Source organism: Lygodium microphyllum, chromosome 19 (genome assembly GCF_053477565.2).
Source record: "Lygodium microphyllum isolate KBCC chromosome 19, Lygodium_microphyllum_v1.1.10, whole genome shotgun sequence".
Lineage (NCBI taxonomy): Eukaryota > Viridiplantae > Streptophyta > Polypodiopsida > Schizaeales > Lygodiaceae > Lygodium > Lygodium microphyllum.
The window spans coordinates 41,109,029-41,181,117 of record NC_141153.1 but is presented as its reverse complement, the minus strand read 5'-3'; the positions used below and the strand labels follow the sequence as shown (position 1 = coordinate 41,181,117).

The 72,089-nt window shown below is 42.9% G+C and overlaps 1 protein-coding gene across 1 annotated transcript; it reads left to right on the top strand.

Annotated features, from left to right (window-relative positions):
• Nucleotides 1-15,436: 15,436 nt before the first annotated feature.
• On the top strand, nt 15,437-67,435 carry LOC148019786 (reticulon-like protein B23). The gene is made up of 4 exons (XM_087699948.1): nt 15,437-15,675; nt 16,259-16,400; nt 66,850-66,919; nt 67,001-67,435. The coding sequence occupies exons 1-4, from the start codon at nt 15,491-15,493 to the stop codon at nt 67,102-67,104; spliced, it is 501 nt and encodes a 166-aa protein (XP_087556074.1). The 5' UTR covers nt 15,437-15,490; the 3' UTR covers nt 67,105-67,435.
• Nucleotides 67,436-72,089: the final 4,654 nt, after the last annotated feature.

Here is a 72,089-nt window from a genome sequence, read left to right as displayed (position 1 = left end):
GTGTTGATAAATTCTTAGGATAAGATTATAAGGGCTTAATCTACTCCATTTTTCAATCCAAGGCTATTATGGACTCCATTTTTGACTTGTAAGTGTTGCACGAGTTGTTTTGTCTTTTTTCGCAATTCTGTATAGGTTGTTCAAATCATACAAAATAGGTCAAAGTTTACAATGTCTGTAGTGAAAACCATGGATTAGAGGATTAGTAGATGAAAGGACACTATGCACAATAAGAGAAAGAGATAGAGAAAATGTAGAAAATGGAGTAAATTGCAGTTATTCATTTCATTATTAGTAGCTGTATATATACATGGTACATTGAATGAGGTAGGTGAGCTTCTTCTCTAAAATATTTGAGATATTTACAAAGTGGATAACTATGGGATCCTTTTGTCTACATATTTGCCTATTCTTATTTTATCCAAACTTTTATCCTAACATCCCCCCTCAAAAGGATTCCATAGGAAATCTAACTAATACAAAAAGGATTACATAGGAAATCTACAAAAAAATAAGGGAATACATTCAATTCAACTAAATTATTTTCCCCTCTCTATCAAAGCATGCAAAGGATTTACATTGCAATTTTGTGCTTCAAGTGGGGAACTAATTTGGTGAGGAAATCAACAACATTATCACATGATGGTACATATTGAAGGATGATATGGAAAATTTCAACTAATTCACGCACAAAATGATATCTCAGATCAATATGGCAAAGTTTGAGACTTAATTTTGGGCCTTGAACGACAAAGATACATGCTTTGTTGTCAGTGAAAATGAGAATTAGCTTAGATTGATATCCAAAGTTGATATCCTCCGAGAGTTTCTTAAGGTAAATAACTTCTCGAGCGGCCATGTTGCATGCCACATATTCGACTTCCGTAGTAGAAAGTGCTACTGAGTGTTGTTGTTTGGTGTTCCATGAGGTAAGACCTCTTGCTAGAGTAACAATAAAACTGGTGAGAGATCTTCGGGTAGTAATATCGCCACCCCAATCTGCATCTAAATATGCCCTTAAAAGAAAATCATTACTGTCTTTGGTAAAACATAGCCCCACATGAGACATGGCCTTGAGGTATCTTAAGACACGTTTCAACTGCTTCCAATGTTCATAAGTGGGTTGATTCATGGCTTTGGAAATAATATGTCTTGCATAAGACAAATCTGGATAGGTACATAGATACTGAAGATATCCAAGTGCTTCCATATAAGGAATAGTTTTCATTTCATGAGCTTGCTCATTTGAAAGAGAGTGAGATGAGGATGGATTTAGTTGGAGATTTTGGGCAAGTCGAGTGACCATGGGGATTACAATGGAGCATGGAGTAATGTGATAGAATAGACATAATATGGGTGTGTTGATGCATTTTGATAGATGTGGGTGTCTATTTCAATTTCAATGCTAATAACAATAATGCATAGGACCACAATCTGTTACAAAAAATTGGGAGGATATAATGGATTTGGCTTTAGACATGGCATGAGGAGAATTGGCGAGAATTGGAATATCATCAACATAGAGGCCTAGGATAATAACAATGTTTCCTTGAAGAAGAATATAAATGTTATGATTAGTGTCTAGTCTTCTAAATTCATGGTGCATTATGTGAGAATGAATGTGAGTGTACCATTGCCTTGGTGCTTGTTTTAGGCCATAGAGGGCTTTATGCAATAAACAAACATGAGTAGGGAATTTTGGATCAACAAAGTTTGGGGGTTGGGATATATAGATTTTCTCATCTAAGTGACCATGTAAGAAGGCAATTTTGACATCAACATGATGGAGAATAAATTTGAAATGAGTAGCCATGGAAACTAATACCCATTGGGAGGTCATAGATAGTACGGGAGAGAATGTACTTCCATAGTGGAGGCATTCAATTTCTTCGAAACTACAAGCTACAAGTCGAGATTTGTACTTGTCAATAATGCCATTTGGTTTGAGCTTTTTATGAAGTACCCATTTGTAGCTCATTGCAGATTCTCCAAGAGGAAGAGTGACGAATGTCTAGGTATTGTTGTGAAGAATAGCCTTGTATTCTTTGAGCATTGCAGCTTGCCATTGAGAGGCTTCATGACTCCAAAGTGCTTGTGTGATGGAAGGGCAATTGGGTGGCTCAAGAATGGTGTTTAGAGGCTACTATCTTGTCCAAGGGCAATGTTGGCTTGGAGATGAAGGTCATGTAAGTTCTTGTAACATGGAGTTGGTAAGGAGATAACTTCATCATTCTTGGAGTCGGAAGAGTTGAAGAGAGTAATGGGCATAGAAGGGGAGATTGGAGATGGGGGTTTGAGGGTGGTTAAATGAGAGAAGTAGGAGAAGAGTTGCTTGAAGTGGAGGACATTGTAGCTATGTGGGCAGATATTCGAAGATTGGGAAGTGAGTTTGAGGGTGCTTGATTTGTGGGAATATTAGTGGGAAGCTTGTCATGGATAAATGGAGAAGATTTTTGAGAAGAGGAGGTATTTGTGTATGGACTGAGAGAGACTAATTTAGCTGTAGTATTCTAGGCCTTGGAAAATGGAGTGATGGGAGCATTGGGACTACTGGATGTTTTAGAGAGAGAAGAGGCTTCAAATGTTGATTGCACAGGAGCTGAATGAGGAGTGAGCTTGCTGGTGGACAGCTGACGTGGCAGTTTTGTCTTCAAATGCCACACCCTATGATCTAACGAGGGCTATTGTGGCTACATGGTGTGCCGAGCATACGTGTTAGTAGGCTGATGCAGGCGAGATTTGTGTTGATTTTAGCATAGAGAAAGGTGGCAAATTGCCAACGTGGTGCTATAATCGTGAGGTGGAGAATATTTGATGAGATTTTGGAAGGTTAGAAGAGTTGAATTTGGTGGGATTTAGGGATTTTCCACATGTGGCAAGTGGTGAGGGAGATTTAAGATAGGATAAGGGAGAGGAGCGTACTTGTGCACGTGTATAGAAGGGGGCAGGAAGAGAGGATTGTGTCATAGAAGATATAGTGGGCCTGTCAGGAGAATTATTGGATGTTGATTCAAAAGATGTGGTGGCAAATGGGGTGATTGGATAAAGGGTCAAAGATTGAGGTTGTGTGATGGTGGAACCTATGAGAAGGAGATTGACTTCATGAAATATGGCACTCCTGCCCCATAAATGAAGACCTTGTTGTGTGGACCATAAAACCAATAAGCTTTGTGACCATAGGGCTCCATGTGGCCAAAGATAACACTATGGCTAATTCACTCTCATGATGTGGGCATGCAGAGTATCTTCTATTTTAGAGTTGCATAGTGATTGGATTGAGGAACTTTAGAAAGCTTATTTGTTGGATGAGGAATTCAACCACATATTTCAGAAATTACAACATGGGATAATGGTTGTAAACTCCCAATATCAAGTCAAGCATGGTCTTATTTGGTCCCATGACAAAATTGTCATCCCCCGCACTTCTCCCTTCACACAAAAGATCATGGAAGAGATGCATTCTTATCCCACTACTAGTCACAAGTATTTTCAAAACATATGATAAGATTGCCAAGAGCTTTCACTGGGAAAGGCTTATGGAGGGATGCCAATGATTTTGTGATCAAATATATTCCATGCTAGTAGAACAAGGATATGACACTTAGATCTGTCAGCCTCTTGCAGCCCCTATCTATTCCTAAGGGAAAATAAATAGATATAATCATGGACTTCATTATTGGCCTCCCCATTACCAAGAAAGGATGGAACAATATATATGTGGTAGAGTTGATCGCCTCACTAAGGCTACCCACTTTATCCCCACTAAGACCTGATACACTACCTCCCAGGTGGCCACTCAATTTTTGGAGCATGTATTCAAGTTGCATGGATTATCTCACGTCATAGTGCATGATTGAGATGCCAAATTTATGAGCAACTTTTGGCAGGTAGCTTTCATGTCCATGAGCACCAAGCTTGCTCCATCCACTGTATATCTGTTGAGATATCGAGGTCCACTCGTGATATGCCAGGGTGACCGTTGTGCATTTATGTCACCGACTTGTCAGTTGTAGATGCGGTTGGTACACCGCCCATGAATAATAGCTACATGACAGCTATCCTTATCTACTCTAGTTTGTGGCTCAGTTAGTATGCCACCTTAGTTAGTTGAGTTTGGTTTGAGACCCATATATAGGGTTCTTCTATTTCTATGTACTAGAGTTCTTTTGGCTTACACAACTAAGAAGAGGAAAATTGTTTTCAGCCTCCACCTTTGTGTGTATTCCCCCAGTGTGCAAGCAAGAAAGCTACAAGTGAGACTCCTTCCTTCTCTCCCATAATCTTGACATGGTATCAGAGCCTTGTTCGTGGTAAGGAGCTCAAGAAATCAAGCCAAGCTCGCGGTGTTCTGGTAAGAGGAGCAGTGTTGCTTTCATTTTCTGTTTTGGGAGCAGATCTCTGCAGCAGGTAGCACAGCCGAAAATTGCAAGAGTGCATTGTCTCAGGTTGAGACGCCCTTCGCGGTGAAGCGACCCTGTTTTTTTTATTTGAGGCCATTTCGGGGCCTGTTTTGGAGGCAGAATTTTTTTGCACGCACTTAGGAAAAGGCCCAGTTTTATGCTGTGCAGCCACTGTTCTACAGGTCGGTGAAAAGTTACTGTAGAAATTGCATCGTATGCCTGTGCGCAGAGACATTGGGAGTTATAGAATCATCCTTATTGCTTGTTGATGCAAAATCGTCACTAGGAAGTGATTGTGTGGTTAAATACCACTTTTGTCAGTTTTGCAGATTTGCCCTTGTGAGGCTGAAGCTGTGTTCTCTGCAGTGACAGAATTTTTTTCAGTATTTTGTAATGGCGTCTGATTCTCTTTCACAGATTGTAACTGAAAAGCTTGACAAGAACAACTTCCAAGCATGGAAGTTTAGAATGACGAATTTCCTTATGGGAAAAGGATATTGGGAATTTGTTGCAGGAAATGAAGAAGAACCAGTTCTTCTTGATGTTCCCAATCAACAGCAAATGCAGGCATTCAAAGTATGGCATGAGAGAGCCACGAAAGTTATGTATTGGCTATCTATCAGTATTTCAGACTCTACGATTGTGCATATTCAGGATGCAAGTACGCCAAAGGAGGCATGGGATACTTTGTCAAAAATGTATAGCACAAATACGCAAGCCAGGAAAATGCAGCTCAAGCAAGAGTTGCATAATGTATAAAGAGAAAGTATGAGTATCAATGACTACCACATGAAGGTGAAGAAGATTGCAGATGCACTTTCTTCCATTGGGTCGCCAGTGGAAGATGATGATTTAGTTTCTGTGACCTTGAATGGTCTAGGAAAGGATTATGCACAGTTTCGGACATCCATTTCAGTTCGTGAAAGATTTTCTGATTTTGAGGAGTTGATTGCTCTTCTAATTTCTGAGGAGCAGAGAAATGGTGGTGCATCTTCTTCAGGAGGAAATTCAAAAGAAACTGTATTCTACTCAAATGCTGGAAGAGGTAGAGGCAGAGGTAGAGGAGGCTGATTTGGAGGCCGTGGTAGAAATCAGAATATGCAGCAAACTCAAGAAAACCAGTCCTATGGAGGAGGACGTGGTAACTCTAGAGGCAGGGGGAGCCAAAGAGGTCGTGGTGGATGGCAAAGAGGCCAAAATGCAAACAACAATGTTGAATGCTACTACTGTGGTAAAATGGGTCATATGGCTAAAGACTGCTATAAAAAGCAGAATGACATCATGAATGGAAAATTGCAACAGGGGAATTATGCATCTTCTAGTAGACAGGATGATGACAGAAATGAGCATTTATTTATGGTGCAGCACATGAACAATTCTGTGACAAGTGCATAAGAAAGCAACGATGTGTGGTATGTTGACTCAGGTGCATCAAACCACATGACAGGTCATGCAGAATGGATGGAGGATGCAAGGAAAATGGAAAAACCAGGATTTGTGGAGACTGGTGATGATACTGCACATCCTATTGTGCAGATTGGAAAATTTCATTTGTCTATGCAGGATGGGAAAAAGAAATACATGTCCGATGTATTTCATGTCCCGAATATCACCAAGAATCTGGTTTCTGTTGGTCAAATGGTTGAGCAGGGCTTGCAGGTCAGATTTAATCCTCATGGATGCTTTGTTGAGGATATGAAAAATAAAGGTCGCTTGATAGCAAAAGGAAAGAAGAAGGGCAGAATGTTTACATTGGATGCAAACATGCCTGAATTGAGTATAGCAATGTTTGCACATGGGACTGGTTTAGTTGCAGATATTAATATATGGCATAAACGCATTGGTCATGTTAATGTACAGCGACTTAAATCAATACAGGCCCAAAACATTGTTGCAGGTTTGCCTAAATTCAAGGTTGCAGAAATGCATAAGATATGTGAAGCCTGTCAGTTTGGAAAACATGCAAGGAAACCATTTCCTAGACATGTTCAAGAGAGTGAGAAGCCATTGGAATAAATCCACTCTGATGTGTGGACTACTAAAGCTGCATCTCTTGGTGGCTGTCATTATTTTGTCACTTTTATTAATGACTAGAGCTGAAAAGTTTGGGTGTATTTTATGAAAAAGAAAAGTGAAGTTTTTGGGCATTTCAAAACTCTTAAAGCTATGGTTGAAAAAGAAACAGGCCTGTAAATAAAATGCCTAAGGTCAGATGGAGGGGGAGAGTACCTCTCAAATGAGTTTGCAAGGTTCCTGCAGGAGCATGGCATAAAGCAGTAATATTCATGCAGTCATACCCCACAACAAAATGGAATTGCAGAAAGGAAAAACAGGCATATTGGAGAGGTATCTCATGCCATGCTCAACGAAAAAGACTTGCCAGATTTTTACTGGGCTGAAGCAGTTGCTACAGCAGTCTATATAATGAACAGGACTCCCACTGCAGCAATACATGGGATGACTCCAGAGGAGAGGTATACTGGTAGGAAACCAGATATTTCTCATTTGAAAATTTTTGGTTGCATTGCCTATGTACATGTGCCAGATGAGTTGAGATCCAAGTTGGATCCAAAAGCTGAGATGTGTATCTTTATTGGTTATTCTCTGCAGCAAAAAGGGTATAGATGCTATAACCCTTCTACTCGTAAGTTTACAGTGAGCAGAGATGTTGTTTTTGATGAGATGAGTAGCTGGTATAAACCAGTAAATGTGATTGATGATGTAGATGCACAAAACGGTAATGCTGCACAGAATTCACAGCAGCAGTCACAAAATATTAGTCGACCTGGAGCGTCCTCTAGCAGTGGTTCACATTCTTCGCCATGGACAGGCAGATTGAGATCAGGAGAATCTTCTCAAAGCAATGCAGATAGTGGTATTCAGGTATTACGAAAAGGAAAAGAGAAGGTAGATCAGCCCATGTTTGATGTGAATGCAGGTCACTCTTATGTGGATGGTGAATCCAGTGGCTCAGAACAAAGCATTGATGATGAGTTGGGTATTCCTTCTATTGTTACACCTGGAGTAAGGAAGACCAGGGATGTTTTGAGAGCACCTGGGAGTGAACCTACTTTACGCAGGTCTACGAGAGCTAGGTATCCTGTGGATAGGCTGAAATATGATGGATTTACAGCCATTCACTATGCATATATGGTCAAAGTGATACAGGAACTAGAACCCACTTCTTTTGAGCAAGCCATGGAAAAAGAAAAATGGGAGAAAGCCATGGATGAAGAAATGGATGCCTTGGAAGCAAATGCTACATGGGAATTGGTAACTTTGCCTAAAGGTAAGAATGCAATTGGCTGTAAGTGGGTTTATAAGGTGAAGCACAATGTAGATGGTTCTGTGAATAGATACAAGGCAAGATTAGTAGTCAAGGGGTATGCACAAACATATGGCATTGATTATGAAGAAACATTCAGTCCGATTGCAAGGATGGCAACCGTAAGAGCAGTCATTGCTATGGCTTGCATCAAAGGAATGGTCTTTACATCAGATGGATGTAAAGAATGCCTTCTTGCATGGTGATTTGCAAGAAGAGGTATATATGGAGCAGCCACCAGGTTATGTGCATGATGTTCATCCTGAGTTTGTTTGCAGGTTGAAGAAAGCATTGTATGGCTTGAAGGAAGCACCTAGAGCATGGTCTGACAAGATAGGACAGTATCTTGTCACTATTGGCTTTCAAATTTCCAAGGCAGATTTCTCACTTTATGTGAGAAAAATAGAGAAAGGTATTATGCTACTTGTCATTTATGTTGATGATTTGATTATGACAGGTGACAGTTATGAAGATATCCTTCATGTGAAAATGCTATTGAAGCAAAATTTTGAGATGAAGGATTTGGGAGAGCTGCGTTATTTCTTGGGCATTGAGGTGATTAGATCACCAAGTGGGATACAACTCTTGCAGAGGCAGTATGGATTGGACATGCTGTCCAAATATGGGATGACAGGCTGTAAGCCTATTTCAGTTCCTTTGGAGTAAAATGTGAAGCTGAGCACAGATGCATGTGAGCTTCTGGAAGACCCTACTATGTACAGATGCATAGTAGGAAGTTTGATTTATATGACTATTACTAGGCCAGATTTGAGCTATGCTATTGGATTGGTAAGTCAGTTTATGCAGGCTCCAAGGAAACCGCATTTGGATGAGGCTAGACGCATACTCAGGTATGTGAAGTCCACATTGCAGTATGGACTATTTTATGAGACTGGGGTTCAGATACAGCTGCATGGATACATTGATGCTGATTGGGTTGGTAGTATTTCTGATAGACGATCTACGAGTGGATATGTGTTCTCTTTTGGGAGTGCTGCAGTCACTTGGAGCAGTAAGAAACAGCCTACAGTTGCCTTGTCGAGCGCACAGAGGCCGAGTATAGGGGTGCAGCAATGGCTGCATGTGAGGTAGCTTGGTTGCATAAGCTACTTTATGATGTGCATCAGCCTATAGATGGGCCAGTTGTCATTTATTGTGACAACATGAGCAGTATACACTTGGCAAATAACCCAGTCTATCATGCTAGAACAAAGCACATTGAGGTGCATTATCACTATGTGCGGGAGAGGGTTTTACTAGGTTTTATTGATCTAGTTTATGTCAGCACAGATGATTAGGTAGCTGACATATTTACGAAGGCATTGGGCGCAGAAAAGCTGCGCAAGTTCAGAGACCTGCTTGGTGTGCAGGAATTGGGATTGAGCTCGAGGGGGAGTGTTGAGATATCGAGCTCCACTCGTGATATGGCAGGGTGACCGTTGTGCATTTATGTCACCGACTTGTCTGTTGTAGATGCGGTTGGTACACCGCCCATGAATAATAGCTACATGACAGCTATCCTTATCTACTCTAGTTTGTGGCTTAGTTAGTATGCCACCTTAGTTAGTTGAGTTTGGTTTGAGACCCATATATAGGGTTCTTCTATTTCTATGTACTAGAGTTCTTTTGGCTTACACAACTAAGAAGAGAAAAACTGTTTTTAGCCTCCACCTTTATGTGTATTCCCCCATTGTGCAAGCAAGAAAGCTACAAGTGAGACTCCTTCCTTCTCTCCCATAATCTTGACAATATCATCCACAGATAGATGGCCAAACGAAAAGGGCAAATAAATGGCTTGAGATGTACCTATGGCTATAACAATTCCATCCACTCTAGCATTGGGTTTTCTCCATTTGAGACATTATACAGGTATAAGATTTCCCTCCCTACAATCTTGTTCAATGATAAGATCAACCCTCAGAGTAAAGCCAAGTTGAATCGCACGCAAGCCTTACTTCAGTAATGCAAAGTGAATATTCAAAAGACACAAACCCATATGATGCTTTATATTGATGAGAAAAGAAGGCATTTGGAATTCCAAGAGGGAGAGTTGGTCCTCTTGAAAGTGCTTAAGTCCCGTTACTTCACTCTCAAAGATAGTAGAAGTAACAAGTTGGTCCACCATTTCTATGGCCCCTACCATATCCTCAAGAGAGTTGGTGACTTGGCTTACCAATTAGAGCTTCCCCCTACCACGAAGACTCACAATGTGTTTCATGTTAGCTAGTTGAAGCCCTTCACTGGCACCTCAATGGACTATGTAGAAGAGCTTCGCCCCCATAGACAAAGAAGGTATCATTTAGTACATCCCTAAGGCAATCATTAGGCAGCGAGATAAACACTTGATATCTTGATCCATCAAGGAATAACTCATCAAATGGCAAGGCCCACACCTTGAAGCAGTCCAATATGCTAAAGACTAGCAGGTTATGTCCCCTTTTGACCACACAATGCCTACAGACTACACACTATTTTAGAATTGTTTTGTACCTACCTAAATCACAGCCATGTGCTTCCTACATGCACTAAAAGTGTGCATCATAAGCTCCGCTTCAATATGTGGCACACTCTTTTTGGAGCAGGCTATCAAAAGTTATGACAGATTTACCCCAACAAGCATGTAGTGGACAACATGCTATCTATAGTCTTCACCCACCCCCCTTTTCATTGTAATGTGGATCAAAGTAGTACTCTACACCCCACTCCTTAGACCCTTTGTTAAGTCCTCAGTTGTCTTTTGTATTTTAGGGCTTTTTTAGGGCAAAAACTTTTAGGGTGGGGATGGAATGCAATGAGCGGGATACAGGAAAACTAGGGGTAAGACAACTATAGAACAACCAATCATACTAACCGGGGTATATAAGGTGTAAGAGACCCAATTTAGGGCATCCAAATATTATCTGGAACTAACTCTTCACTTTCATCTCAAGCTTCCATAGCTTCCTCGTTCTTTCTTCCCTCTTTCTTGTCTTTATCTCTCCTCTTCTACTATATATTCTTCTTCTTCCTCATCTCTTTCTCTCTCTTCGGCTCATTCTCCTCTCTCCCTTAACTTCATTCATTACATCTAGAGTGACAACTACCTCAAAGTTCATTGAACATTTTGTCTTCTCAAAATCTACACCTAACACATCTTCTTCTTTTATAAAGACAGTCATGGATGTTGATGAGACATCCATCCTCTAAACAAATGATTAATATCATAACAATATGTGAGACACTTGTATCACATTGCATTTTCACACATGCACACATGCACACACTGTGTGTGTGTGTGTGTGTGTGTGTGTGTGTGTGTGTGTGTGTGTGTGTGTGTGTGTGTGTGTGTGTGTGTGTGTGTGTGTGTGTGTGTGTGTGTGTGTGAGACACTCTCAAATAGGGCATGATGGCATGCCCTACTCGAGAGGATTTTTTTTTCTGATGGATTGTGATAAGTTTTTCCATGACAAAAATTTATTACACATCATAGATGGTATCTAGTGCAGCATTTGAACTGCACCTATTCTTCCCTAGTACTAAGGCTAAGATTCATGTGTGGAAAATAGATATAATTAATTCATAATAGCTATGGTAGAAATGAGCATGCTAGGAGGCATGTAGTGAATGCTTGGATGAGGCAGAAACGCATACATACCAAAGGTTTTATCTCCACTAAAAAATATGTCATTTGATTGGGAAGAATGTAACAAGTGTTGTTCCATGTATTTTAAAAAATGAGGTTATTGGTGGTGTTAATCTGAGTAAGGAAATAAAAAGAGATGGGACTAAAGCTACATTCAAATTTCCCTAGAAAGCACAATTTCATGTTCTTAACATGTAAAGCACTAAGCCATTGTAAAAAGTGTTTATATGTTAAAAAGTGTCCAACTTTATCCTCCCTCCACCCCACAACCTAACTCATAAAATTGGCATGATATGCAAGAAGAGTGCATTGAACCAATGACATCATGCATGATAGTCAAGTGAGTTTCCAATAAACAAATGAGAATGTGGTTGTAATTATATGACCTTATTTATCTAGAGCTCTCCATTATTTGTGAAAAGAACCTCGCCCAATGTTGCTTGAAGGAAGGTTTCCATTTAGATGAATGTGTATTTGAACTAAGTTCCTATGAAAAAAATGCATTTGGAGAGAAGAAACACTCATGTTTTTTGAGGTGGTTTTTAAAATTTTGCTCGATTTTTTGGATTTCCTTGAGAAAACTCACTCGGTGAATGGATTTCCTCTATATCAGCAAGGTCACATTATTTTGAGCATGTCAATTGCCCACCTGCCAACCCTGGACCCAATCTTGGTGGGAGAAGCATCTTTAACTTCAAGTCTTTCTCCCCAATGCTAAACTATTTCAACCAACTACATGGAAAGTAATGCATATCCATCATCCACTTGAGATTTTTCCTCCTGAATGTTATCATGACGACTACAAATTGCACCATACTTATGATATAGGAAGCTCTTAGTAGCACAACCAAATCTAGATCCACGACCTTCTTGGTTGTTCTTTGTCCCTACTTTCTTATGCAAATCTTATCACAACCTCTCAAAGTCTCACATCTTAAGATACAATATGCTTTTCAAAAAACTAGGCCCAAAGAGGCCCATGAATATGATTGAGTGAACAAGATGGAGAAAGACAATGTGGTGCTTGAACTAAGGTACAAAGCGCACATGCTAGAAGTCATTGTGGGAATAGGCAATGCAGTTTTTTGATCATATTATGACTAGCATAACTTAGATTTTAAATTTAAAAAACCCTATAAAATTTTAAAGATTAGCTTTTAGATTTAGCAATTCACTTAGGTTGATCAACACACTATCTCGAATGTGACAATGTGTGTCTACAAGTTGAAAACTTACGAGATCTTTATTAGTGTTAGCATTTTATCTATGTGCGTATGGAATTAGTTTGTCATTGTTTATGTTGAAATTTACTTTGTCTGTGAGACCAATTGTCATGATGTTTTGGAAACCTTTCATGGATAGTTTAATGGTCAATTTAGATGACCACGACAAAGTTTGGAGTAGAGATCATGTGCGAATGAGTAGCAGTGCTGAACTTGCTTTTTACACTACTAATTGTGGGTGCTTACAAGTAGCCTAATGTTGTATGTATTAGGGCCGAGAAAGTAAGAAGAAAGCCATAGCGAATAGAGAGTAGATAGGAGGAGACTTGTTGATGCTTACAAGTGCACAAACAAGGACAGATCTGGGTATCTCTAGATTGCCATGGACTAATCTAAGTAGACTAAACAAGCTATTCACTACTGTTCATAGCTTGCACATGGAGTTTTGCCTTGGTTCATGTGCTATCTCTTACACATTGAGTGTTTGAAAAGGGGGATTTTGTGGACAGATTTAGATCTCTCTTTTCCTACTATATGTTGAGTATACAAGGGTTTTAAGGCCTTTACTTATGGAATTTTACAATTCTGTGGGTTGTTTTGATTAGGTGTGTCATATGTATATATATGGTGCTTGTTTTAAGGTCTTAGATACATTATGGAGATTCATGCATTGCAATCACTAAAGCTTTTGGATTGATGTGTTTGGGTCTAATCTATTGTCTCAAAAGTGTTATTTGATTGAGCTATAATCTTGGTCACATGGTTGCAAGTTTGAAAGTAATAGTGAAGTTTGATAGATATTGAAGCAAAGGCTCTTTGCATATTTCTATCACCTATAGTTTCTTTCTCTCTCATATGTCAAATCATATTCTTAGGATCTTATTGGTTTTAGGTTTGATATTTTACCTCCGCCTCAGATAACACGTGGGCCAGTGTGGAAAGGAGAGGAAAAAAAGATCATGTAGTCATTGGGTTTGCCAGTCATGCATGGCGGATTGGGTCCATGCCCAATTTGTAAAAGAGACAAGGATCTTGTCATAGAAAAGGTGAAGTCAGCAAAATATGCATTTGATAGCCTTTGAACCTTACCTATGAGCCAAAGGCGACTTGTTAGCATTCTTGGGTTCAGACTGTGTATAAGCAAATACATTGAACGCTTTTTCTAGTGATCAGGTTGTTTGGGGTAGTGTGCAATGAGCCTTAAACACTAAACCTTAGTTTTTTGTGGATATTAAGATTGGTTTTATGATAGGGCAGTGGACAGTGAACCTTTAAGGCTATGTGCCCATTGCTTTATACTATTGCATATTTGGATGCACATTAGTCTGAAAGGGCTTCGTTGTATAGCAAACATTAACTTGCTTACATATCAAAGGTTCAAGACTTGGATCTTGCTCTTTTGCATTAAAGGTAGCCATCCCATTGGCCATGTGATGGACATTGTTTTTAGGCAACATGCAATGCTCACCCTGATTTGTGGTGGGCTTGGATGAGCACTTACAATGCAGGGAATTTCACAACCCCTACTGCCTGGACTTGTGTGAATATGAAAAGCTATTTTTGGCCCAACGAGTGTAAGAGCCACATCACATAAGGGCAATGTTTACAATTTACTAGCCATTTCGAAATGATATCTCTAAAAACAAACTATGCCTAATGAGGAAAAATTTACTAACTAATTAAAGCATCACAAGAGTGGTTGAGAGGCTTGAGCATTAATGGGGGAATGGTTTAGGTGCGAAGGGCTTCTAAGTTGTAACCTCCCTAAATCTTAGGCCGTTTACACATTGGGATATGGACCATCATGTAGTGCAAAAATACGTATCTATCGAGCGACGTGTCAAAGGAGAATTGGATTTGGTTTTCATGGTTGGCGAACACTTTTGGGTGGGGGATCTCCTCTGTGTTAAAATATGGGCACACCTAATGTACAAGAAGACTGCACATTTGGTTAAAAAAAGGTCTATGCAATTGACAAGGATTAGAGTACCACTGATTGTTGCATAGTATAGTTTTCAAACAAGCAGGCTAAGCCACTTTTGGTGAAGTACTTGGGCATAGTTTAGTATGCAACCAATAGGGTAAAGGGGCCATAGATTGCCATCTAACAATCCTCCACTAGGCGCTCCGCGCCTAGACTCAGCCCGGCGCTTTGTGCCGGGGCAGGCGCGATTTTTGCGGGCGGGGCGGGTGCTGGATGCGTGGCACTCGCCCCTGCGTTCTCTTTTTTTTCTTGTGGGGGAGGTGGGGGCTGCCACGTGGCACCCGCCCCCACCTCTCCTCCTTAACTAATAGTAAATATTATAATTTTTTTTTCCAAGTGAGTTGCATAAATGTTTTTTAATGGTCAAATTATTTATATTATATAGAGTTGAAAGAAAAAATACTAGGACATTTTGATATTTTTATCAAGTAGCCTTAGTTACAAATGAAAGGTTCATAAAAGATGGACAGTGAAGGGCCAATAGAGTGACACTCGAGGATGGATTACTTTAGAGTTTTACAAAATCTAAAATATAAAAAATTTTAGATGGCTCAATTGTTTGACTTAAGTAAATCTCATTTGTAATTTTAAAAAAGTCATATTATATTGTTAAGGGATTAAAAACGACACATATTTCTTGTAAAATTGTCACTTAATAGGGGTGGGGTGTGTTTTCCTTTTGGATGGCGCTACTTTATTGGTCCCTTTACCCTACAATGGACAAGTTGCACCTAGCCCCGGCCGTTGGCGGCTGTGTGTAACCACCCTTAGTGTAGTGGAGAAAAAGTCAAAAGAAGTGGCGACTACGGAGAGAGGACTACGTCAGAGTCAAAAGAGAAATCCTCATACGAGTGGGAAATATATATAAATAGGCAGGGAGTCGGGAGGGAGCGAGACTCGGGTGCAAGAGAGAGATAGAGAACAAGACAGAGAGAGATGGGCTGGCCTGTGGACTCCAGCAGGGTGTGCATGGGGATCGTGCTCTTCTCGTGCGCATCCCTCGTCTACTATCACTGCGCCTTCCGGACCTATGCCCTCCTCACCCTCGCTTCCGATGTGCTGATCGTCCTCCTCTGCTCCCTGGCGGTGCTCGGCATGCTCTTCCGTCATGGCAACGTCCCGTAAGTACTTTCTCCATCTCCTTCTCCCCTTACGAAGTTCCCGCCATGGTATCATCATAGTCAATCATTCATTCCTGTGCTGTGCCCGTGTTTGTCCCTGCCATTCTACTAGATATCCATGAATCCCTCGGAAGTTTGCCAATATTTTCCGAAATGCGAGGGGTTCTGCGCCTTTTTGTACGGTAGATACTCAGTATGTTTTGGCTAGATGCACTCGAAAGGGATTTTGGCAAGGTCTCTATCTTCTGCCAAACTTTGAAATTGTCTGTTTGGTTTTGGATGCTTCCTTTTAAAGGCATATGTTTGCCATAAAAGCCATATGTTTGCCATTAGACTAGATATGAATCAGAAGTCTCTTGTCAACCTTTTGTAGATTGCAAATGTTTTCATTCAATGTGAGCAGTTTTATCCCTACATTGCTGTAGGTATTCGGTATGTTTCCCTCAGATGGCACAAAGAATGACATGGTCTCAATCTTGTGCTAAGCTGTGACATTGTTAGTTAATTTTGGATGCATCCTTAAAAGGCACCTGTTTTCAGATGTAGCAGCTGAACCTTGAGGTGGTTGTGGACACTTTCGCAGTGTGCCAGTTGATCCCCTTGAATGGGAGGTCTCTCAAGATGCTGCAAACCAGGTAGCAGAATGTATTGCGAATGTTGTTGGAGCAACTGTTTCTGTCCTCAGAGTTGCAGCCAAAGGTGAAGATAAGAAGCTTTTCCTAAAGGTAATATTCACTTCAGCATTGTTTTTGGTCTCCCCAACGCAATTTCTGATTGTTATAATCTGAATGAAATGCCCTTATGGTTTTTATCTTTAAGCACATCACATTATCCTATGCATGGAGTTTTTAAGTGACTGACTTGGCAGGTATGACATGGCTTAAATTTGACAAAGTGTGGCTGGTATGCTAGCTACATTTATAATGGATGAGGGTTCCTTTGACAACCTCGCTTAAGATCACTTGATGGAGAAGTTGAAGCTCACCATAGTCTCACCCTATGGAACTAGCTTTTTAGGCCAAATGAGAATTGGTGGAGATTTGCGTACTCTTTATTAGTTACATGAGTAGGTGGATATAATATCTCATCCTTAAGTACTTACAAGAAGAGGTTCTTTGAGTGGGAAATTAGACTAAAAATGCAGGCTGCAGGAGTGAGAAAGACCAAAAACGCAGGCAGTAGGAGAGAGAAAGACAAAAAACGTAGGTAGGACAGCCTGCAGGGAGAGAGACTAAAAATGCAGGCAGGATAGCTTGCAGGAGAGAGAAAACTGCCAAACGCAGGCAAAACAGCTTGGCGATAGCCTATAGCAGCTGCTTAGGGCTGTGATGACGTGGCAAGTTGTATGGTAGCAAGTCTACATAGGAACAATAGTCGCCTGGCTGGAATCAGCTCCAAATTGCATGAAGAGGACTAGAATTCAGGCACCAACTGATGTAGACAGCAATGGACAGCTTCAGCTGAGATATCCTCCGCGAACGGGGTGTGGGCAGCAAGCTAAAACACCCAAAATCTGCAAAAACGAGATCGAGGGCTGAATGGAGAGCAACATATGTATTTATAGAAAGTTTGGGCCCTCCCAAGTGAGTTTGTGCTTATGGGACACAGAAACTCTCTAGGATCGCGTTACTTTTAAATAAACAAGGTTTCTTGATTAATTAAGCATGCTTTGGGACTATTTAAGTAAAGCTAATGCATTTTTAGCTCAATACTCTCTCAGACCCAACAATGGTGCCATGCGAATAGAGGCTAGCCAAGCCCTTTCTTGGTTTATCTTTTACCCCAAGGTGTTCCATCCCAAAGCAGCCAAAGCATTGGACAAAGGGTGTGTGTCGGCTACCTAGTGGCCTACTAAGACTATAGAGGCGATGATTATTTTACCAAGGGGGCCCAAGTGACCATCCCAGAGAGGACATGGCATCGGACAAAGGGTGCATGTCGATTGCCCAGTGGCCTACCAAGCCCTACAAAGGCAGATGGAATCAGCTATGGACTTTTTTTTTTGGGTTTTTCTTGGTTTTTTTTTTTGAGAGCTTTTTAGGTTTGATAGATTTCAAATCAGTTTCATCCTAATGAGTATTCGTGTTCCAAAGGGGAGAGCGATCAGATCCAAGACCTTCACAAGACAAGCATACTATTCCTACCATTACTAGGTGTCTGACGAATAAAATAGCTAAGGTGTGTGTATAGCAAATGTGTCAAGCAAGCAAGATAATCAAAGAAGCTAGGAAAGACTACCTTGGAGACTGCCATGTACAATGCCACGAATATGGTGGATCTTAGAGTCGACCACTCCAAACGATTGTAAGGGATTAATGCTCACATATGCATGTTTATACGAATAGAATGCCAATGCATGGGGTAATGCAAAGATATCATGCTCATGCAATATGCTATGCAACGGTGCCATTGGGAGAGTGCCTTCACAAGGAAATTGTTCACTTGTCCAAGTGTCCTTTTACAATCATGTCTTCCTGACAGTGCGGATGAAGTTACAAATGTCCATAATACAATACAAAAAAATAAATGAATATAATGTCTTAAAAAAAACTGTAAGCATCATCATTGTCACTATTAAGAGTAGAAGCCGCTCCCTCTCAAATTGGAAGGGAAAGCAAGAGGGAACTATCCTTTCCCCATCAAGTTGGAGAAGTAGGGGAGGGTGTACCCAAGCTGATATTGGGTAGTAGGTATTGAAGAACCGGCCGATTGACCACTTTGTCAAGATATTTGCAAAATTATTTGATGATGGTACAAACTCTAGGCGAATAGTGCCTAGCTCAACCTGCTCTCTGGAAATGTGGAAGCGAACATCCACATGTCATGTTTGTGGTGTGATGATCCGATTGCTCGCAAGGACAATGGCACTCTGGTTCTCATAGTAGAGAACTGTGGGAGTCACATGGAAAGTGAAGCGCCGCCAGTGAACTCCTTAGATAGATGGCATCGGTGGTGCCATTGAAGAGAGCCCGATACTCAGTCTCGGCCGTGGAAGTCGCCACCGTCTCATGCTTACGGTTGGACCAAGAAATGGGAGTCGTGCCTAAGGTAAAGTGGTAGCCGCCATGTGAACGCCGAGTGTCAGGATCTTTTGCCCAATCAGAATCAATGTACCCCTGCAAACATAAACTAGAACCATATGTTAGGCCATAAGAATAAGTACACTGCAAATAACGCAACACACGAAGACATGCAATCCAATGTGACATCCTAGGTGCTGTGAAATACTGACTGAGTGTGCTAATTGAGTAAGGTAAATCTGGCCTAGTATGAATTAACCAAAGAAGTTTTCCTATAGCAAAACAATAGGTATATTCATTGAAGGCCTGTCTTAGGGTATCCTTTGACAAGTGGACGGTAGGATCAAGAGGCATGGGCACTGGTCGTGCTTGTTTGGAAGTGTGCTATTCCACTAGCTGAAGTGCGTACTTCTGCTGTGACACAAAAATATAGCTCCCAGAACGAACTACCTCCATCCCCAAGAAATAGGACAATAAACCAACGTCTGTCATCTCAAATGTAGCTTTAAGCTTAGCCTTGATTTCCGCTATGGCAGCAAAATCTGAGCTTGTGATGAGTAAGTTATCAATGTATAGTAGGATATAGCTAACTTCCTTTGCAGTAGATTGAATATATAAGTTCGGGTCATAAGGGATAGAATGGTATTTGTGAGTTTGCAAAAACTCATTCATCCTATGGAACCAAGACCGTGACGCTTGCTTCAGCCCATAAAAACCTTTATGCAAGCGGAATCCTGTATCCCTAGGGTAGGGTTTCCTGAAGGAAAGCCTAGTGGCTGCTCCACATAGACTTCCTTCTCCAAGAAACCGTTTAGGAAGGCACTCTTGGCATTCATCTGATGTATCGGCTAACCGTGGTGAGCGGCTAGCGCGAGTTGCAACCGAAAGAAAGTCAAAATCCACTTTGCTCCGATGACTTTCTTGTGGCTCGGATGATCCACCAATGTCCAAGTCTCATTTCGGTCAATACTCTCTAGCTTCGTCTCCATGGCCTCTTGCCATTAAGGGTGCTGAAGAGCCTCCTGCCATGTATCCGGCTCAGAATGTGCTATATAATTAGCTGTAAACAATGATGCAAATGATGTGTGTGGAATCCAGTGGTAAGATCCTCGAATCCCGCAAGGTTTGCTTGTACTAGCGAGATAACGGGTCTCAAGGAGGGGGCCACGGAGCGGAAGAATATGTGAAAATGTCAGGAGCAGGAAGTAGACCAAGCTTAGTAGGCACAATCTTTGATGATGTGGAAAAAGGAATCGGATCAGAATCCGGTGCAGAGGATTGTACGATATTTCTCTCGTCAAAGATGACATCCCACCTAACGATCACCTTGTTTGTTCGAGGATCAAACAAATGATAGGCATTCGCTTTAGAGGAAGATCCCACAAAAATAAGGAGATCAGCTCGGGGAATGAGCTTGTCTATCTTGTCGTCAGATGTGTGTGTGTATGCATGACACCTGAAGACTTTAAAGTGGGAAATAATAGGCCGAGAGTTAAAAAATGCCTTATAGGGGGTCTTCCGAGGAAGAGCCGCAATAGTGCACTAGTTGAGGATGTACATCGAAGTGTTAGGAGGCAAAGACACTTAGGGAGCTCTGCTGTGAATAGCATAGAGCGTGCCATTTCCATGACTGTCCGGTTCCTATGCTTTATGACTCCATTCTAAGAAGGGAAGTTGGTAGAGGTGAGCTGGCAGAAGATGCTATGCTTCTGTAGAAACTCGGAAAACTCGTGGGAGATGAACTCACCACCGCTATCACTCCTCATGCAATCAACACGATGACCAGTCTAGTTATGAACCAGCAGCACCCAAGCAGAAAAATATGTGAAAGCATTTGACTTATGCTTGAGAAAATACATCCACATGTATTTGGAATGATCATCCACTATAAAAAAGAAGTACAACGCGTTGTTTAAGGCGACAGTGGATGTCGGCCCACAAAGATCAACATGAATCAATTTAAGAGGCGTCTCAGCACGATGTGAGGTTTGCTGAGGGAATGGGATATGGTGCTGCTTTCCAAGCTGACATGCTTTATAGACATCTCGAGCTAGCTTCAACTGTGGAAGGCCCTTAACTAGCTCATGGTGTGACAACTCATAAAGAGTCCTAACCAGGATGCCCTAAGTGAAAATGCCAAAGGTGCTTATTCTTGGTAGGCTCTTGAGATGTGGCTAAGGCCTGGAAGCTATGGAACACGGAGCCCGCAGCGGTGGCTCGGTCAAAAAATGTGTCGTGTGGTATAGGCCATTAGGCTGTGCCTCACCGCGAAGAATCACTAAACTAGTCTTAGAGTCACGGACCTCGACTGTGGTTGCTGTAAAGAAGATTGCTCGCCCCAATCGGCAAGGTTGTTGAATAGATAACAAGTTCACCCCAAGCTGAGGGACATGATATACATTGTCTTGTGAAGCTAGATTCGGACCCTTGTCAGCGGCAAAACTGATGCAACCTTAAGGTTGAATCTTGATCGAGGAGTTGTTTCCTATGTGGACCTATTCGACTGTAGGGGCTCGGGAATGGAAAATGTCCGCTATAGGAGTTATGTGATGTGTAGCTCCATTGTCCACAATCCAAACAAGAGTTGAAGTGCCCGACTGTGATGAGTGGGCCTCTGCGGTAACCTTGTCAGGAGGCAACTCACAGATGTGGATGAGACTTGCATCGGATGTCTCTATGGAGATGATGTGGGCCTCTGCAGACCCGTAAGACAAGCTCTCTGGAGTTGAGAATGTTATTGATTGAGATGGCTGAGCAGTGGCAGTATGAGTCTGACCTTTAAATTGACCCTTGCTATCACGTGCCTCCCTTGTTGGGGGTTGCCCGATTGAGGGGCGGGGGTCTGTGACTTAGATTTTGGTGTTGTGCCTCTTGGCCTTGATCAACACTTGTCATCAAAATGGCCAACCTTTTGACAATGTTGACAATACCTATTCTTTTTAGGTACATTCTGCCACCCAGGTTTGAGGGATTGAGATGTTCCTTGTGATTCCCAAGATTGATTTTACTTTTGCTTTTGATTTTGATTTTGATTTTGACTTTAATTTTGAGTGTAGGTTTGATTTTGTTTTCCCTTCCCTGGTTGCCATTTCTGAGAATAAGCAATCCCCTCTAAAGAGATATTCATATGAAACTGATTGAACAACTGTGCGTACCGCAACAACTGACACTCAAATTCATAGAATGTAGGCATGGTAGGCTTTGAAACTATACCTTCCACAAAATTGAATTATTTCCTAGGGAGTTTATTTAGGAACAATGTTACCTGATTGTCAGAGGACTTGGGAGTCCGCATGGTGGAGAATTCAGCGAGAAGACGTCGATACTCAGCCAACTTGACTTTCAAGTCATCCTGGTTAGTGATTTTGAAAAGCTGAAGCTCATGGTTAAGATTGATACGACGGGTCCTATCTCGAGCCGCATAGCGGTGAGTCAAGTGTCCCATTCGCTCAGACGCTAAGTCAAAATGGTGAGGTTGAGAATGAAATTTAGGCAATAAGCCTTGCATTAGCTCGACAACAGCGGAGGCATTTCTAGCCTTCCATGAGCGGACAACCTCGTATGGGACAAGTGCGTGATCGGGTTGGAGTTCCCTGCACAAGATCCCATAGGTTCTGGGAGTCAAGGATATGTCTCATCAAGTTCGACCAACTGGTTTGACTCGTTAAAACGAGCCTTGTTATTAAATGCATGCTTGGCAGAAGGTGAGTTAGAACCATGAGGTGTCGGATAGGTGGGGTAAGATGGATGTGGGGGATAAGATTGTGGAGGTGGATATGTCTGATAGGTAGAAGGGGGGGAAGAGGTAGGTAGACAGAAGTAGGCTGTGAGTGTCCAATGAGTGCCGATTGAGGCGGAGGCACTGGAATATGAATGTTTCCATAAGGTGTTGGTGGAGGTGGAGGCACTGGGACACGGAAGCCTTGTCCAAAGTGAGGGTGGGGCACAATAGTATGACCAGAAGGTCTACTAGATAAACCCATGGAGGCAAACTGTGGAGTCAACTGATCCACACTCGAGAGAGACTGGGGGGGATACCTAGGCTGCAATGATCCTGAAAATGTGTGTGAAGTAGGTGGAACACCATCCGGTTGAGGGAAGGATAAGGTCCTAAAGGATGTGCCTATGTTTCCATAACACCCTGGTGTGATGTGCGGTGTGACATGAGGTATCTGAAATGGAAATGTAAATGGTGTGAATGGAAGTGGAGAAGCAGCGGAAGAATGTGGTGGGATGGGTGGGTTTTGAAAATGTGGCGTGTGAGGTGCAAATCCATTTTTTTCATTTTTATCATTTAATGATTGGAAATGAAAATGTGAAGATGATGATCACCATCCAATGAAGAAAAAGAAACACAAAATTCATTCTGATTTTGTGAAGTGGATGGAAAAGAAGGAAGGTTAGAAGAAGAGGTACCTGGCCTTTTCTTATAGTCCCCATGATGTGTGTTAACATATAAGAATTGGTTCTCAAGGGGGTCTTTTCCGTAGTCAACAGACTGGACTCTTTCTTCCACATGATCTCTACTAGAATATTGGAAACTAGAAGAGGTAAAAGAATAAGGAACAAAAGACGAATCTAAAGTAGCTTGCACAGGAGTGGACGGAAGAGGATAAAAGAAAGGAACATACTCCGGGTCTTGTTCTCCAAGAGGAGGGACCCATCCCTGATGGAGGTCTTGACGGCCCTGCAACATCATCAGATTTACACGCAACATTTGAAGAGAGAAATTCATGCATACCTTCATTTAGAAGCTTTTCTTGAAGGGCAATCCTTTGATCGAGCTCCTCAATCTTCTTTCATTTATAAGCTATAATCGGTTTGTATTCTTCAGAGGTCAGCTTGCCTAGCTTTTCTTCAACGTAATCAGAAGTGTCTTCCACCATGTTGGAACTTTGTGGAGCAAGCTGATCGACCCACTCTCACTCGGTTCTCGGCATAGTTGGTTTTGGAGACTAAATCGATGTTGTTGTGTTCGAAGTCATTTGAACCTATTGTTGTTCTTGCTTGTTGTGTAGAGCTTTCAGATCAAGGGCCTAGGTTTCTTAGAGAGTATCAGGCTTTGATACCATGTAAAGAAATGCCCTAAGATAGAAACATAAATAGTAACCGTACGACAAAGCACAGACTGATAAAAGAACACAGTTAGGGTTAGGGTAACTTAGAGACAATGAACACAGCGAGTGAATGAAGTGATGTGACTACTGAATATACGATGCTCATGCAGCAAACACACTACGCAATGAATGAATACTGTCCTATATCTCAAGGATTAGGGCAGGGGTAATGAGTTGGAGAGTGTGTCATACTCTGAATGGATCTTGAATCGTAGCAAGGCAGTCTCTGGATGTCGAACACTAGCAAACGCAACAGTGAGAAGATGGATCTGATGCAGACAGCAGTGAGGAGAGAGAAAGACTAAAATCGCAGGCTGCAGGAGAGATAAAGACTAAAAACGCAGGCAGGACAGCCTTTAGGAGAGAGAAAACTGCCAAACATAGGCAGGACAGCTTTCAGGAGAGAGAAAACTGCCAAATGCAGGCAGAATAGCTTGGCGACAGCCTGTAGCAGCTAGCTCAGGGCTGGGATGACGTGGCAAGCTGTACGATAGCAGGGCTGCATAGGAACAGTAGTCGCCTGGCTGGAATCAGCTCCACACTGCGTGAAGAGGGTTGAAAATCAGATGCCAACTGATGTAGACAGCAATGGACAGCTTTAGCTGAGATGTCCTCTGCGAACGAGGTGTAGGCAATAAGCTGAAACACTTGAAATCTGCAAAAACGAGATTGAGGGCTGAATGGAGGGCAACATACGTATTTATAGAAAGTTTGGGCCCTCCCAAGTGCGTTTGTGCTTATGGGAAATAGAAACTCTCTAGGATCGCATTTCTTTTAAATAAACAAGGTTTCTTCATTAATTAAGCATGTTTTGGGGCTGCTTAAGTAAAGCTAATGCATTTTTAGCTCAACAGAAAGGAGATGGTATCCCAAGGCCGGCACAAGCACCTTTGATGTGTGGGCACCACCTTGCCCATCTAGAATAAGATGCATGTTACGCCGTCCTTGAATAGGGATAGTAGTATCACTTTGGAGAATTTGGCCATGTGAGGGCCGCAAATGAGTAACACCTGTTGAAGAAGGAGTCTTGTGCCGTGAGGCACCACTATCAACAATCTATTCCCAAGTGTATGGGACCGTCAAGGTAGGATTAGAGGCCTTCAAGGTCTATGTCTCAACCACCTCCAAGTGAGGGAAAGCAATTGATGAGGGAGTAGCCAGTCCTTCAGAATCCTTTGAAGATCTCTCCTTCTCCTTATTAGGGAAATCCTTCTTCCAATGACCTATCTTGCCATAGATGTGACAAGTGGACTTCTTTCCCTTGTCCTTCTTTGATTTGTCCTCCTTCTTCTTTTGGTCCTTTCCCTTCTTTTGAGAGGACTGACCTACCAATGCCTTTGATTTTGAAGCATTGGTCCCTTTCAACTGCTCCTCTTGGTCCAAGACCATAGGAACCAACTCCTCCCATCAAAGAGTTTTAGACCACCTTGAGGTAATGAAGACGGAATAAAAACCACCAAAATGGAGCGGTAACTATGAAAGAAGAGTTATCGCCATGTCTTCAGAAGTGATGACCTTCCTTGCGTTTTGTACTTGCATTTGAAGCTGCCTCAACTTGTTAATATGCTCCCGCATAGAAGATGACTTGTTGACACTCATGGTCCTCATCTGTACTTCCAAAGAAACTCATTTCATGATGGTCATGCGATAATACATTTGATCTTTGGGGTCACCGTCAAATGCATTTGAAGCTGCCTCAACTTGTTAATATGCTCCCACATAGAAGATGACTTGTTGACACTCATGGTCCTCATCTGTACTTCCAAAGAAACTCATTTCATGATGGTCATGCGATTATACATTTGATCTCTGGGGCCACCGTCAAATGCTTGATACAAGAGATCATAGTTGTAGTGCATGAGAGATAAAAACTGTGAGAATGCGCAACGGAAGAAGGAACATAAACACAAAGAGAGAGAGAGAGAGAGAGAGAGAGAGAGCAGAAAATGAAGGAAGAAATACTGCACTAACTGAAATGAATGTTGGATACAAAGTTGTGGACTGATCAGTCCCTGCACGCAGCCCGGAGCGTCAGTGAGGGTACCAGATTAGGCTGGAAAAGATGACAGCACCAATGTCGGAGAGGAGAGGGAGCAGCGTGTGCTGAATCTGCAAGAAGTGAGTGAGAATGACTAGAAGGATTGCTATATATAGCTTCCAACCTCCAAATTTGGCCGACCTGTTGGCGGCAGCCCTAAACTGGCCGACTACCCAAGGCTGCCACCCAAAAAAGAAATGCACACTAAAATAGTAATATCCTAGATTGACAGAGCTCCTTTGTCTCCTGCGAGACTTTGATAGGAGCTCACAACCAGGAGATGACAGACTGACATACAAAATAGGGTAGGCCAACACCCCCTCAAATCTTGGGAGGGTCTGAAGACCTAACAAGCTCGTGTGATGAAGCAAAGAAGCTTGAGACAAAGGCTTTGTGAAGAGATCAGCTGCATTGTCCGTCATGGGATAGTAGGCCACCGCCAGCTCCAAATCCACGATCCACTCTCGTACATAGTGGTATTGAACCTCAATGTGCTTCGTGCAAGCATGAAAGACTGGGTTCTTATCCAGAGCAAGGGTACTCTGGTTGTCCATGCATAGCTCCGTAGGTCCTGGTTGTGGAAAGCCAATTTCCGCCAACATACGACAGAGCCAAACTGCCTCCATAGCTGTCCGAACATAAGGCCCGATACCCAGCCTTTGTAGAAGAAAGAGCCACTGCAGGTTGCTTCTTGTTGCTCCAAGAGACAACTCCTGATCCAAGGGAAAATGCATAACCTATAGTGGATCGTCTCGAAGCCACATCACCTACCCAATCAGAATCACTCCATCCTGGAAAGAGTGACCCCCTCTCCATACATGATCTTGTAGGAGCGAGTCCCTTGCAAATACCTAAGGACATGCAAGGCAGCCCTCTAGTGATCCTGTGTGGGAGTCTGCATGAAAGAAGACAACAAAGCTACCACAAAAGAGATATCCGGCCGAATGTGGATAAGCCAGATAAAAGAGCCAACAAGGCACCCGTAACGGGTGGGATTAATAAGGGGAACTCCATCGGCCACAAGCTTGGACTCAGGGTCCATGGGGCAAGAATAGGCTGACACTCAACCATAGGAAACTCTGAAAGAAGCTCGGAGATGTACCTGTGCTGCGAGATAAAAATGCCCTGTGTCATCTGATAGATCTCTAATCTAAGAAAGAAGCGGAGGATCCCAAGATCTATCATGTCAAACTCTTGATGAAGAATAGTCCGAGTGTGATCCACTTGAGTGTCGCTCCTTGTAATGATAAGATCATCAACATACAAAATCAGCAAAACACAACGGCCACCTGCAACTTGGAAATAGAGGTTGGGGTCATGATTGGAGCGATGGAAACCACTTTGCACAAAGAAGCGGTCAATCCGCTAGTACCAAGCATGAGGAGCCTGCTTCAGGCCGTAAAGGGCCTTCTGCAACATGTAGACATGATCCGCCTTCCCCTGCACAAGAAAACTGGAAGGTTGTGAAACATAAACCTCCTCCTCAAGGATACCATTCAAGAAGGTAGACTTGACATCCATTTGATAGATAGGCCAGTGGTGGTGGGCTGCAAGAGCCAAAATAACTTGAATAGTAGACATTCGAGCCGTAGGAGCAAAGGTCTCAAAATAATCCAATCCTGCCCATTGTGCAAAACCCTTGGCAACAGGCCAAGCTTTATGGTTGTTCAAGGAACCATCGGCATGATACTTGGTCTTAAAGACCCATTTCACACACCCAGAGGAGATTTTCCGTCCAAGAGAGGCAAGCTCACCCCTCATATCTTGCATCTTCATGATTTGCTCCTTCATAGAAGGAGAAGCATTAAGATTGAGCATCCACAACTTCTTCTCAAGGGAGGTCTCGTGGGCAAATGTCTTGTGTTGATACAAAGACACAAGCTTTGCCCACACTTTCGTCGCAGTTGGCAACCTGCGAACATGTACAAGAACAAAATCCTGCAGACTCATAAAGAGAAAGGAACGGGCTCGAGAGTTGAGCCGATCCCATAAGGCGGCACGGCCCATGGAGACCCCATCATCGGGGTCCTCGAGATGAGGAATAGGTGAAGAAACAAGCTCCCATAGATCGAAAGTGTCGAGGATGCACTCCACCTCAGAACCATCCAACTTGTCTTCCTTGGGAAAGGAAGGGAGAATGGGTACTTGTATAGAGGGAATCAGGAAAGGCATGCGAACATCCGATGTATGCTTCTCTGACGGTGCCTTCACAATAGATGGAACCCTCTGAGATACATGGGCAGAAGGACGGATTCAAGGAGAATCATCCCGTTTGCGATCACGAGACTCCCGATAGTCACGTCTCCATTCAGAGGAGTGGCGAGAAAGAAGCTCCTCCTCCGAGTCATCAAAGCTTCAAAACTGGTAAGACATCCTTCAAATTTGTAAGCACCAAGCAATCTGCAACAAAACACAAGTAGAATGGGGTGCCTGCACAAAGGAGACCACAATAAATGCTGTCACCTGAAAAAGGAGAGAAAAAAATCTGCCACCTGGAGAGAAAACCTGCCGCCTATCCTCTAGACGAAGTCACCTCCTCATCAAGTGCTGTTGCGGATCCCCACAGGGCTGTGTTTGATGAAAACGCAGGCTGCAACCACCAAGAAAGCTAGCGCCTCCACCACTAGGAGCTCCAGAATAGAAAAATGCAGGTTGAACAGGCTGCGTTTCAGCCTAGGGCTGCACCGCCTTGGTTGCAAGGGGTGGAGAAAGGGCTGACTGACTTGTGGGTGTCCTCCTTTGCAATGGAAGCTCTCCTCCGTGCTCTCAGTGAGGTGATGATACCATGTGAGAGTGCGCAATAGAAGAAGGAACACACACACACACACACACACACACACACAGAGCAGAAAAGGAGCAGAAAATGAAGGAAGAAATACTGCACTGACTGAAATGAACGCTGGATACAAAGCTGTGGACTGATCAGTCCCTGCACGCAGCTGGAGCATCAGTGAGGGCACTAGATCAGGCTGGAAAAGATGGTAGCACCAATGTCGGAGAGGAGAGGGAGTAGTGTGTGCTGAACCTGCAAGAAGAAGTGAGCGAGAATGACTAGGGGGGACTTCTATATATAGCCCCCCAACCTCTAGATTTGGCCGACCTGTTGGTGGCAGCCCTAAACTGGCCGACTACCCAAGAAATGGGCCGATTGCATAGGAAATGCCCTAATTGGGCAGGCTGCCACCCAAAAAAGAAATGAACACCAAAATAGCAATACCCTAGATTGACTGAGCTCCTTTGTCTCTTGCCAGACTCTGACAGGAGCTCACAACCAAGAGATGACAGAGTGACATACAAAATAGGGTAGGCTAACAAAAATGAGCAGATGCGAGCATTTAGTTTGTCCCAATGTGCCTGAGCCTTTGCCAATTCCAACTTAGCGCTTGAAGAGAGTCTGGACTTATCTCGCGAAGAAGGACAATGAATACTCTTCATAACAAGCTTCACCAAATCATAGGACTCTAGAATGGCAAGCATCATAACCTCTAGATGCGGTAGTTCTCACCATCACACTTTTGATCTGATGGAAGTGTTGGTAATATAGGCACCTTCCAGTCCATGATCACCTGAAGCTGTGTCTTGGCTTTAGAAGACATTTTCACCTACAATGCTTGCACAAAACACAAAAAGCAGCCCCCTCTGAGAGAGTGAATGCAGCTTGCTACGGTTGTTCGCCGTTCATCCTGCTCCTCCACCCTTGCCGGAGGCAATGAAAAGGTAAAATCTACACTTGAAAGCCAAAAACACAGCCTTTTACTTTCTCAAACAACAAAAATCAATAGTAGCTTCAGCAAATTTGCTCCTTTCTTGCACGCTTATGCTTATGCTCATCTCACCTTATTTTGATGCGTAGCCCTCTTGCTTGCGCTTAAATGCTGAAAACGCAGCCTTGTGTCCCGTTGAAATCTCCTCTTTAGGTAGGTCAATGCTCTGATAACACGTCAGAGTGAAGTAGTGTGGAAGCGTTGTTGAGCTAAAAATGCATTAGCTTTACTAAAATAGCCCCAAAACATGCTTAATTAATGAAGAAACCTTGTTTATTTAAAAGAAATGTGTTTCTAGAGAGTGTCTGTGTCCCATAAGCACAAATCCACTTGGGAGGGCCCAAACTTTTAATAAATAAGTATGCTGCCCTCCATTAGCCCTTAATCTCGTTTTTGTGGGTTTATGGTATTTTCAGCTTGCTGCCCACACCCCTCTCGTGGAGGACATTGCAGTTTTAGCTGTCCCTTCTGTCATCTATAGTTTGGTGCATGTTTCCAGCCCTCCACCTCCCGTTTGCTGTTCTTTCCAGCCAGGGAACCTAAGTCTCAAACTTGAGCCCCTCAATCAAGCAACCCCCAATAGGGGAGGCAGGGTGATGGCAAGGGGCAGTTTAAAGCTCAGACTCACACTGCCATCGGTCAGCCATCTCAGTTAACAACGTTTTCAACTCTAGAGTGCTTGTCTGATTGGTCTGCAATGGCCCACTTCGTTTCCGTAGAGACATTAGATGCGAGTCTCGTCCATATCTGTGAGTTGCCTTGTGATGAGGTTTTCGTAAAGGTCTACTCGCCACAGCCGAGCACTTCAGCTCATGTTTGGATTGTGGATAGTGGAGCTACACATCACATGACTCCTATAGAGGATATCTTTCGAACCCGAGCCCTTGCAGCTGGGCGTGTCCGCGTAGGAAACAACTCCTTGGTCAAGCTCATGGTTGCGTCAGTTTTGCCACTGACAAGGGTCCGGATCTGGCTTCGTTGGACAATGTATACCATGTTTTTCAGCCTGGGTTCAACTTGTTATCTGTTCAACAGCTTTGTTGGTTGGGGCAAGTAGTTTTCTTTACAGCGATCACGGTCGAGGTCCTTGACTCTCAGATTGGTTTAGTGATTGCTCGTGGTGAGGCATTGCCTAATGGCCTACACCACATGACACTTTTTGACCGAGCCGACAACCGAGGGCTCCGTGTTCCATAGCTTCCAAGCATTAGCCACATCTTGGGAGCCTATGAACAATGAGCGTCTTTGGTATTTTTGCTTATTAGGGCATCTTGGTTATGACTCTTTATGAGTTGTCACGTCGTAAGCTGGTTGAGGGCCTTTCCCATTTGAAGCTAGCTCACGATGTTTGTAACGCTTGTTAATGCGGTAAGCTACATTGTACCTCTTTCCCTTAGCAGTCCACACATCGTGTTGAGGCGTCTCTTAGATTGATTCATGTTGATGTTTGTGGGCCGACGTCCACTGCCACCTTGAATGGCGTTTTCCGAGTTTCTACAATAGCATGGCATCTCTCGCCAGCTCACCTCTACCAACTCCCCCTCTCAGAATGGAGTTGTAGAGTGTAGGAACCGGACAGTCACGGAAATGGCACGCTCTATGCTGTTGGCAGCAGAGCTTCCTGAGCGCCTTTGGGTCGAGGCTGTTAACACTTTGGTGTACATCCTCAACCGGTGCCCAATCGCGGCTCTTCCTCAGAAGATTGCGTATGAGGCATTCTTTGGCTCTCGGCCTGTCATTTCCTTCTTGAGAGTCTTTGGGTGTTGTGCTTACACACACACACACACACACACACACACACACACACACACGTGATGATAAGATAGGAAAGATCACTCCCCAAGCTGATCTCCTTATCTTTGTTGAATGTTCCTTTGAAGCGAAAGCCTATAATTTGTTCAATCCTCGGACAAATAAGGTGATCATTTGGAGGGACGCCGTTTTTGACAAGAGGAATATTGTGCAGTCCTCTGTATCGGATTCCGATCCGATTCCTTCTTCCACACATTGGAGATTGTGCCTATTAAGCCTGGTCTACTTTCTGCTTCTGACATTCTTGTAGATTCTTCAGCTCCTAGGTCCCCTCCGTGAGGCCCGTTACCTCGCTGGTATCAACAAACCATACAGGTATCAGGAATTCTACCATCGGATTCCACTCTGGAGGGACCTAGAAGGTTTACTTGGCTTGCTTCTCAGGCATCATTTGCATCGTTGTTTACAATTGATTACATAGTGCATTCTGAGCTGGATACATGGCAGGAGGCTCTTCAACACCCTCAATGACGAGATGCCATGGAAAAGGAGCTAGAGAGTATTGACCGAAATGAGACTTGGACATTGGTGGACCGTCGTCTGAGGCATAAGAAAGTCATCGGGATAAAGTGGTTTTTTAGGAAGCTGATGGGACTTTAGACAAGTACAAGGCTTGCCTTGTAGTGCAAGGGTTTCGACAGAAGCATGGCATTGATTATGAAGAGACTTTTGCCCCTATTGCACGGTTGACATATTTTTGGTTACTTCTCGCGCTAGCCGCTCACCACGGTTGGCCGATATATCAGATGGATGTTAAGAGTGCCTTCCTCAATGGTTATTTGGAGGAGGAAGTCTATGTGGAGCAGCCACCAGGTTTTTCTTCAAGGAACCTGAGGGATAAGGTATTCTGCTTGTTGCAGAAAGCTCTTTATGGGTTGAAGCAAGCACCGCGGTCTTGGTTCCACAGGATGCGAGTTCTTACAGACTCATGGATACCATTCTACCCCTTATGACCTGAACTTATATGTTCGATCTACTGCAAAGGGGGTCAGCTATATCTTGTTGTACGTTGATACCTACTTATAACAGGCTCAGATTTTGCTGCCATAGCAGAAATTAAGGCCAAGCTTAGTGAATGGATCCAGAATCGTAGCAAGGCAGCTCTGGATGTCGAACACTAGCAAACGCAGCTAAGGAAGGTTGGATTTGATGTAGACGATAGTGCAGGAGAGAGAAAGACTGAAAACGTAGGCTTCAGGAGAGAGAAAGCAGCAAACGTAGGCAGTGGAGAGAAAATTTGCTGCGATAGATTGAGGATAGAGAAAACTGTCAAACACAGCTGTGAGGAGAGAGAAAACTGGAGCAACAGTAGTTAGGAGAGAAAACTGTGCTGGTGGGTTTGGGGCCTGCAAACGCAGTAGTATGCTGATGTGGCAAGCTGTATGACAGCTGTGCAGGTGATCAGCAGCAGTCCCTTGGCTGGAAACAACAGCAAACGGGAGGTGGAGGGCTAGAAATCGGCGCTAGATTGTAGATGACATAAGGGGCAGTGAGACTGTGATGTCCTCCACGAGACGGGTGTGGGCAGCAAGCTGAAAACACTTGAAACCTACAAAAATGAGATTGGGACTGAATGGAGGGCAACATACTTATTTATAGAAAGTTTGGGCCCTCCCAAGTGGGTTTGTGCTTATGGGACACAGACAATCTCCAGAAACGCATTTCTTTTAAATTAACAAGGTTTCTTCATTAATTAAGCATGTTTTGGGGAAGTTTTAGTAAAGCTAATGCATTTTTAGCTCAACACCCCCTCTCAAGCCCAACAACGGTGCCATGAGAAGGAAGGCCAACCAAGCCTTTTTTCGTTATATTTTATCCCAAGGTGTCCCATCCCAATGTAGCCATAGCATCGGACAAAGGGTGTGCTTTGGCGGCCCAATGGCCCACTAAGACTACAGAGATGATGGTTATCTTACGAAGGGAGCCCAAGTGATCACCCTAGAGAGGATAAGGCATCGGACGAAGGGTGCTCGCGTCGGCTGCCCAGTGGCCTACCAAGTCCTACAAAGGTGGATGGAATCAACTATGGACTTTTTGTTTCGTTTTGTTTTTTTTTTGGAAGGCTTTTTAGATTCGATAGATTTAGCATTAAACGAGGGTTGCAAATCAGTTTTCATCCTATTGAGTATGCGTGCCCCAATATGGGAGAGTGATAAGGGATGGAGACCCAAGACCTTCACAAAACAAGTATACTATCCCTACCATTACTGGGTATCGGTGAAAAAGAAAAATGGCTAAGGTGTGGGTATAGCATATGTGAAGCAAGCAAGACAAGCTAGGGAAAAGCTGCCTTGGAGATTGCCATGTGCAATGTTGTGAATATGGTGTATCCAGAGTTGACCACTCCAAAAGATAAAAAAAGAAATAAATGCGCACAGATACATGTTTACATGAACAGAATGCCAGTGCATGGGGTAATGCAAAGGGAAATGCAAGATGTCATGCTCACGCAAAATGCAATGCAATGGTGCCACTTGGACATTGCCCTCACAGGGGAATTGTTCACTTGCCCAAGCGCCCTTTTACAATCATATTATCTTGACAGTGCGGATGAAGTTACAAATGTCCATAATACAATACAAAAGAGTAAATGAATGTTTAAAAAAACTGTAAGAATCATCATTGTCACTATCAAGAGAAGAAGCCACCCCCTCTTAAATTGGAAGGGAAAGCAAGAGCAAAGTACGCTCTCCCCGTTCAAGACGGCAGTGGATGTCGGCCCACAAAGATCAACATGAATCAATCTAAGATTCGCCTTAGCATGATGTGTGGACTGCTGAGGGAAAGGGGTATGGTGTTGCTTTACGAGCTAATAGGCTTTAGAGACATCGTGAGCTAGCTTCAGATGGGAAAGGCCCTCAACTAGCTTATGGCGTGACAACTCATAAAGAGAGTAATAACGAAGTTGCCCTAAGCGAAAATGCCAAAGATGAATTTTGTTTGTAGGCTCCCGAGATGTGGCTAATGCCTGGAAGCTATGGAACATGGAGCTCTCTGCTGTTGGCTCGGTCAGAAAGTGTGTCATGCGGTATAGGCCGTTAGGATGTACCTCACCGTGAGCAATCACTAAACTAGTTTGAGATTCAAGGATCTCCATTGAGATCGTTGTAAAGAAAACTACTCGCCCCAATTGGCAAAGCTGCTGCACAGATAACAAGTTCACCCCAAGCTGAGGAACATGATATACATTGTCCAGTGAAGCCAGATCTAAACCCTTGTCAGTGGCAAAACTGACGCAACCTTGAGCTTGAGTCTTGACCGAGGAGTTATTTTCTACGGGGACCCGCCCGGCTGCAGGGGCTCGGGTACGGAAGATGTCCTTTATAGGAGTCATGTGATGTATAGCTCCATTGTTCACAATCCAAATAGGAATTGAAGTGCTCGGCTGTGATAAGTGGGTCTCTACGGAAATCTCATCACAAGGCAACTCACAGATATGGAAGAGATTCGCATCTGATGTCTCTACGGAGAGGATGTGGGCTGCCGCAGACCAGTCAAACAAGCCCTCTGGAGTTGAGAACGTTGTCCCTCGTATGGTTTCTATTTGTGTTTCTATGTTAGGGTATTTCTTTACATGGTATCAAAGCAAGGTTCTCTGAGAGAAACCTAGGGATTGATTTGAAAGCTCTCCGCAAAAGCAAGAACAACAGTAGGTTTAGATGACTTCGAACACAACTACGCCAGTTCAGTCTCCAGAAACATCTATGCCGAGAACCGAGCGAGAGTGGGCAGATCAGCTTGCTCCAGAAAGTTCCGACATGGTAGAAGACACTTTTGACCACAAGGAAGAAACAAAGCTATGTAAGTTGTCCGATGAAGAATATCACATGATCATGGCTTACAAACAAAAGAAGATTGAGGAGCTCGATTGAAGGATTTTTCTTCAAGAAAAGCTACTCAATGAAGGTATACATGATTTTCTCTCTTCAGATTTTGCGCGTAAGTTTGATGATATTGCAGGGCTGTCGAGACCTCCATCAGGGATGGGCCCCCCTATTGGTGAAAGAGATCCGGAGTATATTCCATTCTTTCATGCTTTTCCATCTACTGGTGCAAGGTACTTTAGATTCGTTTGTTGTGCCTTCTTCTTTTGCCTCTTATGTTTTGCAATATTCTGATAGAAATCATGAGGAAGAAAGAGTACAATTTGTTGACTACGGAAAAGGTTCTCTTGAGGACCAATTCTTGTATGTTAACACACGTTGTGGGGATTATAAGAAAAAGCTAGGTACTTCTTCTTATACCCTTCTTTCTTTTCAGTTTACTTCTCAAAATTAGAATGAATTTGGTGTTCCTATTTCTTCATTACATGGTGCATCAGCATCATCATCTTTTCATTTTCAATCATTAAATGGGAAAAACGAACAAAATGCATCTTCACTTTTCACTCCACAAATTCAAAACCCACCCATCTCACCATCTTCTTCCGCTGCTTATCCACTTCCATTCACACCATTCACATTCCCATTTCAGACACCTCATGTTGCACCGCCCATCACACTAGGGGGTTATGGTTAGGTGTTTTGAGCTTGCTGCCCACACCCCTCTTGCAGAGGACATTGCAGTCTTAGTTGTGCCTTTTTGTCATCTACAGTCTTGCGCTTGTTTCCAGCCCTTCGCCTCCCGTTTGCTGCTGTTTCCAGCTAGGCGACTGCTGTTGACCACTTGCACAGCTGTCGTACAGCCTGCCACATCAGCATACTGCTGCGTTTGCATGACCCAACTGCCGCGAGCATAGTTTTCTCTCTCCTGACTGCTGTCACTGCAGTTTTCTCTCTTCTATCTGCTATTGCCATCATTTTCTCTCTCCTTAGAGCTGCGTTTGACAGCTTTCTCTCTCCTCAGCCTGTTGCAACAGATTGTCTCTCTCCACTGCTTGCGTTTGTTGTTTTCTCTCTCCTCAGCCTGGGTTTTGTCTTTCTCTCTCCTACACTGTTGTCTGCATTAGATCCAGCCTTCCTTGGTTGCGTTTGCTTGTGTTCGATATCCAGAGGCTGCCTTGCTACGTTTCGGGATCTATTTGGAGTACGACACACTCTCCAGCTCATTATCCTTGCCTTGATCCTTGAGATATAGGAGTTTGAGGTTCAGTATTCATTCACTGCATAGTGTGTTTATTGCATGAGCATTGTATATTCAATAGTTATATCATTTCATTTATTCACTGTGTTCATTGTTTCTGAGTCACCCTAGCCCTAATTGTGTTCTTTTATCAGTTTGTGCTTTGTGGTACAATTGTTATTTGTGTTTTTGTGTTAGGGTATTTCTTTACGAGTGTATGACCAAGACACACACACACACACACACACAAAAAAACGCAAAAAATCTAAATTGAAGAATGCTGTATAAGGATCCAGATATGTATATGTACATAGGCGTAGAGTGTATGTCTCCAGCTTGAAGATCTCACAGTCTATGAATCCCGAGGGCAGTCTCCATGATCAATAGCTTGGAAACGTGAGATTTGAACTATCAGAGTGTGTGGTTGGGCCAAATAAATAGGCCACAAAAAATGCCACAAATAATGTAGGTCAGCTGCCCAGTGGCTAATCAACTGCACTTGGCCGACTGCCTTATTGTGCCACGTGGCTGGGCTGCGTGTCGCCTACTGACATTGCTTGTACAAATTGATTGCCGTATGGCTTGCGTAGTGCGACTACAAAAAACTACTCACAATTGGAACTGCCTGTCCAAGAAATGCCAATCTATAACAAATATGTAGTTAAATGTATTACACTTTAATATTAGAGTGTGAATGGTTAGGTTTGTTACATATTTGGTCAAGGTTGGTGAAAGTAATTGAGGACATTGCGTTGGAGACAAGTTTGGGCTGATTTAAGAGCAAGACGTATGGGAATTATTGGTATCAAGAGAGTGCTGGTAATATCCACAAGTATTTGCTTGGCATAACTTTGTATAACTTTTGCCAATGTCACCCACCATTGTTCACTCGGGCTATGTAAGTTGTCACCGTGTCTTAACTGACTTGCACTTCACATGTGCACTCACATGTGCACAACTTAATAATGCCAAAGCTAAGCATTAAAAATACATGTCCTCATGATAGATCTCCCCCTTGAAATCCTTTCAATCATCCTTGATTGCACTGTAAGGTAACAAAAGCAAAGCAATATTGAACTGGAAAAGGCATAGGTATCATAGTCAAAGAACATTGGTCGGGCTGCTATTCATACTGTGCTATTGTCAAACTTGTATTGAAATTTTCAGCCAATATAAATAAGTCATAACTGACCAAAAACGAATCATAACTATTGTCAGAATTACATGGGATGCATCCATCAACTCTAAACCAAAAGTATTGTGACCAAACAATCATACTAAAGCATAAACCATGGTTGAACTATCAATGGCATCCAATAACAGTATGCGGTTCATAAAAATCGGTTAAATACCATTGATTACTGATGATCATCCACTAAAAACCAGCAATTGATAGTCAATCACCGATGATCATAATTTGATGTAAATGTATAGTTTCAACTAATAGTCAATCATTGATGTTCATAATCTGATGTAAATGTGTAGTTTCAAAGCCATGGTAAAAACTGTGTCCATATGCATGCTAATTGCAATGATTGTTGCATTGAATAGTGACCTCTTTGCAAACATATTGCTAGCAACAATACCTTGGATGCATGTTGAATATATTCGAGATCCACTATACATTAGAGTTGTCCATCACTGGAAGAGTTGGAGTGCTACCTTTCCCTTGAGCATGAGGCAATGCTATGGATCCTTGCGCTGTTGAACTTGCTGACTAAGCGTGATCCAAAGTCAGCTCTAATTGAAAAGGATCGAGATAAAGTTGCGACAACTGAGAGTGGTGTGCTAAGTCACCCTCTTTCATCCATTTAGCACCCATTGGTGAGTAATTTTGAAAGTTTACCAAGTATCTCTTGGAAACTTTTCCCTTGACCTTTCTCTCTTTATGTGCCAAAATTTGCTCGGTACCAAGATCTCATCTCGCTCCTCAACCTCTATTTGAATTTCAGCAAATACATCCTCTGCTACATCACTATGGAAAGGCCTCAACAGACTAACGTGAAAGGCATTATGCTAGCGTGAAGGCAATTTCAGCCCATAAGCAACATCATTGATCTTCTCCAACACCCGGAAAGGCCCATAATAATGCATACTCAGCTTTGAATACAATCTCTCCTTGCCTTTCATCTTTTTCAGCCTTGCCTTTTCAAAATGTAGCAATACATAATCGCCCTTTGCAAATTGCAAAGCATGTCTATGGCAATCAACTTCCCTCTTTTAAGTGCATGCTTAACCTTCTTATAGGCTGCATTCGTGTTTTCCACATAATGATCAGCCTCAAAGATCTTATCCTTAGTGTGCAAAATAGGGGGTACTTTCTTGTTGCCCTCCATAACTTCAAATGAAGCCATACCAATGGAAATGTGCTCCGTATTATTATATGTAAACTCTATCAAAGGCAAGCATTGTTCCCTTTGTGACTTATGCTTTGATACATCACTTCAATAGATCTAAAATTGTGGAGTTTGCCTCTTCAGACTTGTTGCACTTGAGTGTTGACCAGAAGGCGAGCTTGGAGTGAGCAGAGATAGAGCAGAGCGCTCAGAGAATTGTGTTAGAGTGTACCAATGTGTTGCATGGTACACAAAGAATAAAAATATATTTATATGTTAGGGTATAAGTAAAGGGTGTGTTCACACTCGTAAGTTTCTACACTCGGGAGTTTACAGCCGAAGGGGCTTTACACCTTTACATTCAACAACCTCCCACTTAAAGGTCCAAAAAGTGGTGCCTGTAAACTATCCAACTCCCACTAGTTGAATGCAATGCTCATGCTGAGCCTTTGCAAGACTTTTAGTGAGAACATTTGCAGGGTTATCTTGGGTTTTGACCTTAGTCAGTGTGACAAGGCCATTATCCAAGACCTGTCGAATGAAATGATACCGAACATCTATGTGTTTGGTACAAGTATGAAACATGGCATTTTTAGCCAGACATATTGCACTTTGGCTATCACAACCAAGCACTGGAGTATGGGAAGAAAGACCAAAATCCTTGACCAAACGGCCAAGCGAAATAGCTTGGAAGCTTCTGTGGCTGGAATATATTCAACCTTTGTAGTACTCAGTGCTACAATTTTTTGCAACCTTGAACACCAAGAAATAGCTCCACTAGCCAAAGTAAATACATACCCATTGGTAGACTTTCCAGTGTCAAGATCTCCTGCCATGTCCGAATCACAAAACCCCTACAGCTCTAGTGTACCTCTTTCCATAGCATATACATTTGTCTTGTGTACCTTTTAAGTATCTAAAGATACATTTCACTGCTTCCCAATGTGGTTGCCAGGGTTAGACATGAATCTACTAACAACTCCCACTGCATGGGCAATGTCTAGACGAGTTGCAACCATGGCATACATTAAAGAACCACAAGCTGATGCATAAGGTATGCCTTTCATCACAATAGCAGCTGCATCATCTTTTGGGCAATCAACTTTGCTAAGCTTTGTATATGGTGGTAAAGGTACAGCGGGAGACTTAGCATCAGCCATATTAAATCTGTAAAGTACTTTACTGATGTACTTGTCTTGTGAGAGAAACAACAAGTGCTGTCCTCTATCTCTTTTAATGCACATGCCTAAAATGTGTTCAGCTGGTCCCAAATCTCATTGAGAAGGCTGAACTCAGCTGCCTTTAAGTGTATGTAAAGTACTCTTATGCTGTCCAGCAATCAGCATGTCATCCACATATAAAACCAGCACAACAAGGCTTCCATCATCAGCCTTTTTAGTGTATAAGCAGTGATTTGCATGGCTGCGTTTGAATCCATCGCTGAGCATAAAGGTATCAAATTCTTTATACCACTGTCTAGGAGCCTGTTTCAGCCCATATGAGCTGCGTTTCAGCTTATAGACTAAATGCTCTTTCCCTGGAATAACAAAACCTTCGGACTGTTTCATGTATAGCTCTTAATCCAGGTCATCATGAAGAAAAGTAGTCTTCATATCCATTTGATCCAACTCTAAATCCAAGGATGCAGTGAGAGCAAACAAAACATGGAGCATAGTCATCTTCACCACCTGTGACAAAACCTTTTGGAAGTCTATGCCTTTCTTCTGTGTATAGCCCTTAGCATCCAGGTGGTCCGACTTCAAGAGTTTGATTATACATTGCAGGTTGAAAAAACAACTCGAGCATGCCTGGTTGATATTTTGACAAACAGGTGCTATGAGAAAATCTCAGGGTGAAAAGAAAGGACCTTCCACCACCCCCATCCATAAAGACTCTTGTAGATGCTTATAGTCTTTACTTTGATGGTGCATACAAGAGAACTAAGTATAAGGCAGCCGCAGACATTGTTGTTTTCTCTTCTTTAGGAGAGAAAATCTATGGTGAAGGAATCATCTTGGAAGGTATCCACTCTAACAATGAGGCAGAATATCAAGCTTTAATTCATGGTCTTTGTTGGTGTCTTAGTAATTTAATCGAGAGGTTGAATGCTTTTGGAGACTCCATGCTATTGGTAAGGCAGATGCAAGGTGCAAAAATACAAACCTCTCTAGTAAAATGAGAGAGGCCAAATCTCTTATGAGAAGATTTAGGGAGGCACAAGTACATCATGTGCCAAGAGACCAGAACAAGGATGCCGACTATCTAGCATCATTAAAGTTGAATGAGTCAATGGTGGGAGCAGTGGCTATCAAACCCCCACTTCAGCAAGGCAAGGAAGACTTAGAAGATATTCTATACCCTCTTAGAGCAAGGAGAAGCTCCCAAACACCTGACTAAGGGAGAAAGACAGTGGCTAGCTCGGAAGGCTATAAGATATCGCATGGTAAATGATAGTTTGTATTGTCTTGGTAAGGATGGTGTGCTTAGGCAAGTGCTTTCAAAATGGAAAATTGAAGAAATCTTAAAAGCTTGCCATGATGATGTGTGTGGAGGTCACTTTACACACAACATCACAAGTAGAAAGGTTCTACAAGCCGGCTTTACTTGGCCCAGTCTACACCGAGATGTCAAATATTGGTGTTAAACATGTAAAGAATGTCAGAAATCAGAACCACAACAGCTCATAGCAGAACCCCAAACCCCAATCAAGGTCTATAGACACTTTGAAAAGTGGGGAATTGATGCCATAGGGCCTCTACCACGCACTCCATCAGGAAAAGAGTATATTATCATGGGGGTAGATTACATGACTAGATGGGCTGAGGCTATGCCAACTAGAAGAATCACTGCTAAGGAAGTGAGTAAATTCATCTTTGGCCACATTTGTTGTAGGTTTGGTAACCCTCTTGAAATACTACCAGATAGCGGAGCAGGGTTTAGAGCTAATGTGATGGGTGAACTCATGCAAAAGCTAAATATTCAACGACGACACTCTACCTCTTACTACCCTCAATATAGTGGATTGGTGGAAAAGGTAAATGAAATAATTTGTAAAATCATCAACAAACAAGTACATTCAAGGACCCGAGATTGGGATAAGCACCTTAGTGGAGCTCTATGGGCTTACAGAACCTCCTTCAAAACCATGTTAGGGTTTACATCTTTTCATCTAGTTTATGGATAAGAGACTCTTTTGCCTATTGAGGTAAAATTAGCTAGCCTTCGGGTATTAGGTGGCACAGTAGGCTCTCAAAAGGAGAAGTTACATCAAAGATTATTAGACCTAGAGAGACTACAATTGGATCGTGAAGAAGCCATCAACCACTACTCCCAGGAAGCTGAGAAGCGTAGAGAAAAGTTCAACAAGAAGCTACCAGATAAAAACATCAAGGAGGGATCTTTAGTGCTTCGATATGACAATCGCTTTGATAAAAGAAAGGATAGCAAGTTTCTCTATCGGTGGAGGGGCCGTTTTGGGTCACAAAAAAATTCAACAATGGCTCCTACAAACTTCAAGACATTGAGAGAAAAGTGCACAAGACCAGGGTAAATGGATAGCGCTTAAAACCCTATTACATCAGGGTGGGGTCAGCTCAAGATACCAAAGAGTGTCTAGAGGCATAAATACCTCTAGCGAGGTTGGGGGGGCTATATGATTCGAGAAAATAAATAAAAAATATTTGTCTAACACTTTGTTGATTTTTTATACATTTGGAGGTTTGAAATAAAAAAGAGAGTGGAAACAATCTCTTGGAAAATCCAAGAAATCACTGGACATAAATATTTCATGGACCGGTTTACCAAGTGGAGGTGAAGAGTAAAGATCAATGGAGGAAGGTGAAGAAAAAATGTGTAATGTGAAAAGAAAAGACATGAAATGGATTTGGAGTCATTCAAAGGGTATGTGAGGTTCATAATGTCATGACTTTGGAGCCTTATGATTATTCAACAAATGGGACTCTTCTTGGAAGCATTAGTGAAAGAAAAATCAGGCACATGATTTTGTAAGGTTTTTTAAAAATACTTCCACTCCGATTCAAAAAAACTTTTAACATGGAAGTTATAGTGCGTAAGTTGAAGTTTCGGCTGGTATTTTTTTATAATTTTTTGAAGCTACGAGTCGGAAAATATGGCTAAAATGGTGGACGTCAACTTTTTCCAACTGCGGTGGAGACCACCTCCCAATTTTATACACACCTACACTTTCTTCCTCACACTTAACACTTCCATAAAACATCATTCATTAGACTCTCAACCCTTTTCCCTCTCTTCTCCTCTCTCTTAAGCTAATAAACCATTAGAATTCCCCTCTTAAATCACCCTCAAATCATCCTTAATTGTAGTAGTAATGTATGAATTCTCACTACTCTCTCTCCATTATTGCTAGATATAATCTTATTTTATGAAGATTCTTTATATTTTTTTATAGGAGAGCTCTTGGACTTAAGCTATGGGGGAGAAAATGGAGACAACTCACCAATGATGAAACTTGATTAAGTACAAAATTGGTCAACAAAACATCTAGATGGAGCTTTTACATTGGTGGAACCGCCTTAATGCAGCTTTGGTGGTCTTAATTCCTATTCTATCTTAATCTTCTCCCTAAACACTCTCAAGGCCGATATAAAGAGGCATTCTCCTTTGTAAAAAAAAAAAAAAAAAGAGAGCCAAGAGGCATTTTTCAGTCCTATTGAGCCTTCCCCATTCTCTCTCATGAGCTTATGCAGTTCATTCTCTTACTATAGCTTATGTATACTCTATAATGTAATAAGCCCATGCTATTAGTGTCCATATTGTGTATATTGGTTATGTCTTGAGGGTTCTCCATCTCTTGTGTCCTCTTAAGTTTTATTGATTCATCTATTGTTTGTAGTTTTCTCTCTCTCTCTCTTTCTCTCTCTTAGTTTTCCTCTCTTCTCCCTCACAAGCTTCTCCCCCTCTTGCATAGCGTCCTAGTCCGCTCTTCCATGACTAGGTGGTGCCCTTATCTCATTCACTTTGTGGCAGAAGGGAGTTTGGCATAGTATAGAGGTTGCCATATCGAATTTCTTTCGTCATAAATTGGTGTCCCCACTGAGGACATTCTCATCCACAATTCTCTACCTTGTTATGTGGGACGATACAACAGAGTGGTGCATCCTCTACATTAAGTGTTTCAAATGGCTTTTCTCCAACGCCTTCACCAACTCTTTTTGAAGCTGGTCGAAGTCCACGGCTCCCACAATGGTCTCCCAAGGAAGCCCAAGAAAAGAAGTATGTCTACCGGATAATGGCACGTATGCGGGTAAAAGGTGTTCACCTTAGAAATTTCATTATTTCACAACAGAAAAAATCATGTTGCAATCAATTGCTAGGTTCTCATAATTGTAGTGAGTATTTTACAAACAAAGTGAAGGCATTTTCGGGAGGTTCTCGTCTCCAAATCATTAAATTCCTCTCTCTGGCCTAATCCACATCAAAGGAGGACAACTATGCACGAACGGCGTGGAGTTTTGTAGAGGTGCAAAGTATGGAGACTACCTTTAACTGTTGCTAGCTCGAAGATTGGGTGTGGTTGAAAAGGTGGCCATCACACCTTATGAAATATATGTCGCCGATGATGGACACACCTTATAAGGCAAGAATAATCACTGGTGAGCAAATTCTCTGTATAGCAAAGTTGTGTTAGCAGATATTAGTCAGCTCATGGTGCGAGTCTGTGTGCAGTGGCTGGGCATTTTATGTAGCATTTTATGCAGTATTTTATGGCGCATTTTTGTGGCCATTTATGATGTACTTTTAGCATTTATTGCTGGCCGACCTGTATTTTATGCTCCCCACTTTTGTGGCTATTTATAGGGCTCCTCCTCCACAGTCTTTGGTGCTTCAGCCATCAGTGGAGATCCTTCTGGGAGAGAGGAGCCGATGCTGAGGAGCCCACGCAGCCAGTGACTCACCGTTGTATGCTGCTGTCTCGTGTTCGATATGGATTCCATTTCCCGAGCATACATCTGAGTTCTCATCTGTCTACTGTGTTCATTCTTTCTTCTGTCTTGTGTTTCAGCATTTATTTCAGCATATTCTTTACGCTTCCATTGCTGCACCACTTCTGACATGGTATCAGATTTCAGGCTGCAAGCTATTTGTGCTGTGTTTTCTTGCTGATTTCAGGATTTACACCCTTCTTGGTGATCAGCCAGCTGTCCTTCCTGCTGGGGACTGCTGATTTGCTGCTGGCGACAGTGTTTCAGCATTTGGGTTTTGCGTTTTTCTGGACAGATTTGCGTTTACTGCTGTTCCACTCTTTGCTGCCCGTGTTTCCTTCATCAAACTGCTGGCAACAGTCTTTAGCCCTTGTTTCTTCAGTTTGCAGCCTGCGTTTCGCTGTTTACAGTATTATTTTTGCCTGTTTTCCTGATTATTCAGGCCGTTTTTGCTGTTTTTGGCAGTTTTAACCTGATTTTTTCACTTTGTGCAGCAGCTTTTGGCTTACTTTGGTCAGCCTTTGGGTTATATTGCATGTGAACTCACTATTTTTGGTGTTTTTGGTTGCGTTTTGGCTGTGCTCACTCTCCAAACAACCTTCTTTTCTTCTACTTCTCTTTTCTACCTCCTCCAGATGGCCCCTCCGTGCACCTCAAGTGAAGATAAGTTACATGGACCTGATTATCTCACATGGAGTGCTGTCATGAAAGCTTGGTTTGTGCAGAAGCGGCTATGGTACATCGTCTGTGGAGCTCTTGCTCGACCTCTCCGTCCTTTTCCTCTTCCTGAAGACTTTGATGAGGACAACCATGAGGAAGCGGTGCTCACATGGGACTCGGACGATGCCCGTGCTTACTCGGCGTTGCTTCAATGTATTTCTAAAGCGGTCTTACCGGCGGTTACCTCCTGTAGGACGTCTCCTGAAGTATGGCAGAAGTTGCAGCAGATGTACGAGGCACCTTTCACCATGCGGGCCGTCACACTTTATGGCCAGCTCCAGCAGATGAAGTTTGAGCCGAAAGATACTATTCAGTCTTTTCTTCTTCGTGTTACGCAGGTACAGGACCAGCTTCGGCACATGCAATCTGCTCTTCCCGAGGTGCATCTTGTCGGGACGGTCCTCTACAAGCTCCCCCCGGAGTTTGATGGAGTGGCCAATGCTTTGCGGGCACAGACATCATCGACTCCTGTCAGTTTTACACATATGACCTCGATGCTTCTTGAGCATGAGGCATCCTTGAGATTACAGGGGCGGCTTCCGGCACATTATGGAGGTGAGGCTTATGTAGCTTCAGAGAGGGGTGACGGGAAGAAGAAGTCAAAGGCCCAGTGTTACCATTGTGGCAAGAAGGGACATTTGCGGAAGGACTGCAAGAAGTTAGCGGCTTCCAGGAAGAAGGAGCAGAAGTCGAAGCGGGATGCTGACTCTACCGATGAGTCCTCTCCTTCATCAGACTCCAACTCCGATCCTCCGACCAAGGGGAAGTCCAAGGCGCGGAAGGGATCCTCTTCTTCGGATCGCGGGAAGGGCTTGGTTGCCCCTTCCTCGGCTGCTTTCTAGTGGTGGTGATGAGGTTATCCCTCACGACTCTCTTATGCCAGAGAGAGAGTGTGAGCGGGTGTTGGTGGGGCTGCAGTGCCTCATCTATATTTTGATATAGATGCACAGGATCCAGAGAGGGATGTCCCTGACGCATCGACGGTATCTGGTAGTGAAATCCTAGAGACTGGTGTTGATTTCTGGGTTCATGATGAGCTGTTCTTCTTGACAGAGAGCGAGAGGCTTTCGTCTGGAGCTCACATGAGGGGACACTTTGGTGGTTTGGCCAAAGGCGGGGAATCCATGGTCACATGTTTAGAGACATGTTTGGCAGATTGACTTTGTATGTCTTGAGTGACATAGGTGACATTATACAGAGAGCTGCTATGAGTCTTCTCTATTTTCAGGTGTTGTTGGTACGATCGACATCGACATCAGATACTCTCCGAGGCATCTTGGTGGTGGGCTGGCCACTCACCGCTTGGACATCCATGGTCCTTCTGGTGTTTCTTTGTTGTGTAGTTTATGATTCTCCATCATTGTACTATTTTATTGTATCAGATCACACATGATCTGAGAGGATGTTAGCAGATATTAGTCAGCTCATGGTGTGAGTCTGTGTGCAGTGGCTGGGCATTTTATGTAGCATTTTATGCAGTATTTTATGGCGCATTTTTGTGGCCATTTATGATGTACTTTTAGCATTTATTGCTGGCCGACCTGCATTTTATGCTCCCCACTTTTGTGGCTATTTATAGGGCTCCTCCTCCACAGTCTTTGGTGCTTCAGCCATCAGTGGAGATCCTTCTGGGAGAGAGGAGCCGGTGCTGAGGAGCCCACGCAGCCAGTGACTCACCGTTGTATGCTGCTGTCTCGTGTTCGATATGGATTCCATTTCCCGAGCATACATCTGAGTTCTCATCTGTCTACTGTGTTCATTCTTTCTTCTGTCTTGTGTTTCAGCATTTATTTCAGCATATTCTATACGCTTCCATTGCTGCACCACTTCTGACAAGTTGGTGGGTTCTAGAAAGAAATACTCTAGGAAAATTCTTCATAATTCAATAAAGTGCATTCCCTCTACTCTCTTAAGTAGTCTCCACTTATGAATAATAAGAATGACCCGAATTTCTACACCTTTCACTTTGTACAATATATCTGAGTTAATGTATGCATCAGTAGGAAGATTTTCTTTCAGAAGCGTCTTGTCATGCACTTTGAGACTGAAAGATTAAGGGAGATTCTTGTATCACCAGAACCTATAATCTTCCCAATGCTAGACTACAATGCATCCTTCAATGTACATGTCTTTATTTTATTATAATAGTTTTTCATGAATCACCTTGAGTTGTATGGACCAATCCAACCTCTTGCTATGCAAACTGTGCATATTGTAGCCAGCACAAAGCTTAGATTCCAAGGTATTATTAGAAGCATACTGGGGCCTAGACGTCTTGCTGAAATCAATGCATCTATGAACCCATTCATCCTTCCCCTCATAAAATACAACTTAAGTCTATACACGTTCATCTTTGTACTCTACTAAGGCAACATGGCATTTCCAAGCTTCTTTGGATGCAATGGGAAAAATGCAATGGATTTTTTAGGCAGCCTTAAGATGGTCTTCCTTGTCTCTGGGAGGGATGATAAAGCATTAAAGTTGAGGGCTTTTTACTTTGGTGCTCAAGGAAGAAGCTAGAATGTGGTTTTAAACTCTAAATCCGGCCCAAAGAGCTGAATGGGAGGGATTGAAGGCAGTTTTCTTGTAGAGATTTCAACAAACTAACTTAGCTGAAGAGTTATGGCAACGGCTTTTCGCTCTCCATCAAAGTGATCCTTATGCTTATGCAACTTATGAGAAAGGGTTTTTGAAGCAGTGGTCAGACTCACTGAATCTTTGTGAGAGAGCTCTAAACTGCCTTTAAACGAATCGATTTATTTTAGGTTTGTACCCCTTGCTCAGAGAGAAGGTAAATGTAAACTTTCCAAACACTTTTGAAGATGCTTTGAGAATCACTAGGGAAAAGAATCAAAAGATTCTCTACCAAGCCTAAGCTAGCCAAGCAGTTTTGGGAAACAACATCACAACTATGGAGGCCTCTCAAGTTTCCCCAAATGTATTTAATGCACCAGGCCTTGTTAGAGGTAAAGAAGACATGATCCAACAAATAAACAATCTTACTAATCAACTAGAGGGTTTGAGAGTGAATCTTGTGCAAGATGCAAGAAGACCTATCGAGAGGAATGGTGGGAATCGACCACAAATGCGGTGACAAGCAAGGTAGATGTTGTCTTATAACTGTGGAGAAAATGGACATGGCATGTACAATTGTCCTCACCCTAGAAGATATGATCACCTTGCCAGAGGTTCTCGACAACAAGTAAGCCCTCCTCGTGCTAGGACTCAAGAGCAAGAGCAGTCACGACCTACAATTTTACAACTGTTCAAGCTGAAATCCCTGCTGTTCAACCAAATGTTAATGTCATAAAAATAGAGGAGGTGGTTAGGGATAGAAGGCTCCAAGAAGAAATAGCGAGAGGTAAGATGAAGGTAGATGTAGTAGAGACCATGCCTGTCAAGCGGGTATATGTCCAAACTGAGGTAAGCAAGGAAGCAATCAATGAGGTAAGTACATCACAGGCACCTAGAGATGAAGGGAAGAAAAGAAAGAATCGAACTAGGTTTAAAATTGATATCTCCGACTTCCCTTTGGGTTCTCGGATACAACCTTATGATCTCATAGCAGATGTGAGCTCTCAAGGGCCAAAAATTACTTGGCCACAACTACTTCATGTCTCTTTAAAGCTACGACGACAATAGTAAAAAATGGTAAGCACAAGGGCAAGGCAATATAAAATGTTTAGTGCAATCAAGGCATATGGCCTCAAAGATATAATGCCTTTAGTGGAGACTCAAATCAAAGGTGAACGGATTCAAAAAATATATATCGATAGTGGAACAGAGGTTTGTGTCATGACAGAAAAACTTATCCATTAATTAGGCTTAGAAGTAATGGAATCCTCAACCTTTAGGGCAAAGATGGCCAACAATGATGCGGTCACATGTGTGGGTGTAGTGAAAGCTTTGAGAGTTTTTTTTTTTGGGATCACTGCAGCAGTGGATGTTTATGTGATGCCAGTAAAGGGAGAAGGATATCCCCTCATCCTAGGGAGAATTTGGCTTATGGGCATCGGAGCTAGGCAAGATTGGGCAACAAGGGATCTGGAGTTAAGGCCACGTAAAGTGGGTGGCTACGATTAAAAGGTGGTTTACAACTTGAAGAGTGGGCGTTAAGAGAACCTTGAACTAGAAACGTATGTCGATGAGTGGAGCTCAAGTAGATGTTCCTCATCGGTAGAAGAGGAAGAGAGTTCAAGTGGAGAGAGCGATAGCACTCTAAAAGTTTATCCTTTATATTCTTGGATATCATCTTCTCTAGGCTAGCATTCCACACATCTTCTCCTTGGATTCTTGGGTTGTCTTTTGATGAGGTAGGTTTCCTTTGAGGTGACGCCCATAACTTTTAGAGTGCTATCGCTTTCTCCACTTGAACTCTCTTCCTCTTCTACCGATGAGGAACATCCACTTGAGCTCCACTCATCGACATACGTTTCTAGTTCAAGGTTCTCTTGATGCCCACTCTTCAAGTTGTAAACCACCTTTTGATCGTGGCCATCCACTTTACGTGGTCTCAACTCCAGATCCCCTGTTGCCCAATCTTGCCTAGCTCCAATGCCCATAAGCCAAGGTCTCCCTAGGATGAGGGGATATCCTTCTCCCTTTACCGGCATCACATAAACATCCATTGTTGCAGTGATTCCAAAAACAGAAATTCTCAAAGCTTTCACTACACCCACACATGTGACCGCATCATTGTTGGCTATCTTTGCCCTAAAGGTTGAGGATTCCATTACTTCTAAGCCTAATTGATGCATAAGCTTTTCTGTCAGGACAAAACCTCTGTTCCACTATCAATGTATGTTTTTTGAATCCGTTGACCTTTGATTTGAGCCTCCACTAAATGCACTATATCTTTGAGATCATATGCCTTGATTGCACTAACCATTTTACCTTGCCTTGCCCTTGTGCTTACCATTTTTTAACCATTGTCGTCGTAGCTTTAGAGAGGCATGAAGTAGTTGTGGCCAAGTAATTTTTGGCCCTTGAGAGCTCACATCTGCTATGAGATCATAAGGTTGTGTTCGAGAACCCAAAGGAAAGTCAGAGATATCAATTTTAGACCTAGTTCGAGTCTTTCTCTTTTTCCCTTCATCTCTAAGTGTCCGTGATGTACTTGCCTCATTGATTGCTTCCTTGCTTGCCTCAGTTTGGACACGTACCTGCTTGACAGGCATGGTTTCTACTAGATCTACCTTCATCTTACCTCTCGCTATTTCTTCTTGGAGCCTTCTATCCCTAACCACCTTCTCTATTTTTATGACATTAACATTGGGTTGAACATGAGGGGTTTCAGCTTGAACATAAGGTGGTTGTAAAATTGCAGGTCGTGACTGCTCTTGCTCTTGAGTCCTAGCACGAGGAGGGCTTACTTGTTGTCAAGGACCTCTGGCAGGGTGATCATATCTTCTAGGGTGAGGACAATTGTACATGCCATGTCCATTTTCTCCATAGTTATAACACATCTACCTTGCTTGTCACCGCATTTGTGGTCGATTTCCACCATTCCCCTCGATAGGTCTTCTTGCATCTTGCACAAGATTCACTCTCAAACCCTCTAGTTGATTAGTAAGATTGTTTATTTGTTGGATCATGTCTTCTTTACCTCTAACAAGGCCTGGTGCATTAGATACATTCAGGGGAACTTGAGAGGCCTCCATAGTTGTGATGTTGTTTCTCAAAATTACTTGGCTGGCTTGGGCTTGGTAGAGAATCTTTCGATTTTTTTTCCTAGTGATTTTCAAAGCATCTTCAAAAGTGTTTGAAAATTTCACCTTTACCTTCTCTCTGAGCAAGGGGTTCAAACCTGAAATAAATCGATCCTTTTGAAGGCAGTTTGGAGCTCTCTCACCAAGATTTAGTAAGTCTGACCACTGTTTCAAAAACCCTTTCTCATAAGTTGCATAACCATAAGGATTACTTTGATGGAGAGCGAAAAGCCGTTGCCATAACTCTTTAACTGAGTTAGTTTGTTGAAATCTCTGCAAGAAAGCTGCATTCAATCCCTCCCATTCAGCTCTTTGGGCCGGATTTAGAGTTTGGAACCACATTCTAGCTTCTTCCTTGAGTACCAAAGGAAAAGCCCTCAACTTTAATGCTTCATCATCTCTCCCAGAGACAACGAAGGCCATCTCAAGGTTGTCAAAAAAATCCACTGTATTTTTTCCATTGCGTCCAAAGAAGCTTGGAAATGCCGTGTTGCCTTAGTAGAGTACAAAGATGAATACGTCTAGACTTAAGTTGTATTTTATGAGGGGAAGGATGAATGGGTTCACAGATGTATTGATTTCAGCAAGATGTCTAAGCCCGAGTATGCTTCTAATAATGCCTTGGAATCTAAGCTTTGTGCTGGCTACAATATGCACAGTTTGCATAGCAAGAGGTTGGATTGGTCCATACAACTCGAGGTGATTCATGAAAAACTATTATAATAAAATAAAGACATGTACATTGAAGGATGTATTGTAGTCTAGCATTGGGAAGATTATAGGTTCTGGTGATACAAGAATCTCCCTTAATCTTTCAGTCTCAAAGTCATGACAAGACAGTGCTGGAAGAAAATCTTCCTACTGATGCATACCTTAACTTGGATGTTTTGTACAGAGTGGAAGGTGTAGAAATTCGGGCCATTCTTATTATTCATAAGTGGAGACTACTTAAGGGAGTAGAGGGAATGCACTTTCTTGAATTATGAAGGATTTTTCTAGAGTGTTTTTTTCTGGAACCCACAAACTTTGCTATACAGAGAATTTACTCACCAGTGATTGTTCTTGCCTTAGTGTGTTTATCCTCGGCGAGATATATTTCATAAGGTGTGATGGCCATCTTTTCAACCACACCCAAGCTTCGAGCTAGCAATAGTTGAAGGTAGTCTCCATACTTTGCATCTCTACAAAACTCCACACCGTTCATGCATAGTTGTCCTCCTTTGATGTGGATTAGGCTAGAGAAAGAGAGAGATTTGATGATTTGGAGACGAGAATCTCTCGAAAGAACCTTCACTTTGTTTGCAAAATACTCACCACGATTATGAAAACCTAGCAATTGATGGCAACATGATTTTTTCTGTTGTGAGAGAATGGAATTTCTATGGTGAACACCTTTTACCCGTATACGTACCGTTATCCAGAGGCATACTTCCTTTCTTGGGCTTCCTTGGGAGACCATTGTGGGAGTTGTGGACTTCGACCAGCTTCAAAAAGAGTTGGTGAAGGCGTTGGAGAAGAGCCATTTGGAGCACTTGTTGTAGAGGATGCATCACTATGTGTTGTATCGTCCCGTATAAGGAGGTAGAGAATTGTGGATGAGAATGTCCTCAGGGGGGGCACCAATTTATGACGAAGGAAATTCGGTATGGCAGCCTCTATACTATGCCAAACTCCCTTCTGCCACAAAGTGAATGAGGTAAGGGCACCACCTAGTCATGGAAGAGCGGACTAGGACGCTATGTAAAAGGTGGAGGAGCTTGTGAGGGAGAAGAGAGGAAAACTGAGAGAGAGAGAGAGAGAGAGAGAGAGAACTACAAATAATAGATGAATCAATAAAACTTAAGAGGGCACAAGAGATGGAGAACCCTCAAGACATAACCAATATACACAATATGGATACTAATAGCATGGGCTTATTACAATGTAGAGCATGCATATGCTATAGTAAGGGAATGAACTGCATAAGCTCATGAGAGAGAATGAGGAAGGCTCAATAGGGCTGAAGAATGCCTCTTGGCTCTCTTTTTTTTTTGCAAATTACAAAGAAAAAGGCCTCTTTCTTTAGGCCTTGAGGGTGTTTAGGGAGGAGGTTAAGATAGAATAGGAATTAACATCACAAAAGCTACATCAAGGCGGTTCCACCAATGTGGAAGCTCCATCTAGATGTTTTGTTGACCAATTTGTACTTAATCAAGTTCCATCATAGTTGAATTGTCTCCATTCTCCCCCCATAGCTTGAGTCCAAGAGCTCTCCTATAAAAAATATAGAGAATCTTCATAAAATAAGATTATATCTAGTAATAATGGAGAGAGAGTAGTGAGAATTCATGCATTACTACTACAATTAAGAATGATTTGAGGGTGATTTAGGAGAGGAATTCTAATGGTTTATTAGCTTGAGAGAGAGAGGAGAAAAGAGAGGAAAGGGTTGGGAGTCTAATGAATGATGTTTTATGGAAGTGTTAAGTGTGGGAAAGAAAGTGTGGGTGTGTATGAAATTGGGAGGTGATCTCCGCCGTAGTTGGAAAAAATTGGCGTCTACTATTTTGGCCATATCTCCCGAATCGTAGCTCTAAAAAATTATAAAAAAATACCAGTCGAAATTTTAGCTTACGCGCTACAACTTTCATGTTGAATAAGTTTTTTTGGATCGGAGTGGAAGTATTTTTAAAAAATCTTACAAAATAATGTGTATGATTTTTCTTCTACTAATGCTTCCAAGAAGGGTCCCATTTGTTTGAATTATCATAAGGCTCCAAAGCCATGACATTATGAGCCTCACATGCCCTTTGGATGGCTCCAAATCCATTTCATGTCTTTTCTTTTCACATTACACATTTTCCCTTTACCTTCCTCCATTGATTTTTACTCTTCACCTCCCCTTGGTAAACCGGTCCATGAAATATTTCCATCCAATGATTTCTTGGATTTCCCAAGAGGTTGTTCCCACCCTCTTTTTTATTTCAAACCTCCAAATGTACAAAAAATCAACAAAGTGTTAGATAAATATTTTTTGGTGGTTTTCTCGGATCAATCCGCATGAGGGAAAATAAATCAGATTGAAAAATTTGTGATTTTAAGAGAAAGATATTGGGCCGTTGACTTGCCCGTCGTCTGTGCAGCAACATTGCATGATGGCATGTCGATTGGTGCAGTACCTTGTCGCCGGTCACACAGCAGTCTCGTTGCCTGGCCAATTACGCCTGGTGTCTGTCACGTTGGTCCTTATCGACTGTCTGCCTCACTTTGCGAGTAGTCCCTACCACGCGCAGCCTCAGTCTCTTGTCGCGGACCCCATCGACTTGCCTACTTCTCGCTTGTCTGCTCGCCTGCTTCTCGCCTGCTTGTCACCTGGATCTGACAATTGTGGTTGTCCCGTTGAGCTTGCAACTAGCGACTATTGCCTATGGCTTGCATGAACCATTCAGCTCTGACACCCGTTTGTTGCACTTGAGTGTTGACTAGAATGCGAGCTTGGAGTGAGCAAAGAGATAGAGTAGAGAGCTCAGAGAATTGTGTTAGAGTGTACCAATGTGTTGCACGGTATACAAAGAATAAAAATATATTTATACGTTAGGGTACAAGTAAAGGGTTTGTTCACATCCATATGTTTATACACGTGGGAGTTTACAGTCGAAGGGGCTTTATACGTTTACACCCAATAGGATTGACCATTTGTTTGTGTATAGAAGGACGAATAAAATTTCAGTGTGGTCCAAACAATCCCTTCCAAAACAAAGTACACGGATCTCAATTACTAATGATGAACTCTTGCATGCCATGATATTTAAACACATGATGTAGAAATTATCGTGTCGTATGATCAACCTTTATTCGCTTTCTCACTGGAACAAAATGGGCATGCTTACTGAACTTACAAGTGATAGTCCATATCCCATCATTCCTTGTAGGTGTCCTAGGAAAATCAAAGATAAAGTCCATAGCAACGTTCTGCCAATGCCTATCAGGTATAGGCAAGGATTGCAATAAACCTGACATCTTTTGCCCTATCATGCTTGACCTTTTGACAGGCGTAAAAACAGATCTACATCATGTCTCAAAGCTGGCCAATAGAAAAAGTACTCCATTGCCTTCATTATAGGAGCATGACTTCCTATCATCACTTTTGGGCCTCAATTACTTTGTGATACATCACTGTCTATGCATCATAAAAAAGCCACCTCTAAGCACATAATGCACATGCTTTTGGCCATTGCAAAGCTGATCATAAACATTAGCAAAGTCCAAATCAATAGCATATTCATCTTTTATGGCATTCAACTTGGTGTGATAGACCATAGTAACTGTTGAAATTGGAGGCTTCCTTTGATAGTGCATCAGCCACCACATTTCTTTTGCCATCAATATGCACAATTTGAGTGAAACATTGAGAGAGTTTGCCCATCTCATATGCTTCTCAAATAACTTACATTCAGGATTTGTGAGAGTAGTTGCTGAATAATGATGAGGTGCTGACCAATGAGGACATGATTAACATGACCCTAAACTCTCTCCCAAAGTTTTATCTTGGTTTTTACTTCACTTGATTTATCTTTGGGGGGGGCACAATAGTCGCTTACATTCGTGGATTTGACCGGCATCTTGTTGTAGGAGGAATAGACTCTGAAGAATGTGGCTATGAGATCAGGTGATGTAGCTATGCTCTTTGGGTTCAAAAGTATAGCCAAAGGCAAGTAACATACATGATACTTTGACAATGGGGCCTCTAGGCACATCACTTTAGAGAAGTGTTTGTTTACATCTATGCATTCAGCCCTTGTGGGAAGAGAGTTACATGGGCGAATAACTCTAGCTATGATGTCTATGGCATTGGTTTAGTGTTGATTATACTGCATATGGATTAGACTTCATGCTTGTGGATGTATTGTTTGTGCCTAGGATTACTAAAAGTCACTTGTCAATTTCGGCATTCAATAAGCAAGGCTTTTAGGTCATCTTTGAAGATGACAAGTGCATTGTTAGAGACAGAGAGCTTGATTATACTGTTCGGTTGTTAGGCACCTTGTATAAGGACCTTTTCTTATTGGATATATATTAGAAGAGATCTCATGATGCTTTGGCATAGAGCAAACTCATATCCGCTATGCAAAATGTGGAGCTATGACATGTCCTTTATGTTCACATGATTTTTCACAGTTTGATAATGCTTCTACATTGGCAAATGGTGGATGCCTTGCCTCTTGTTGTGACCCCACCTCCCTATACATGTGAATGATGTCATCTTTTTGCCTTTCAAGAGTATGGTGCAATGCATGCTGTTTGTAAGTTGCAGCTTATACACTTCAATGTGTGTGGTCCCATGCAGACATGAGAGGATCATCTATATTTTATCACCTTCATAGATGAGTACTCTTGATATAGGTGGGTGTATGGTCTCAAGGCAAAATTTGAATTATTCATGTACTTTAAACACTTGGTTGTAAAGTTAAGGCTGAAATAGGTTTAAGAGTGCTGACACTTTGTATGCTTAGAGGGGGGGAATACATGTCTCGCGTATTTGAGACATTCTTGCTTGAGAATGGTATCACACGTTAGGCTACTGTGAGGATGACTCGTGAATAGAATGGTGTTGTTGAAAGAAAGAATTGGATACTCATAGAGATGAGAAGATGTATGCTATAAAGTAAGGGGCTGCAACATAAATTTTGGCTTGAGGGCCTTCAATGCGCTAATCGTGTGCTGAATTGTGCTTTGACAAAGGCATTTAAGACTGTCACTCCTTTTGAGGCATGGGATGAGAGGAAACTGAAGGTTGACTACTTTCATATATTTGGATGTATTACCTATGCTTACATGCCAAAAGAGCTTTGTGGAAAGCTCGATGATAAGGCCTTTAAATGTATCTTTATTGGCTAGAGCTCGGAAGTAAAGGCTATCGGTTTTATGATTCACGCACTTGCAAAGTTTTTGTCAGTAGGGATGTTATCTTTGGTGAAAATGTAGGCTTTTCACATGACCAATTTGAAATGTCAGCCACATGTGATTTGGGTGATGTTTTGGAAGGTCTTCTATCTCTTGCTTTGGGATCCAAGCCTGTTGTAAATGTCTGAACAGATGTATTAGAGCAAGCTACTATTGCTCCACATACCCTTGATCAACAATTAATTGATCATGGTTTGCATGTAGTAGTGATTCAATTCATGCAAACTTAGTGTGGTATCATCATGTCATAGTCACAATATGTGGACAAGCTTTTGCATAGGTTCAACAGGCAAGATTGTAAACCTATGAGCACTTTGATGGAGCGAGGATGAAGCTGTCCATGCATAATGCTAGTGAGGTATTTGATGTTGCAATTTACAACCAGTCTTATTTATCTTTGCAACACCCGCCTTGACATACAATTTGTAGTATCTCAGGTAAGTAGGTTTATGCATAGCCCATGGACAGTACATTAGCAAGCTGTCAAGTGGATCTTTTGCTATTTGCAAGGTACTCAAACATATACATTACTATTTTACAAGGGGTGAGACTTGCAACTATAGGTGTATAATGATTTAGATTGGGCTGGTGACTTAGACATTTGGCAATCTACTAGTGGACGCTATTCATTTTTGGGTTATTCATGCATTTCATGGCTTAGTAAGAAACTGTCAGAGTGCAGCGATGTGGAAGCGTGGGACCAAGACTGAGAGAGAGAACGCACAGAGAGAGAGAGAGAGAGAGAGAGAGAGAGAGAGAGAGAGAGAGAGAGAGAGAGAGTGTGTGTGTGTGTGTGGAAGATGAAGATCTGCTATATAGAGTGTGCTGTATACAAAGATATGCAGATATGTACACGGGCGTAGTGCGCGGGACTGCGTGTCTCCACCTCGACGATGCAACTTGCTGTCCACCTCGAAGTACGCTGCAGTCTGCACGAATCTCCAGCCTGTGATCTGCAAATAGAAAAGTGTGGAAGACTGTGCAGAATATTGGCTATAAATAGCCAGCCAGAATGTGCCCGGAAAAGTAGGTCGGCTGCATTAAATGCAGCCGACTGACCAGTACAGGTCGGACTGCCATGTGGCAGTCCGACCAGTCCGCCTGTACGGCCAGGGACTGATATTGCTAACATCCCCTCTTAGAGCCTGGACGGGGCAGAAGCCTGAGGGATCTGGCATGTCTCCGAAGTAGAGCCTGGGGAAGCGCCTTCGTAAACAAATCTGTAAGATTGTCCTCCGTCTTGCAGTACTCCACAGCTATGGTCTCATCCAGAAGCTTCTCTCTGATGAAGTGGTACTGGATCTCTATGTGCTTCATCCGGGCATGGAAAACAGGATTCCGTGCGAAGGCAATGCAACTCTCATTGTCGCATTGCAGCAAAGTAGGATGAGTTTGGGGGCAGCCAAGCTCCTCCAACAATCTCCGAAGCCACACAGCCTCACATGTGGTGGAAGACGCGGCTCGATACTCTGCCTCAGTAGATGAAAGGGCTACTGTGGGCTGCTTCTTGCTACTCCATGAGATAATATCTGCACCCAATGTAAAATAGTAGCCTGTAGTAGACCGCCTGTGGTCCACATCGCCAGCCCAATCCGAGTTGCTCCAACCTGCGAGTAGAAGATCTGAACCACCTGTGCCTGCGGGATAATGAATCCCTAAGTCAGATGTCCCCCTCAAATACCAAAGTATCCTCTGGGCAGCCTGCCAATGCACCGTCTGAGGTTCACTCATGAATCCTGTCAATAGACCAATAGCAAAACAAAGATCAACACGAGTGTTGAGGAGCCAAATCAATGATCCAATCAATTGACGATAGCGGGAAGCATCCGCCAAGGGAGAATCTGAATGTGAAGTGGCCTTCCAGTTTGGATCCATAGGAGTAGAAATGGTCTGATAATCCTCCATCGCAAAAAAACCAAGAGCTCCTGTACATATCTCTACTGAGAGATGAAAATCCCCCTCTGAGATTGATAAATCTCATGGCCCAAGAAGAAGTGGAGTAGACCCAAGTCCGTCATCTCGAACGCCTGATGTAAAGCTGCCTTCGTCTCTTTGACCTTCTGTGCATGATCACTTGTGACAATCAAATCGTCAACATACAATACAAAAAGCACACAACTAGCCGTGGAAGTGTGTACATAAAGTTGCGGACCGGCCTTGGAACGCCGATATTCCAATTGTGACTGAAGGAACGAATCAATCTTTTCGTTCCATGCACGCGGAGCCTGCTTGAGGCCATACAAGGCCTTCTTTAATCTGTAGATCTGCCCATTTGAAGATCCAAACCCAGGAGGTTGCTCTACATAGATCTCCTCCTTCAAATCACCATTGAGGAAGGCTGACTTCACATCCAATTGGTAGACAGGCCATCTCCTATGGCCAGCCAAGGCAAGAACAGCTCGAATAGTCGCCATATGAGCAATGGGGGGAAAAGTGTCATGACAATCAATCCCTGGGTGCTGTGCAAAACCTTTAGTAACAAGGCGAGCCTTATGCTTGTCCAAAGAACCATCGCTAAGGTACTTGGTCTTGAAGACCCATTTGACGCCAATCACCTTCTTATTCGAGGGGCAAGGCACGAGATACCAAGTGCCATTCCTCTCAATAGCCTCCAACTCGGCTTCCATAGCTTTCTTCCATGGTGCGGATTGTAAAGCCTCCTTCACGGAGGTGGGCTCTCGATCCAGCATAACACGGGTCATCAAACAATAGTTAGAGCAAACAAGCTCCGTAGTGTGTCACGGGCCCAACGAGGAGGAGGCCGGACCTCTCCTCGTCTCTCTCCATTAGCTGAAGACTCTGGAATATCCACCGGTGGTAACTCGTCGGGGGTGACTGGTGGAACAGTAGACTCTGTATCGGAAACAGAATCAGAATCAAAAGACGTGGGCTCTAAAGGAACTGTCTCGGGAGCCCAACTCTTCCCTGGATCTCCAAGAACGGGATGCTCCTCACCCGCTACCACAGCCGAAACCTCCACGAACCGCACATCTCGAGTGGTGTACACATCCCGCTTGACGGGATCATACAAACGATAGCCTTGGGACTGAGAGCTGTAGCCAACAAACACCTGTCTTCGGGAAGCTGCTTGAAATTTATCACGATGAGTCTTGGGGATGTGAACATAGGCATTACACCCAAAAACCCTAAAATAAGAAACATCGGGCTTAGTCTCAAAGTAAGCCTCAAAAGGTGTCATCCCATCAACGGCCGAAGTGGGGGATCGGTTAAGGATGTGAATTGCAGTAGCCACAGCCTCGACCCACAGAAACTGAGGTGTCTGTCGGTGCTCCATCATGGTGCGTGCCATCTCGATCACACTTCGGTTCTTCCGTTCAAGAATGCCATTTTCTTAAGGAGTATTGGTGTTAGCAAACTCCTGGTGAATACCTTTATTTGCACACAAACGAGCAAACTCATTAGAAACAAATTCACCACCCTTGTCGGATTGCAAGGTCTTCAATCGCCGGCCGGATCGGTTCTCCTCAAAGAGAAGCCAATCCTTGAAGTGGGAGAAAGCCTTCGACTTCAACGCGAAGAAATAGGCCCAAGTCATCCTGCTGTAGTCATCTACGATGAACATGAAGTACGAGCTCCCTTTCAAGGACTCGTTCCTCATAGGGCCACAAAGATCCGTAGATACAAGCTCCATCGGGGAAGTAGACCGCCGTGAAGCTTTGTTGGGAATCGCATCCCTATGCTGCTTCCCACGAATGCAAGAGACGCATGGTTGCTGGCTCACCACTATGTCCAGCAACCCTCGAACAAGCCGTTCACGTGACGCCCTCCGAAGATAATCATAGTTGAGGTGACCAAACCGAGCATGCCATAGCTCTGACTGTGTCTGAGAGGTAAGAAGAAGAGTAGGGAGAGCGGTAGAAGACGTCAATTTGTAGATGCCGTTCTCCTCATATCCTGATGAGAGAACTTTCCTTGACCCACGATCAAGAACTCGCACCGAATCACTGTCAAACTCCACCAAAAGTCCAAGTGAACAAATCTTATGGACCGAAAGTAGATGATACCCCAAACCTGGCACATGCAAGACCTCTGAGGTATGGGTACCACCACGTCCATCTGGAATAAGTTGCATCTCACCCCGTCCTGCAATAGACACCGAAGAGCTATCTCCGATGAGAATCAACCCACGCGAAGGTCGCAACTGGGCAACACCAACTAATGAAGGAGTCATGTGCCAGGAGGCACCACTGTCAACGATCCACTCTCGAGCTTGGAGAGCTGTCATCGCAGCATCAGAAGCCGTCGATGTAGAGTCCTCAATGACTGCTAGATGAAGAAACGCAGCTGATGAAGGTGCAGCCACCGCTCCAGAATCCTTCATGTCCTTCTTGTTGGTGTCCTTCTTGTCTTTGTCGGGGCAATCCTTCTTCCAATGGCCGGTCTTACCACAAATATGGCATGTGGATTCTTTTTCCTTGTCCTTCTTTGACTTGTCCTTCTTCTTCTTCTTTTGGTCCTTCCTCTTTTTCTAAGAAGCTTGACCTGTCAAGGCTTCCGACTTGGAAGCATGCTGTCCCTTCAGTTGTTCCTCTTGGTCTAGGACCATAGGAACCAACTCTTCCCACCGAAGAGTAGACTCACGCCCGAAGCAATAAGGGCGGAGTAGAAGGCACCGAATCGTGGCGGCAATTGGGACAAGAGTGTGATCGCCATGTCTTCGGAGGAGATCGGCTTCCCCGCATTTTGAACCTGCATCTGAAGTTGTCTAAGCTTGTTGATGTGCTCCCGCAACGAAGAAGACTTGTTCATGGACAAGGTCCGCATCTGCACCTCCAAAGAAACCCGCTTCATAAGGGTCATTCAGTTATACATCTGGTCAAGCTCTAGCCATATCTCTCGAGCCACCGTCAAGTGCTCGATGTGGGCTATCACGGCTGTAGTACAAGACAGAAAAAGAAAAGAACGAATCCGGGCATTCAGTTTGTCCCAATGAGGCTGAGCCTTGGCCAACTCCGCACGAGTATTGAAAGAGAGTTTGGACTCATCTCTTACCGAGGGTTGGTCGATCTCCTCCTGTACAAGCTCCGCCGAATTGTAAGACTCAAGGACGGCCAACATCATCACGCGCCAGATGCGGTAATTGTCGCCATCGAGCTTTTGATCTGCGGGAAGAGCCAGTAAGATAGGCACCTTCCGATCCATGATCATTTGGAACTCCAAGTTGATCTCTGTAGACATCTTTACCTGTAATACCTTTACAAACGCAAAAGCAGCCCCCTCTGATTGTGAAAACGCAGCCTGCTAGGGCTCTTTCTTCCGCGTCCCGAACCTTCTTCACCTGCCGGAGGCGATGCAAAAGTAAAACCTGCACTTGAAAGTTGAAAACTCAGCCTTCCTACTCTTCAAACAGCAGTAAACAGCAGCAAATCCACCAACTGGACTCCTTTCCCGCGTGCCCACGCTCGCTTCAGCCTTGTTCCGATGCGCAGCCCTCCCGCTCGCCCTTGAACGCTGGAAATGTAGCCTTGTGTCGCGATGGAATCTCCTCTTCAGGTAGGTTCTTCACTCAGTCAGTCCTTCTTCACTGCTCTGATACCATGTCAGAGTGCAACGATGCGGAAGCGTGGGACCAAGACTGAGAGAGGGAGAGAACGCAGAGAGGAGAGAGAGAGAAAGAGACAGTGGAAGATGAAGATCTGCTGTATAAAGTGTGCTGTATACAAAGATATGCAGATATGTACACGGGCGCAGTGCGCGGGACTGCGTGTCTCCACGTCGACGATGCAACCTGCTGTCCACCTCGAAGTACGCTGCAGTCTGCACGAATCTCCAGCCTGTAATCTGCAATCAGAAAAGTGTGGAAGACTGTGCAGAATATCGGCTATAAATAGCCAGCTAGAATGCGCCCAGAATGCAGCCGACTGACCAGTACAGGTCAGACTGCCATGTGGCAGTCCGACTGGTCAGTCCGACCAGTCTGCCTGTACGGCCAGGGACTGATATCGCTAACAGAAACAACCTACAATGACTACCTTGTCTTATGAGGCTAAGTACAGGGCAGCTTTCACAACAACAGTTGAATGTGTATGTGCCTAGATCGTTGGTTGATCTATAGATCTCATTGGAGGGTTCTACACCCATTTTCTTTGATAGTCAAAGTGCTATTGTAGTAGTATAAAATCTTGTGTTTCATGCTCACACGAAACACATTGAGGTTCGCTATCATTAGGTCAGAGAAAGATGTTAAGTAGGGGAGATCAACTTAATATATGTTCCTACACAAAAAAATGTTGTAGACATTTTTACCAAAGTAATATCATGTGAGAAGATTGAGGCTTTTTGGAAGTCCTTGAACTTACGACCCTTTGGTGATTGATCTTCCTTGTACTTCATCATATTGACATTATAGGGGGTGTAGAATTTGCCAATTTTGGGCAGTGTCCAATGCAATTTGTGATGTGGATATGTATTAAATTGTAAATGTATGGTGTCACATGTAGATCTAATGTCTTAGTATATTAAAGTAGTGATACTAGGCTCTAGAGTAAATAAAGCTAACTCTAGTTAGTTGGTGGAAGTGTGGTTAGGTCAACCTTAGACCCAAACCTTAGTTGTACTTTTATCTATCTTTTTAGCTAATCAAGGAAGTACACTCTCATTTAGGTCACATGATCCCTTGAGGAGGCATTATGGACTCGACCTGAAAGATGACACTTCATCTTCACATTTACTTTCTTCTTCTTTTCTTGGCTTCATGATAGATGAGGAGTTTGAAGAATTCATGTGTAACAAGTATGACCTAGCTTTCTCTCTCTCTTACTAGCTTTTCAACTACATCCGAACCAGTTGTTGAGACTGGTCACCTCTCTGATCAAGGAGGACATATGGCATTTTTTTCATCTTAGCTAGGTCGAATGTTAGGTTTATATAACCCCTTGAGTCATATGAATCAAACCCTCTCTTGTTTGTCCTTTCGGTATGTAGGACCTGCATAACATTTAGAGTGTGTCAATTTTAATTGAAGAGGCTCTATATGTAGATATACTATCTACACGTATACTTGAAACTATATCTTATGTTTCTTTTGAGTATGGAAATGACACTTCTCTTTCACACTTTCCTCTTGTCCCACCCACATCTCTTAAATCTCTTTCTTTTGTATTTAATTATTTAGGATTGTACTCCACTTTTGCATCCAGCACAGTGGGAGTTGGGTCTTCCATCTTTGCTCCTAGGTTCTTGTCTTTGTGTACATCCCATGTCATCTATCCTTAGGTGAATGCCACTTTGCACCTTGATACATTGTTAGGGAGAATGCCACCCTTTAATGCTGTGCCTTATTCACACTTGCAAGTGAGCACATTTGTTTACCTTGGGACGGCTGAGGGAATTGTACAAGAGGTGGGTCCTTGTAGGTCTCTTGAAGCTGATTTCCAACAAGAGCAAGAGGAATTTGATGATTGTTTTAAAGATTTGCTATTGACAGCAGCTAAAATGTTTATGCAATTGGCAAATGGTCCTTAGTTTGTGAGCTTTTTGAACCCATAAAGTTTCCATATGCTTCTTGGTGAAGCTTTAGCATTGTTTCACCAATAGATGTAAAGTTGATGGAAGAGGATGGCTTAGTAGTCCATCCTTAGTTGTTGCAACTTTACCAAGATGCCTTTCAATTAGAGCTAACTTCGGTTCATGGGCTCAATCAAGTTCAGCAGAGTAGGGGTTTGGAGCATTGCTTGATGCTCAAGGGGAAGGTAGCACTTCCACTCCACGAGTTTTGGGGAGCTCTCATATGTAGTGAATCTTGAATGTATTCAGTATGCATCCAAGGTATTGTGTTAAGAGTATATTTGCCATGAGGTCACTACTTAGTGTACTAGTCACTGTGAGATGTATGTAGATGAGTATGAGTTTTACTCAGGCACATAAACTATACTTTTGTATCAGTTTATGATCAGTTTAGCATGTGCGCTTAGAATTGAGGGCTTGGGACTTGAATTCCAATAGTTGAAATTGAGGGATTTCAAGGAGATTTAAGAGGCCAACTAACCAATATTAGATTCGGGGCTGAATTTGTCTTTCAAGAAGCAAGGTGAAGGCCAATCCCCAAGCAAACCAAGGGGCAAATTGGTTTGGAGGCTTGTTGGTTAATTTTGACAGCAAGAGGCACTTGGAATAGTGGAGGAGATCAGAGGATCGCAGTTGTACTCCTTCCATTTACAATATAGGATAAGGAAACACCATAAGGGGTGTCAATTTTGGGGTCAACAAGGTTGTAAAGTGTGTATATTCCGTTTATGTGAATTTTATGCTTGCTATAATTAATGCTAAATCAGGTTATTTACCACCCTATCTGAGGTGGAAGGCTGGTTTAACGACAGTGATGGGTATCCCCCTCACTTCTCTCGGATACTCACCTCCTCATCTATCAACCTCTTAGATGCAAGGATTTCCATCCTTTGCTTATGATGCGTCGTCACACACTCCATGGGTCACTCCCATGCAGTGATTTCCATCCTCTGTCCCACATGTCCCTATCTATCCTCCATGGGCTACTCATGCAGTCACCATGTCCATGCCTAGTCAGTCCATTTTCACTCTTGAGATAATTTTCAAGTGTACTCCACTCCCCCACTCTTCCCACCCTATCCACCGTTCCTATCCTATAGCAAAACCACTCCTGTTGCTATGGCCAAGAGTGCCTTCATAGACGAGACTTGTTTTAACGGGTTGAATTTTACTACTTGGTCAAATTTCATGCAACAAGTGCTTGAATCTCAGGGTCTTTGTAACCTAGTCATTGGTCTAGAGCCTATGTGGGACCCTCGATGGCTCACCTTGATTACATCCGTCAATGAAAAGCCTACAATGCCACAACCAATGCTGAGCTAATGCATGGTTTGCTTCTTGAGCTCCACTATCAATAACATCATTTTCCCCTCGCATTTGAACATTGGAGTCATCTCATTGATCACTATGTGGCATGAGATTGCACTCGATGTATCAATCTTGACTTTGAGCTTTAGGAGTTTTCCATTAATGAAGGGGATGATTTGAAAGTCAAGTTGGTTGAATATAGGCAGGTTACTCACCGAGTTTGCTTCTACTGGCTCACTGAAGTTAGATGACGATCATGTCACATTCTTTTTGAGCAAGCTGCTTGAAAAGTGTTTCCACTTGGTCTAGCACATCATCTCGTTGCTTTGATTGCCAATCTTCTACGAGTTTGAATGTTAGTTTTTGCATTGCCTCTTCCTTGCAAGGGAAAGCCGGAGGTAGCAAGAACTCAAAGATGTGAATACATCTCAAAATAAGGGTGAGATAAATTCTTGTAGTATCAGCTAACATTGTGAGGGTCACTATTGAATCATTTGTCAAGATATTGTGAGGTCTTTGAACACATGTTGAGTTGTAAGGATAGCCTCTTCTTGTTTTGCCTAAAATCAGGGAGTCAAATAGTTACTTCATGTTTATCTCTTGGTCTTCTATCCAAATCCATAACAGCATCTGGAGAATCTTTATTTTGCATCCCTAATGCTGTGCTTTTATACCATTTTACTCTAATGTATCCCTCTAGCATGCAATGGTGCTAATGTTTGTTTGTTTGGCTGGTCTTGTTCTGCCTGTGGCTCAGCTTGAACTACTTTTGTCAGTTCAACCCCATTGTAGGTGCATATTGCATTCTTAGTTTATTCTTCTTTCATAGTTTAATGTGCTCTTATCTCGTTGCACAGGTAGTAATTGCACTTTATTTTCTATCAGCTCTTGGAAGAGCAGCATCTGGTGCAACTGTGGCATACATAGGTAATTCTTTTTCCTTGTTTGAGCATACATAATTCAGCACAACATCCCTTCAGGTCTTTTGACAAAGAATTGTCTATGCAGCTGTGTGTTTTGTTTTGCTTTTGTTTTGTGCTGGTAAGCTAGCACCAGAGGGGCCTTGCACAACTGCTTTTAAGAAGCTATCAGAAGGTGGGGTTTTAAATTGACCTTATTGCCCCGAGTAAATGTTCAAAGAACTGTTAGCACACTTTATAGTCACTGCTGGTGGCATGAACAAGATTCTAAAAGGTTAGGGATTCTTCAACCTGCTGTGCAGTGCTTTCTATAGAATGCATCTTGTATCTTCTGAACCCATTTGTATATTGTTGCATGATGTTCTAATAACCTTAGTTTAATTTACAACAAGATCTAATGTACAGCCATTGTATCTGAGAGTCACATAGGCTTTTTAAATTATGCCCTCAAACCTTCTGTTATGGTACTCTTCTAATAACTTCAATGATATTCATGCAATATTTTGCCTAATGCTGCCTTTGCCAATTAATTTACTGTCACAAAACGCATGTTTTTCCATGAACTATTAGTCAAGGTGCAACGTTCCTCTTGATGTCTCATGGCATTGGATGATGTTTAGGGCGTTATCTTCACTATTTCCATGTTGAGCTAATCTGTTTATTGGGATTTCCTTGAAATAGAAGCTATGAACATGTGGTGAAGACTGGTTTGTAAAGATAAAAATGTTCTGTAATACTTTTCACTTGCTTTGCTCTAGTTTTTCCTCAGCATCTCATTTTCTTTACATCTCTATTTGTTCTTAGGGCATTCTTTGATGAAGTGGAAGTGCATGTTTTCCTTGCTTGGGTAACAAGCATCAAGAGATTTGTAATCTTAATGTTACACTAGCAGCTCCATAACCGGTCAAGTTTCTGATAGCTTGTCCCTTAAATGTTCTTAGCATTTCAACCATAGTCATTGGTTCTAATTAGGACGTAATGTAAAGGATTAGTATTGTTTAGGGAGAATGATTAAGTTTGAATTAATCTTAGTAAAGGCAATAGGTGCACAGGAGCACTGCTAGAGCTTTCTTTCTTCGTTGCATAGTAGTAATGGTGTTTATTAGAAGCCATTGTTGCTTTACTTTTACCTCAAACTAAAGTTTTGAGTGGGCTCCTTTGGGTTTACTAGTGGAGATTGGTTCAATCCCAGTTACTGTAGCTTGTGCCACTTCAAATGGGTTTTCATGTACATTAATTTAGTTTGCTTGTGATTCCTCTTTAATGGTGGCACTTCAATGGTAGGTCTTTCTAATTAGTGATTATCTTGTTGGGATTTTCTATGGCTGATTGTATCTTACAGGAAGATATTTCCTAAATGGCTAGGTTTGTCAATGGGATTGTAAGATTGCATTAGAATGGGTCACCTTGGGTGACAAAAGAAAAGCTGCTTTAAATTCCACGTTCAAACGGCAGTTACTTGAGTTGAGTAGGCTTTATATTGTCACATTTTTACATTTCCTATTTTTTGTTCCATAGGGATGCATTTATTTGTAGGCTAGTGCAAAAAGGTATGGGATAGCGTCTATTTTATCTAGGTGTTTTGTATGCTGTGTATGGTTGAGTTGTACACATTTACTCCAATTATGATTTCCCTTTTAATCTCATTGCTGATGAGTTCATTGCCCACTATAGGTATTCCCACACCTTCTCCTACATGTGTAGTTAGGATTTGGAGGTGCTCGAGCAATGCGAAGTCTTTGACTGCTCGGCGTGGCGAATTTTTTGTTAGCTCGGCGAAAACGCGTCGCGTTTGGCCCGTTTGAGTGACGACGATTCGGGACCGAGTCCCAGAATTGGCTCTTGGTCCACCCTGTATTTGGCCATTTGGTCCACTTGACTCGGACACCCACTACCCGGCCTGTTCGAGTCAACCATTCAGACTAACTTGGCATTTGGCCCATCTTACTCACACACGAAAATTCGGCTCTTGGCCCTATCTACTCGGCCCTTGGACCAATAAATTCGGCTCACTACCGTTTGACTACTCGGCCCTTGGACAACCTCGTTCGGACTGGCTGAATTTGCCACTTGGACCAATTGCATTCGGTCCTTGGCCATTTGGACAGGCCGAATCAGACATTCGGACCTTGCAATTCAGACTTGTTGGGCCAAGTTTGATTTTTTAGAATTTTTTGAACATTGGACTAGACCACCTAGACATCGACTGGCCGAATATTCGAAGACCATACATACGTGAGAGAAGCCTTTTTGGTACAAGGAACAAAGGGATTAGCGAGACTCGAGCATAGAGGCGATGCTAGTTGATCATCTAGCGCTTCAACTCGTCGACATCAAGTGGAGTCTTAAAGCACTATCGAATCATGACGGAGCAAAGATAATAATAGAGAACCCTATAAACCAGCGGGGGCGGCCAAAAACTGGGCATGCAAGTCTATCAGGCTAAACCTACGACAAGAGTGATAGAGTCATCTAGGCACGTGTCTTCTCACTCACTCTAAATTCTAGTTCTCTAAGCACAATTGAGAAAAGTTAAAAGCCTGACTTCACACAGTGCACAAAAAAGAGCACACACGCATCGAATGAGGGTAAGTTGAGGACTGGTTGTAATTAATAAGGAACTCACCCAGACGTAAGAACTTGAAGAAACCCACTAGTAGGAGAAGACCCAAAGACATATTCAAGTGATCGAATCCTCGAAGGTAGGACCAAGCGAGAAATACAGTTAAAGACTAGACGCGTACTATTGTGGAGATGGATCTACTCGGCCTTGTCGACTTAATCGGCTTGGCAGAACAAGAAGTCTTAGACATGGAAGAGGGCAGCTCAGGCCGTAGAAGCGACGAGGAGCTTAACCTAGGAGACTTTCTTGAGGTTGTCCAATAGTTAGTGTACAAATACGACACTTAAACCTGGCTAGAACACCGCGGTAGACTAGTCGAGGACATCTTAGCAAACTTGGAGGAGGAAAGAAAACTGGCCCGCGGAGCGTTGCAAGGCCTAGCTGTATATAACCAGGATCAACAAACTAGGAACTTACGCCAGAGTTTAGAAATGCGAGAGATCCAAAGAGTGCTAGCCCTTACAAGTAGAAATCAGTCAGAGGGCGAGAGAGCACTAGGAGACCTTACGTTGAGCGAGCTCCTGACTAAGCGATTGTTAGATAACACGGCTACAGAATAAAGTGCCGCAACTTTGGCAACGTCGCTACTAACAGGATTGGGAGTCAACCAATGCTCTAGGAGCCAATCGAAAATCCCCGTGGTAGTAAAGCAGCTGGATAAATACCAAGCAACCGACAACCTATACAGCTTTGTGGAGTAGTTTGAGCAGGTCTGCGAGGCCAACGGCCTCACTGATCCTACTCAACGTTTCCAAGCCTTCGGACTGTGCTTAGACAACAAGGGTTGGAGGGGATCTGGTACACAAGTCTAGATGATGCAGAGCGTGCCGATTTCAATGACTTGAAAAATCTCTTGATTAAGAGATTTTTCGAACTTGGATACTCCGATAACCTGCTAGTGCGACTTATGAATGCCAAAGAGAAAGAGAGAGAGGATATTCGAGATTATGTCACCCACGTGAGGAGCCTCTTCAAAAGAATTCCCATGGGTAAGAGACCAACCGAAAGGGTGTATCCACGGTATTCATCAACGGAATACGAAGTGAAGAACTCTATAAAGCCTTGGTCGGCAACTTAAGCTTGCCATGAGACGCATTAGCAAGGGTCTTTGAAGAAGCTATTAGAGTGGATGACCAGCTCAACGAGTCCAGTGCTAGGAGTTTTTGAGAGAGCCTCAATGTCTAGTGAGAGAGCAGACCCAAGCACGTAACTTCAAGAGAATTCCCGTGAGAGACCAACCGAAAGGGCTGCATCCACGGTATTCATCAACGGAACAAGAAGCGAAGAACTCTACAAAGCCTTGGCCAGCAACTCAAGCTTGCAACAAGATGCACTGGCAAGGGTCTTTGAAGAAGCTATTAGAGTTGATGACCAGCTCAAGGAAAGAGGATCCAGAGGCTCGAATAAAGAAGAATCCAGTGTCAGAGGAGTTTCGAGAGAGTCTCAATGTCTAGTGAGAGAGTAGACCCAAGCACGCAAGACAAAGGGAAGGGCACTGAGTCGGTGGGACAAGAGCTAGTAGAGATTAGGATGGACACAGCCAAACTACAGGAGATGATGAGACGACCAACACGCCCATACGTCCAATGTGTGCATTGTGGCAGAAACCACTTGCTAGTTGAGTGTCAGGACCCTAGGTCACGACCTTGTGCTAATTGTGGTAGGTTCGGCCGTGACACTATGCATTGTCGATTACCTCGGAGGCTCCTATACTTGCAGCCTGACAGTTAACCCCACCTTGCGAACAGGCCACCGAACTTCTTTGGAAGGGGAGCCCCATTGACTCTCCTTAACTTGGAATGTTTGGATAAGACTCATCAAATGTCTCTACAGTGTATGGAAGCCACATAAGCTTAATGGAAAGGCTTGCCATGACAGCTTCATCAAGTATAAGGAATTTAAGGAAGGTGACCTAGTCTTGGCCTATGACTCAAGATTTGGCAAGTTCCCAGGAAAACTAGAACGTTGGATGGTCCCTATAACGTACTTACTGTTAACCCTAACAACTCTGTCCAACTGTAGGTCATTGATGCTTCTCATGATCCCTTTCTAATTAATGGCTATCACCCTTAAGAAGTATTTCCCTCCCTAGGGATCCTTACAATCACAGTCGATCAATCCTTTCCCTTTTGGGCATCACATTGCAGTCCTTATGCTATTGTTGATAGTCATCACGCTCATCTTGATGAGGTAGCCTCATTCTTTTAGCCCCTCACAGCCATCTCCCACTTCTATTGTACTCCCTTCTCATTGGATCTAGCAAAGGCGGTGAGGATGGTTTTGATACATGGTATTCATGGCATTCTCCTCTTGGAATTTAAAAAAAAGGAGAGAGAGAGAGAGATATATATATATATATATATATATATATATATATATATATATATATATATATATATATATATAATGGAAGAAACCCTAGGGATCCTTACAATGAGTTTGCTTCTTGAAATTTTGTCCTAATAGCGATCCTGTATCTGCATCCTTAGTGTTGGGCAACACACAGAACATTATCAACATACTCTCAGACTTGATAGAAACTACAACCTTGCAC

Bases quoted from the DNA above. Each gene is read 5' to 3' on its own strand.
- LOC148019786 (XM_087699948.1), top strand. From the start codon at position 15,491: ATGGGCTGGCCTGTGGACTCCAGCAGGGTGTGCATGGGGATCGTGCTC. The intron at 15,676-16,258 runs GTAAGTACTTTC...ACACTTTCGCAG, and splicing joins TTCCGTCATGGCAACGTCCC to TGTGCCAGTTGATCCCCTTG. The intron at 66,920-67,000 runs GTAATTCTTTTT...TTGTCTATGCAG, and splicing joins TGCAACTGTGGCATACATAG to CTGTGTGTTTTGTTTTGCTT.